Source organism: Ranitomeya variabilis, chromosome 4, assembly GCF_051348905.1.
Source record: "Ranitomeya variabilis isolate aRanVar5 chromosome 4, aRanVar5.hap1, whole genome shotgun sequence".
NCBI classification, from domain to species: domain Eukaryota; kingdom Metazoa; phylum Chordata; class Amphibia; order Anura; family Dendrobatidae; genus Ranitomeya; species Ranitomeya variabilis.
Genome location: NC_135235.1, coordinates 221383895 through 221455983, shown reverse-complemented (window position 1 = coordinate 221455983; position 72089 = coordinate 221383895). Strand labels below are relative to the sequence as shown.

The following is a 72089-nucleotide window of genomic DNA, read 5'->3' as shown; positions in this document are numbered from 1 at the left end:
TTGCCAGAAGCTAAGAGGGACCAAGCTTTCTTCTCTCTAGCCTCTGACATGTCCATACACAGGCACTAATGCCCTCACACTTCTGCCAGTATGTACTGCCGTGTGTGTGGCAGTAGTTTTTCTAATAGTCTTATCACACCTGTCTGCCTTACTTCCTTGAGGAGGGACGGGAACCAAAGTTGACGTGTTCTAATATTGAAATCCCATTTCCCAGCTCTGGAAATTCACCACTTACGGTTGGAGGATTGGCAGTGATTGCATGGTTTAGAGGAGCACACTTCCATTTATAAGGGGTTGTCCCCGTCAGGCTGGGTTTACAGGAGGGATACCCTCCGCGAGGCTGGAGGTTGTGGTGCGTATACAGAATGTAAACTTCACTCTTGTGAACCCAGCCTACAACTAATTATGTAATGGTGCATGTATTACTAATGCAGATGACGTTTGCGTGTGTCGCCATTTCTAATTCATCTATATATTTTACTATATTATACTGCTCTGTAGTAAGCTCCGTTCTGCGCCCATATGTCTGTAGTAAGCTCCGTTCTGCTCCCATATGTCTGTAGTAGGCTCCGTTCTGCTCCCATATGTCTGTAGTAAGCTCTGTTCTGCTCCTATATCTCTATAGGAAGCTCTGTTCTGCTCCAATATCTCTGTAGTAAGCTCGGTTCTGCTCCCATATCTCTGTAGTAAGCTCGGTTCTGCTCCCATATCTCTGTAGTAAGCTCGGTTCTGCTCCCATATCTATGCAGCAAGCTCAGTTCTGTTCCCATATCTCTGTACCAGCCTGTTTTTAAAGCCTGTTATGTCTGCTGCTTTAATGCAATGGTCAGAGGTAAGCAGGGAAAAGGAGGGCCACCGCAACTCGAGGGCCACTGCCTTGTGATTGCCCCCCAGGCTGAAAAGTGCCAGCCAGCCCCTGGCTGTTATATACTGCACCAATCCTTTTATTTTGTGCTGCTCATCCAGGCCTACAACTTAAAGAATCCATCTCACCAAGAGATCCATAACGGAATGGACCATGTTCAAGGCAAGCGCCGTAATTTGTCCCAAACTTGCATCTGTCCCTTGACAGCTAAGGCTAGGCTCACCCTTGCATCAGGGTTTTCGTTAGCAAGCATGTCACAAACAGGCGCGGACTGGGCCGGGTTGCAAAGGGGCATGTGCCCCCCGGGCCGGTCACCAAGCAGCTGATTCGGGCTGCTGGTGGCCGGCGCTGTGTTCTCTGTGTCCTGACAGCGGCCTCACAGTGGAGCAGACACGCCCCGTGCCCCCTGTGTGCGGCCGGCCGGCTGCTGAGGAAGAGGGAACACTGCTGCATGTAACTGCTGGAGATCTGCATGTGGGCGGCTCACACATCAGTGAGTACCTTCAGCTCTGTGTACGGTGAGGAGATGGACGCTGCTGCTCACCTCCCGATAAGTCCGGGGCCGGTCCCTATAGTATCAGTGGCCGCTCTGCTGATGCTCACAGATTTATTGCAGGAGACTGAACTTTCACCCTGTCAGTGCCAGGTCATCGGCTCCAGAGTTACCAGACTGCAGGAAAGTTCAGTCTCCTGCAATAAATCTCCCTATACTGAGAGTGAGCAGAGACTGTCTACAGAACCCAGCACTGGAGTGATCACGCCTGAACCTGGTGACTGGACATCACATGCTATATACATGGCCCTGTATATATACAGTGCATGTATGTCCTGGGCCAGGTGCAGGATTGATCCATCCAGTGTATATAACATTGTGTACCTGTGCCTATAGTATACCCCTATCGGGCGTAACTACAGAGGTTGCAGCGGGGCCCAGAGTGCTAAGGGGCCCCTAAGCACGCTGAGCTACAAAATGGGCCGCCGGCCCTCTAAATCCTCTGCACAGGCCATGGTGCGTGCTCTCTTGGTGAACGCGCTGTCCAAGGCCGTGGCGGCCCACATGAGCACAGCCCTCGTTCTTGCTTGCGTACATGGCTGCCGCCTTTGTCAGTGAGGGAAAACAGGAGAGCGCACGCACCAGGGCCTGTGCAAAGGTTTGAAAAGGCCGCCACCGCGCGCAGAGACGCCTGAGCCTTACTGTGTCTGACCCTTGCCAGAACCAGTGTCAGAGAACAGTGCTCTCCTCACCAATCCCCGGCCTGCATCTGCTCCACATCCTCCGCACCTCCGATGCTGGCTGGACAGTGGACCCTCCTCATCCTCCCCTGTCTCAGATGAGACCCAAGATGAAAACTTTTTTATGTATATGCAGCATTTGCAGTTTGACCTGTCTAATGTATATTGACTGTTGTATATGCAATATATAAGTGATACTGCGATTATATACCGCAGTAGCAGTATCACCTATATAATGTATGTACAGCAGTCTATATACATTATATAGGCGAAACTGCGGTACATACATTATATAGGTGATACCACTGTGTGTAATATACTGCGACCGCTGTGTATAGCCCATATAGGTCAGCCGCAGTGTATATGTGTGTGTGTGTGTATGTGTGTGTATATATATATGTATATATATATATATATATATATACACATACACACAGAGCGCCTGGCCTATATGGGCTATACATAGCGGTCGCAGTATATTACACACAGTGGTATCACCTATATAATGTACGTACCGCAGTCGCAGTTTCACCTATATAATGTGTGAGTGTGTGTGTCTATGTATGTATGTGTATATATATATATGTGTGTGTGTGTCTATGTATGTGTGTGTGCATGTATGTGTGTATGTATGTGTATATATATGTGTGTGTATGTATATATATATATATATAATATATATATATGTGTGTGTGTCTATGTATGTATGTGTTTGTGTGTATATACATATATATATGTGTGTGTCTGTATGTGTGTATGTGTGTGTGTGTAATTATGCGTGTCTATGTTGTATATATGTGTGTGTGTGTGTGTGTATATGTGTGTGTATGTATATATATATATATATATATATATATATATATATATATATATATATATATATTTATTATACACACCACTTATTTTTCGGATTATAAGAGGCTCCGGATTATAAGACGCACCCCAAATAATAAGAAAAAAATATTTTTTAATAAAATGGTGGTGCTTCTTATAATCCATGCGTCTTATTGCTTACTGGGAGTAGTGGGTGCAGTGAAGGGGGGTCTCAGGGTCATTGCTGGAGGAGGCAGGAGTGGGGTGATGCTGCAGGCCAGGATGAGGGGGGCTCTGATGAGCGACGTGATGGTGTGGGGGGGTCTTGTGCTGGTGCATGTCCGATGCTGCTGCCGGGTGTCTCTGGGTGCCTGGCGGTTGCTGGCCGGTGCTGCGGGTGTCTCCGGGGCCCAGCAGTGCTGCGTCGGTGTCCGGCGCTGCCATTTTGCGACAGGCCAGAGCCCCGGAAATTCCACGGTTCCCTGTGTGTGTGCAGTGGACTCCGAGAATATGGCCAAGAATATGGGCTAATGAGTCCATTGCTTAAAGGGATTGTCTCCCACTAGGACAACCTCGTCTTAAACTGAATGTTCGGCCCCGATACATTAATAAAGCCTATACTCACCTGCCGTGCCGCGCCGTTCCCACAGTGGCTGTTATGTGGTGTTATGCCACATGTTGCCCGGAACCAATCAGTGCTGGTGTCACTGTCCCCGCCTTCAGACAAACTGAACATGAAGAGGAAGTGCAGGATGAGCTGCTTGATCCCGGACGTCCTCTTCATGTTCAGTTTGTGCAAAGATTGAGACAGTGACACCAGCACTGATTGGTTCCGGGCATCACATGTCATAACACCACATCACAGCCACTGTGGGAACGGCGCGGCACAGGAGGTGAGTATAGGCTTTATTAATTTATCGGGGCCGAACATTTAGGGGTTGTCCTAGTAGTGGACAAGCCCTTAAATATTTGGTGCTGCTCAGTTATATATATATTGCTTGCGTGGTGTAAATCTAAGTATCTGTGTATATACACTGCACAGTACCGCTCCTCCTGTCCTGTATATATACACTGCACAGTACCACTCCTCCTGTCCTGTATATATACACTGCACAGTACCACTCCTCCTGTATATATACACTGCACAGTACCACTCCTCCTGTATATACACTGCACAGTACCCTCCACCTGTCCTGTATATATACACTGCACAGTACCATTCCTCCTGTCCTGTATATATACACTGCACAGTACCACTCCTCCTGTATATATACACTGCACAGTACCACTCCTCCTGTATATACACTGCACAGTACCCTCCACCTGTCCTGTATATATACACTGCACAGTACCACTCCTCCTGTCCTGTATATATACACTGCACAGTACCACTCCTCCTGTCCTGTATATATACACTGCACAGTACCACTCCTCCTGTATATATACACTGCACAGTACCACTCCTCCTGTATATATACACTGCACAGTACCACTCCTCCTGTATATATACACTGCACAGTACCCTCCACCTGTCCTGTATATATACACTGCACAGTACCATTCCTCCTGCCAATCCTGTTCCTGTCCTGTTCTCGGATAGGCGACATTGGTCTTTGGGAGGGTTAATATTGGTTTATTATTTTCAGGAATACTATGGGAAAATAAAATATATATATATATATATATTGGAAAACACATTTAAATGGATTATACCAAGTAATCCCCTTTCCCGAGAACTTTGTAGTTGCTGGGGTCCGACCGCTGGGACCCCCATGATCTCGAGAACCGGCGCTCTAAAGAAGCGATCAATCGTGGGCACTGTGGCGACATTCACACATAGCTCTTCAAATAACGCCTTTAAGAGGAGCGTTGAAGGGCACAACACAGTATAGGAAAATTCACTGATCGGGTGTGGGGGGAGTGTTAAGGTACCGTCACACTCAGCGACGCTGCAGCGATATAGACAACGAGCCGATCGCTGCAGCGTCGCTGTTTAGGTCGCTGTAGAGACGTCAAACACAGCAGCTCCAGAACGATGCAGGAGCGATCCTGTGACGTAACGGCGACTCATTTATCGTTCTCACAGGTCGTTAGCTCCATGTAAAACATTGCTGACATCGTTGCTTTTGATGTCAAACATGACGATACACGCCGACCTGACGACCAAATAAAGTTCTGGACTTCTAGCTCCGACCAGCGATATCACAGCAGGATCCAGATCGCTGCTGCGTGTCAAACACGACGAGATCGCTATCCAGGACGCTGCAACGTCACAGATCGCTAGCGATATCGTTGTAAAGTTGCTGAGTGTGAAGGTACCTTTATAGTCTGTGGGCTGGTGGGGTTTGTGTGGCATTGCTCCTTTTTTGTCCCAGTCCGGCCCTGGACAGCTCTGCAGGGAGGCTGCCATACTTTGTACTGGTTTTACTCCCTGCATATTGTGGGGCAGCTGAAGGGTTCAGGTAGCAGTGTCATCGCCCTGTGTTGTTCTGTAGCCCACATCCCCACACTGACTATATACAGTGGGCAACTAAGGGGTAGACAGCAGTTCCTTATGAATAGTAGGGTCAGTGGGTAAATGTGTCTACCTGTTTTACAATGGTATGGCCCAAATGTGAGCTGAGGTAAAACATTGCCAGAAGCTAAGAGGGACCAAGCTTTCTTCTCTCTAGCCTCTGACATGTCCATACACAGGCACTAATGCCCTCACACTTCTGCCAGTATGTACTGCCGTGTGTGTGGCAGTAGTTTTTCTAATAGTCTTATCACACCTGTCTGCCTTACTTCCTTGAGGAGGGACGGGAACCAAAGTTGACGTGTTCTAATATTGAAATCCCATTTCCCAGCTCTGGAAATTCACCACTTACGGTTGGAGGATTGGCAGTGATTGCATGGTTTAGAGGAGCACACTTCCATTTATAAGGGGTTGTCCCCGTCAGGCTGGGTTTACAGGAGGGATACCCTCCGCGAGGCTGGAGGTTGTGGTGCGTATACAGAATGTAAACTTCACTCTTGTGAACCCAGCCTACAACTAATTATGTAATGGTGCATGTATTACTAATGCAGATGACGTTTGCGTGTGTCGCCATTTCTAATTCATCTATATATTTTACTATATTATACTGCTCTGTAGTAAGCTCCGTTCTGCGCCCATATGTCTGTAGTAAGCTCCGTTCTGCTCCCATATGTCTGTAGTAGGCTCCGTTCTGCTCCCATATGTCTGTAGTAAGCTCTGTTCTGCTCCTATATCTCTATAGGAAGCTCTGTTCTGCTCCAATATCTCTGTAGTAAGCTCGGTTCTGCTCCCATATCTCTGTAGTAAGCTCGGTTCTGCTCCCATATCTCTGTAGTAAGCGCGGTTCTGCTCCCATATCTATGCAGCAAGCTCAGTTCTGTTCCCATATCTCTGTACCAGCCTGTTTTTAAAGCCTGTTATGTCTGCTGCTTTAATGCAATGGTCAGAGGTAAGCAGGGAAAAGGAGGGCCACCGCAACTCGAGGGCCACTGCCTTGTGATTGCCCCCCAGGCTGAAAAGTGCCAGCCAGCCCCTGGTCTGAACTGATATCTCAAGAGAAATAAAGGATTTAGAATATAAACTTACCAGAAGTTTTTGTCCAGGGTTGTAGTAGAGGTGGTCACATTATCATAAGCAGTGTCCATTCTGAGGATTTACATACAAGATAAATAATAATAATAATAATAATACAGACTTTATTACCACAGACCAAACAAAAAACAGCCTTTTATGGCACAAGGTGAAAATGCAAAGTAAATAGTCCATACAGTATTGCAGGTTCACCTTCTTGGATTCATGTTCAGCTCTTCTTGAGTCTTTAGAAAACACAAGCAATACTGGAGGTCTGCACACTTCCACACACAAACAACTAGTGAGACAACTGGTCTCCTTTTTATCTGCCATGCCATGCCCTAGGGTGGGAGTATGTGAGCAGCCAGTCCCACTCATCACTCTGACTGTTCTTAAACCCGGCCCTGGACACGCCCTATTAATTCTCTCAGCACTATATGTGTTGGAGTCCGCTTTTCTGAGCTTATATCACTGAGGCTACCAGCCTAGATGATACAGGACCTGTCCGGCGGCCATATTATATACCTCTGCCCAAAGCAGGAGTATTGGCAAATTCTGCCATCAAACAGTGAACCTTTGATAGTGTCAGAATCGCCAAGCAGTTTTTCGGACCTATGCGCCACATGGAAGCTAAAATAATGAAGTGTTAGAAACCACCTTGTGACTCAGGCATTGTTCCCCTTCTCCCTCATTCACCTCAGGAGGGCATGGCCTGACACTAGTCTGAATTTCCTTCCCAAGTTGTAGTACCATAAAGTGTCCAACGCCTACTTGATTATCAAACACTATGGAGTAGCTCTTCTATCAAGATGACTGCTTTTGACTTAGAGACATTATGGGGTGCTCTTTCACATTCATCTATTGTGACAAGACAGCACCCAGGCCTACATCGGACACATCCGACGACTGAACCACATACTCCTTAGAGAAGTCTAGTGTCACCAACACTGGCTGTTTAACAGGGCTAAATATATTTCCTGGAAGGTCATCTCAGCTTCTGGAAAGCACTTAGCCATAGTTGATTTCATCCCTTTAAGGGGGAATGGCTATCATGATGAAGTTAGGGACAAACCTGCAGTAATAGCCCACGATGCCCAGGAACGTTCTGACTTGCATCTTTGAAAGAGGCTGTGGCCAATTCTGGATTGCGTAAATTTTATTTATTCGGGGCTTGAATTCACTTCTTCCTATAACATAGCCTAAATATTTGGCTTCCTCCATCCTCAGAGTCATGGCACATTTATTTGTGTTTATGGTGAACCTCACCTTATGCGGCGCCCCAAGGTCCTGGTCGTCGCTGTGGTATTGCTTTTTTGTCTTGGGTAGAGTGATGCTACGTTTGGAGTCAAAGAAGGATAACTGCATCCAGGTATCACAAACATGCAACACACTTCACACTCCAGACTACCAGGGGGAGCTCCTGACCCTATTTATTAGGTCACTCTCCACATATATATACAACTGGTAGTCTGTAGGGAAAGTTAGTTCGTTCCAGACCAGAGTCAGAGGAGGATGGAAGGTTAGAGGAGCTGTGCATGCCCTCAGAGCTGCAGCTCCCAGATGGAGACATCGAAAGACAGAACTGTATTGCAGTGAGCATGAAGGAAAGCTTAGCAAAGGAGTGAATACCAGAAGGGGACCAGCCCCGAACAAGCTGTCTCCTTCTGAGGTGCAGAATCCCGGTAGCCGGAAAACCGAGGGAGTAAGGACCTCTATGCCTTATTTCAAAGACCGTCAGGACAGCTAATTGTAAGTTACCTGTCCGCACTTACACCCAGGAGGCATGGTGACACCTACAGAGTCGGGCCATCTAAGAGACCCTATAAACAGGCTCAAGTCACCAGTCATACGGGTTTTGTCCTATCCTATATGGGGGACAGAGAGAGATTCAACATCTGTGAGATCCTTATGTGAAGCCTTAGGCAGTAATGGACTACACCACTGCAGCGCAAGAGAAGGCTACTGATTTCCACCTGGACAAAGGGGACTCTGGACTTGCCTCCAAACCAGCCGGACTCTGCCTGCCCTGTGATCTGGTGCCCTGGACTTTCGATGCTGAAGTCTTCAGTAAAGGTAAAGAGACTGCAACCTTGTGTCTTTGTTCTTCATCGCGCCCCTCACCATACCACCATCTACACACTGGGAAGCCCTGGGGATATATTTCACCTGTGGGAAGGTATACCATCTAGCTGCCATAACATCACCCCAGCGGACCCCTTAAAGCAGCGTAGGTCACCCTGACCGAATACCACAGGTGGCGTCACGAACATTCCCCTTAAAGACCTTTCCCTTTTACATGGGCGCCCAGGGCCACGGACTGGGTCGCAGCCATCGTGACTTCCCCCTGTGAACCACAGGACCCGGTGCCGAGTACCCCTAGCCGGCGGGGTGACTCACTTAATAAGAGCATTAAGTATCACCAGAACTTTGCTCAGATGGCTTCCCAAATCCTGCCTGAAGATTATGATTTCATCCAAGTGGGCTGCTGTATTATTCCTGTGGGGAACTAGGATCCAGTCCATGGCTCTCTGGAATGTGGCCAGAGCTCCTTGCCACCCAAATGGCATCCATGTGTACTGGAAACATCTCTCTGACGTTGAGAAGGCTGTCTTCTCCTTGGCTTCTTGAGACATAGTATTTTGCAAATATCGTTTTGTGAGATCAATGATGATAATGTAGTGTGCCGGCCCTAGCTTTTCAATCAGTTCATCGATGTATCAAGCTTCGAGACCTCATTCAGTTTCTTCTGATCATTGCAGAACTGCCATTCTCCACCTGATTTTAGTACTAAGACTATGGGACAGTACCAGCCACTCTTAGACTCTTCAATGACTCCCAGGCTCAGCATCTGCTTCACCTGTTTTGAGATCACATCTTGGCGTGCTTCTCAAATCCGGTACTGCTTCAAGTTCATCCGAAAATGAAGGTCCATGAGAGCCTCATGCTCTATGATCTGGGTACAACCCAGTAATTCTGAGAACATGTCTCTATTTCGATGTAGCAACTATCAGTATTGCTGCTTTTAGGCACGTGATAGCAACTCTGCCACCTTGAAAGGTTTCACATTGGCTTCAGACTTAGCCACCAAACAGAGATTCCATGGGTTTCCTATCTTGCCATACCTTAATCAAGTTGATGTGGTGCATGTAGTAGAGCTTCCTTCTCTCTGGTTGGTGATATGTATAAACCAATGAAAATGTTGATCCAGATCAATATTACTTCCTTTTGTTCAACTTGTAAATTCGAAGAGCTAAATTGACAGCATCTCCACTTACAACCTAAAATTGTAATATGTAAAGTGATTGTTCACAATTCTAAAAAAAATCTGCTGTCTTCCAAAGTCAGAGCCCCATCTGTCCACAGGTTGTTTGTGTTATTGCACCTATGTCCTGTTAACATTAATAACAATGTTCTACACTATTAGATACAACCTTGTGTTTCTGGACAATCTCTTTAATTGTCCAAATAAGAAGAAAAATGATGTCTTACCTGCTACTTCTGAAGAGATGGTGTAGAACGTTCTCCGTCTCCTCCACGGCTGAAGTAGTCACAGAGTTACTGAGAATACTTGCAGTATAATATTGGTTGCTCGGTTATGATTCTCTGATGTGAGTGTATCACATGGCGGTACATCGTTATCTGAGTTAACGAGACTTACTGTATTGTGAGATTAGATGATCAGATACTGAAACGGTTGAAGCCTTGATGTGATGGAATAACTAAAATATTTAAAGGAAAGGGACACAAAGTGAAAAAAGAAGATACAAGAACAAGGAATGCCACGACTCTATAGATAGTCAGTCTGTCCATGACCTCTGTCAACCACCAACCATTGTTACAGAGGGGTCCAATGTTATCTGCACAGTGCCCAATCATGGCAGTCAACCACTGCCTACTTGGTTGACAACACCACAGATGACGCATTATTTTCAAGGACAGCATTTGGATGTTGAGTCATTTGCTCTGGACATTACATCACACGAACCAGTGGAACAGCAGAAGACAAAAGACACCAGATGTGGAGAGAAAAAATAGTAATCGGTTGTGCAAAGTATTTTTTGAAGTTTTTTTAGGATTTCAATATTGGAAAACGAAGGAGCATATTGCATTTTATTCCGATGACCTGCTCCTGTTCATTGACACTCACGACTTTGTAACGATGATGACTTCAGTTACGTGTCAGATTTTTTAACTTCTCTTTTGCACTTGTAAACACAATTCTGCTCTTCACAAGTAGGAACTACCGATAATCTTACAGAAGAAAGCTTCCTTTAAAAAACAACAGTGGCAATTGCAATGAGCCTCAGTACTGGTATGGTATCAGGCTTGGACTGGCCCATGGGAGAACAGAAAAATCTTTTGGTGGTCCACCACCCTTTTTTATGAGCAGTGCTTGGCACAACATTCTTGAATCTCTATGTACGGACAAAGGAAGAATCATATTCATTTAACAATCTACCCATTTCATTATGAAATAAATTTCTGATTGAGGATAATGTCACATTTGCATGTAGCTGAAAAGTGGGGCCCCGCAGTTGGTTACTGGTGGGCCCTTGGCATCCCAGTCCGACACTGTATTTCATGTATAGTATGTATGTGTTTCACAATAAGCAATTTTATCAGGTACACAAAAAGTCAATCCTCTGTGACACACACGGCTCATTTAGGTTTAATTTATTTAATTTATGGACTTTCAGCGATATTAGGAGCCTGTGACACAATGACCACAATGATCAATCACTGTCAGCTCTGTCTCTCTTTCATTCTCCCTCTATCTCTACGCTTTACATACCTGTTGTCTGAATATTCTGATATCAATGGGTTTGGAAAATGGCGTTAAGCTTTGTCAGTCTGTGGCTTTCGCAAAGAGAACACAGGAGTGCTCGGCCAAACGAAAAAAAATTGGGGCTAAAGCAATATTTTAGAAGTAGATTTAAAATGTATTTTTTTATTCAACTTTGCATTAATTCATGTGAAGCACCTGAAGGGTTAAAAAAAAGCGTTGAAATATTTGAAGGGCGCAGTTGTAAAATGCTATCACTTTTGGGGAGTTTCCAATATATAGGCTTCTCAAAGTACATTTTAATCTAAAAATGTTCCTAAATTGTAAATGTCTTGAAAAAAATAAGAATTGCTGCAAAATTATTAACCCTCTATTACAGTCCTAACAAAATAAAATTAAATTTGAAAAACTATGCAGATGTAAAGCAGACATAGGTTAAATGCTATTTATTAATTATTTTGCCCAGCATCGGTTTAATGATTTCAAAATCGAAAGTTTGAAAATTGTACATTTGTCATGTCGGAAGCTATTCACACTAGGGCGTCCGACAGGCAGCGGTAATTCCGTATTCGTCCACTATATGCTCAGTGGCGCCTACTAGATTTTATCTAGGTTGTCCGGGGTTAATTTATCTGGTACTCGGGTTGGAGGCTGGGTCACGCCCACTGCCTTTAAATAGTTCTGCTGGAGTTTGGGCGTTGCCGATTATAGCTTGTGCCTCGTGCCTAGTGATTCCGGTCTGGAGTGGTGGTCTTGGAGTAGAAATATCGTATCTGGTGGTGTATTATCCTTTGTCATATTTCTCCTTCCTATATTTGTATTTGTTTTGCCCTGTGCACGTTATAGTGTTTTCCTGTGTGACTGCGGCGTGGTGCGTTTTTAGTTTTCCCTGTCTGTACTATCTGTTGAGGTTGGTGTGTGGTCTAATCACTGGGTGGCAGGTGGAGGTTTCAGCATAGGGCTGAAACAGGAGTCAGGGTCAGGCCTGGTGCCTCCTCTATTGTCAGAATCACTTTCCCACAGCCTTGATTGGCCTATGACATCCTCAAGTTCTCACGAATTTTTCCACTTCACCTACAGTGGGGCAAAAAAGTATTTAGTCAGTCAGCAATAGTGCAAGTTCCACCACTTAAAAAGATGAGAGGCGTCTGTAATTTACATCATAGGTAGACCTCAACTATGGGAGACAAACTGAAAAAAAAAAATCCAGAAAATCACATTGTCTGTTTTTTTATCATTTTATTTGCATATTATGGTGGAAAATAAGTATTTGGTCAGAAACAAAATTTCATCTCAATACTTTGTAATATATCCTTTGTTGGCAATGACAGAGGTCAAACGTTTTCTGTAAGTCTTCACAAGGTTGCCACACACTGTTGTTGGTATGTTGGCCCATTCCTCCATGCAGATCTCCTCTAGAGCAGTGATGTTTTTGGCTTTTCGCTTGGCAACACGGACTTTCAACTCCCTCCAAAGGTTTTCTATAGGGTTGAGATCTGGAGACTGGCTAGGCCACTCCAGGACCTTGAAATGCTTCTTACGAAGCCACTCCTTCGTTGCCCTGGCGGTGTGCTTTGGATCATTGTCATGTTGAAAGACCCAGCCACGTTTCATCTTCAATGCCCTTGCTGATGGAAGGAGGTTTGCACTCAAAATCTCACGATACATGGCCCCATTCATTCTTTCATGTACCCGGATCAGTCGCCCTGGCCCCTTTGCAGAGAAACAGCCCCAACGCATGATGTTTCCACCACCATGCTTTACAGTAGGTATGGTGTTTGATGGATGCAACTCAGTATTCTTTTTCCTCCAAACACGACAAGTTGTGTTTCTACCAAACAGTTCCAGTTTGGTTTCATCAGACCATAGGTGTCATGATTTCCCCAATGGCAGGGAAATCAAAAATAACGAACGGACTAGCTCTCGGGTGATGGGAACTAAAGTGACCGTGACCTGAACCTGACACAACACTGGAAGTAGCCGGGGAGTGTTTCCTACGATGCCCTAGACACCACGCGCCAGCCGGAGATCTAACTACCCCTATCAGAGGAATATACAGGCCTGCCTTACCTCCAGAGATGAACCCCAAAAGGAGATAGCAGCCCCCCACAAATATTGACGGTGAGTCAAGAGGAAAAGACATACGTAGGATGAACAGCAGATTTAGCACAGTGAGGTCCGCTTTCTAGATAGCAGAAGTACAGGAAAGAGTTACTTCACGGTCAACTTCAAAACACTACTCAAAAACACCATCCTGAAATTACTTTAAAACTCCAGTGACAACTCATGCCACTGGAGTGGCAATTTCAGTCCACGAGAGCTTCCAGCTACAGAGAGTCACGTTGCAGATAGCTGGACAAAAATAGCATAAACAAGAAACAAAATTCAACTTAGCTGAACAGGAGCTTGAGGCAGGAGAATGCAACAGAATGCTACTGATACATTGCTGGCCGGCATAGGACCAGCAGCCAAGCAGCCTTAAATAGGAAACTCCCCTAATGGGTGGCAACAGGTGATCAAGGATAGAAGAAGGCAAATAAGTGGCACTACCATAAAACACCACCGGGGGAGCCCACAAACAGAATTCACAACAGTACCCCCCCCCTTAAGGAGGGGGCACCGAACCCTCACCAGAACCACCAGGGCGATCTGGATGAGCACTATGAAATGCACGAACCAAATCAGGAGCATGAACATCAGATGCTGTCACCCAAGAATTATCCTCCTGACCATAGCCTTTCCACTTAACCAAATACTGAAGTTTCCGTCTGGAAACACGGGAGTCCAAGATCTTTTCCGCCACATACTCCAATTCACCCTCAACCAGCACAGGAGCAGGAGGATCAGCAGAAGGAACAACCGGCACCTCATACCTCCGCAATAATGACCGATGAAAAACATTATGAATAGTAAAAGATGCTGGGAGGTCCAAACGAAAGGACACAGGATTGAGAACCTCCAGAATCCTATAAGGGCCGATAAACCGAGGCTTAAACTTAGGAGACGAGACCTTCATAGGAACAAATCGAGAAGACAACCAAACCAGGTCCCCAACACAAAGACGAGGACCGACACGCCGATGACGATTAGTGAACTGTTGAGTCTTCTCCTGGGACAACTTCAGATTGTCCACAACCTGTCCCCAAATCTGATGTATTCTATCAACCACAGCATCTACTCCAGGACAATCCGAAGACTCCAATTGACCGGACGAAAAGCGAGGGTGAAACCCTGAATTACAAAAAAATGGAGAAACCAAAGTGGCAGAACTAGCCCGATTGTTAAGGGCAAACTCTGCCAATGGCAAAAAATCAAGCCAATCGTCCTGATCAGCGGACACAAAACACCTCAAGTAAGTCTCCAAGGTCTGATTAGTACGCTCAGTCTGGCCATTAGTCTGAGGATGGAATGCAGACGAAAAAGACAAGTCGATGCCCATCCTGGCACAGAACGCCCGCCAAAATCTAGACACAAACTGAGTGCCCCTGTCAGACACTATATTCTCAGGAATACCATGCAAACGCACCACATTCTGAAAAAATAGAGGGACCAGCTCAGAGGAGGAGGGCAATTTGGGCAAAGGTACCAAGTGAACCATCTTGGAAAAACGGTCACACACCACCCAGATGACGGACATCCTACGAGAAACAGGAAGGTCAGAAATAAAGTCCATAGAGATGTGCGTCCAAGGCCTCTTAGTAATAGGCAAGGGCAACAACAACCCGCTGGCCCGGGAACAGCAGGGCTTAGCCCGAGCACAAACATCACAAGACTGCACAAAAATACGCACATCTCGAGACAAGGAAGGCCACCAGAAGGACCTAGACACCAGATCCCTGGTGCCAAAAATTCCAGGATGACCTGCCAACGCGGAAGAGTGAACCTCCGAAATAACTCTACTGGTCCAGTCATCAGGGACAAACAGTCTACCAGGCGGACAGCGATAAGGCCTATCCACCTGAAACTCCTGCAAAGAGCGCCGCAGGTCTGGGGAGACAGCTGACAATATCACCCCATCCTTCAGGATGCCAGTAGGTTCGGAATCACCAGGCGAGTCAGGCTCAAAACTCCTAGAGAGGGCATCCGCCCTCACATTCTTAGACCCAGGCAGATATGAAACCACAAAGTTAAATTGAGAGAAAAACAACGACCAGCGCGCCTGTCTAGGATTCAGACGCCTGGCTGACTCAAGATAAATTAGATTCTTGTGGTCAGTCAAGACCACCACCTGGTGTCTAGCACCCTCAAGCCAATGACGCCACTCCTCAAATGCCCACTTCATGGCCAAGAGCTCCCGATTTCCAACATCATAATTTCGCTCAGCGGGCGAAAACTTTCGAGAGAAAAACGCACATGGTCTCATCACTGAGCAGTCAGGACCTTTCTGCGACAAAACTGCACCTGCTCCGATCTTGGAAGCATTTACTTCAACCTGGAACGGGAGCGACACATCAGGCTGGCGCAACACAGGAGCAGAAGAAAAGCGGCGCTTAAGCTCCCGAAAGGCCTCCACAGCCGCAGAGGACCAATTAGCAACATCAGCACCCTTCTTGGTCAAATCAGTCAAAGGTTTAGCAATGGCAGAAAAACCCGCTATGAATCGGCGATAGAAATTAGCAAATCCCAAGAATTTCTGAAGACTCTTTAGAGAAGTAGGTTGTATCCAATCACAAATAGCCTGAACCTTAACAGGGTCCATCTCCATAGATGAAGGGGAAAAAATATATCCCAAAAAGGAAATTCTCTGAACCCCAAAAATACACTTTGAGCCCTTCACAAAAAGAGAATTAGCTCGTAAAACCTGAAAAACTCTCCTGACCTGTTGAACATGAGACTCCCAGTCCTCCGAAAAAATCAAAATATCGTCCAAATACACAATCATAAATTTATCCAGATATTCACGGAAAATATCGTGCATAAAGGACTGAAAAACGGAAGGGGCATTCGCGAGACCGAAAGGCATTACCAAATACTCAAAATGGCCTTCAGGCGTATTAAATGCGGTCTTCCACTCATCCCCCTGCTTAATCCGCACCAAATTATACGCACCATGTAGATCGATCTTAGTGAACCATTTCGCCCCCTTTATGCGAGCAAACAGATCAGTCAGTAAAGGTAACGGATACTGGTATTTAACTGTAATCTTATTCAGAAGTCGATAGTCGATACAAGGTCTCAATGAACCATCCTTTTTGCCCACAAAGAAAAACCCTGCCCCCAGTGGAGACAAAGAGGGGCGAATATGACCCTTTTCCAAAGATTCTCTGATATACTCCCGCATAGCAGTATGTTCAGGTACAGACAAATTAAACAAGCGACCCTTAGGAAATTTACTACCGGGAATCAACTCAATAGCGCAGTCACACTCTCTGTGAGGAGGGAGAGAATCAATTTTAGGCTCCTGAAAGACATCATAAAAATCTGACAGAAATGCTGGGATCTCAGAGGGAGTAGATGAAGAAATGGGAACCAAAGGTGCATCCCCATGAATCCCCCGACATCCCCAGCTCAGCACAGACATTGATCTCCAGTCCAAGACTGGATTATGAATTTGTAACCATGGTAATCCAAGTACTAACACGTCATGTAGATTATATAACACAAGGAAACGAATAATCTCCTGATGGTCTGGGGTAAGATGCATAGTCACTTGTGTCCAATATTGTGGTTTATTGCTAGCCAAAGGTGTAGAATCAATACCCTTTAAGGGAATAGAAACCTCCAGAGGCTCTAAATCAAACCCACAACGCTTGGCAAAGGACCAATCCATGAGACTCAGAGCGGCGCCAGAATCCACATAAGCATCCACAGTAACAGATGATAAAGTACAAATCAATGTCACGGACAAAAGAAATTTAGACTGCAAGGTACCCATAGAAAAAGATTTATCAACCTTTTTATCAACCTTCTTTATGCGTTTAGAGCATGCTGATATAACATGAGCTGGATCTCCACAATAGAAGCACAACCCATTTTTGCGCCTGTAATTCTGTCGTTCGCCTCTAGACAATACACTATCGCATTGCATATGCTCTGGTGCCTTTTCAGAGGTAACCGCCAAATGATGCACAGGTTTTTGCTCAGAAGATACCGCCATATGGTGCACAGGTTTTTGCTCAGAAGATACCGCCATATGGTGCACAGGTTTTTGCTCAGAAGATACCGCCATATGGTGCACAGGTTTTTGCTCAGAAGATACCGCCATATGGTGCACAGGTTTTTGCTCAGAAGACACCGCCATATGGTGCACAGCTTTGCGCTCCCGTAAACGCCGATCAATCTGGATAGCCAATTTCATGGCATCATTCAGACCTGTAGGCACAGGGAACCCCACCATGACATCCTTCACGGCATCAGAGAGACCTTCTCTGAAATTAGCTGCTAGTGCGCACTCATTCCATTTAGTAAGCACCGACCATTTACGAAATTTTTGGCAGTATATCTCAGCTTTATCTTGCCCTTGGGAAAGAGCTATCAAGGCTTTCTCAGCCAAAATCTCTAAATTAGGTTCTTCATAAAGCAACCCCAGAGCCAGAAAAAACGCATCTACATTTAATAACGCAGGATCCCCTGGCGACAATGCAAATGCCCAACTTTGTGGGTCACCCCGTAATAGAGAAATAACAATTTTATCCTGTTGTGCAGGATCACCAGCAGAGTGAGATCTCAGAGACAAAAACAATTTACAATTCTCTCTGAAATTCAAAAAACGGGATCTGTCTCCGGTAAAAAATTCAGGCATAGGGATCTTAGGTTCAGACATTGGAGCACGTATAACAAAATCTTGTAAGTTCTGGACCTTTGTAGCCAGGTTATTCAAACCTGCAACCAAACTCTGTGGATCCATGATTCAAACAGGTGTAACCAAAGCCATTCAGAGATTAAGAGGAGAGGAAAAAAAAAAAAAAAGGCTGAAGACTGCAGTTTAAGCAAGGAGTACAAATGAGCACATTCCAAACACAGAAGGAAAAAAAAAACCTTTTCACATCCTTTCCTGCTTTAGTGCATAGTTTTAACACATCTGGCCGGCCAAACTGTCATGATTTCCCCAATGGCAGGGAAATCAAAAATAACGAACGGACTAGCTCTCGGGTGATGGGAACTAAAGTGACCGTGACCTGAACCTGACACAACACTGGAAGTAGCCGGGGAGTGTTTCCTACGATGCCCTAGACACCACGCGCCAGCCGGAGATCTAACTACCCCTATCAGAGGAATATACAGGCCTGCCTTACCTCCAGAGATGAACCCCAAAAGGAGATAGCAGCCCCCCACAAATATTGACGGTGAGTCAAGAGGAAAAGACATACGTAGGATGAACAGCAGATTTAGCACAGTGAGGTCCGCTTTCTAGATAGCAGAAGTACAGGAAAGAGTTACTTCACGGTCAACTTCAAAACACTACTCAAAAACACCATCCTGAAATTACTTTAAAACTCCAGTGACAACTCATGCCACTGGAGTGGCAATTTCAGTCCACGAGAGCTTCCAGCTACAGAGAGTCACGTTGCAGATAGCTGGACAAAAATAGCATAAACAAGAAACAAAATTCAACTTAGCTGAACAGGAGCTTGAGGCAGGAGAATGCAACAGAATGCTACTGATACATTGCTGGCCGGCATAGGACCAGCAGCCAAGCAGCCTTAAATAGGAAACTCCCCTAATGGGTGGCAACAGGTGATCAAGGATAGAAGAAGGCAAATAAGTGGCACTACCATAAAACACCACCGGGGGAGCCCACAAACAGAATTCACAACACATAGGACATTCTCCAAAAACTCCTCTGGATCATCCAAATGCTCTCTAGCAAACTTCAGACGGGCCCGGACATGTACTGGCTTAAGCAGTGGGACACGTCTGGCACTGCAGGATCTGAGTTCATGGTGGCGTAGTGTGTTACTTATGGTAGGCCTTGTTACATTGGTCCCAGCTCTCTGCAGTTCATTCACTAGGTCCCCCCGCGTGGTTCTGGGATTTTTGCTCACCGTTCTTGTGATCATTCTGACCCCACAGGGTGGGATTTTGCGTGGAGCCCCAGATCGAGGGAGATTATCAGTGGTCTTGAATGTCTTCCATTTTCTAATTATTGCTCCCACTGTTGATTTCTTCACTCCAAGCTGGTTGGCTATTGCAGATTCAGTCTTCCCAGCCTGGTGCAGGGCTACAATTTTGTTTCTGGTGTCCTTTGACAGCTCTTTGGTCTTCACTATAGTGGAGTTTGGAGTCAGACTGTTTGAGGGTGTGCACAGGTGTCTTTTTATACTGATAACAAGTTTAAACAGGTGCCATTACTACAGATAATGAGTGGAGGAAAGAGGAGACTCTTAAAGAAGAAGTTACAGGTCTGTGAGAGCCAGAAATCTTGATTGTTTGTTTCTGACCAAATACTTATTTCCCACCATAATATGCAAATAAAATGATAAAAAAACAGACAATGTGATTTTCTGGATTATTTTTTCTCAGTTTGTCTCCCATAGTTGAGGTCTACCTATGATGTAAATTACAGACGCCTCTCATCTTTTTAAGTGGTGGAACTTGCACTATTGCTGACTGACTAAATACTTTTTTGCCCCACTGTATATCACTTCCTGCCAATCGGCACAGGTGCGTTACAGAACTTTGGACCCGGAAAGTGAAGAAGAAAGGGCACCTGCTCAGACCTGAACTTCAGCCTTGCTTCTGCAAGATTCAGAAGGATTTATGGATGATGCTTCATCTTCTTCAATCAAGGCAGTAGGAAGGTGATTGTGCTCATAGAGAAGGTGCAGCCCTCAGACCACAGATGTCATACAGGCCAAAACATGCTCATTAACATATGGATCAAGAAACTTATAAAAAGTATGTTTGGAGATATGCAGGAGGGTCTTGCATACAAATTTGGTAATAGGCCAATTAAAGATGGTGGGTTTAATCTATATTGCAAAATGCTGATGAAAATATCCCTTTAAACACCACCAGGAACAAGTGTTCATCCCTCACTATTGCCCGAACATGAGCTCCTTTGGCAGGTGTCAGAGTATGATTTATTCAGACCTATCGTTACCTGCTCTTATTTGTGTCTTTATCCGGTTTATTGTTAATCACTCAAATATTTTCTCTCAGCTTTCTCTTAGTCATTGATTTGCAGATCGGATAAAATGTATATTAAATCTTTAAATAAATAAATGAATAAATAGATTATCACATAGAAAAATAAAATAAACAAGTTTATATCTTGTGACAGGGTCACTGGCACAGTGTATGAGGGGAGATATGTGTCACATCATTAACCCGGTAGCCTACCGATTGGAGCTTCCTACGGTTTATAAGATACACAACGTGTTCCACAGATCGTTATTAAAGAAGGTGGTGGGTTCCGTGGACGCGACACCGACACCATCTCCAGTTTTGGTGGATGGCAATTTGGAATTTGAAGTCTCAAAGGTGGTTGACTCTCGTGTAGTGCGCCGCACATTACAGTACCTGGTACACTGGCGTGGTTATGGGCCAGAGGAGAGATCTTGGGTACCAGCCTCGGACATTCATGCGGACCGGCTGGTCAGTATGTTTCACCGCCGCCATCCGGACAAGCCGGGTCCTATAAGTCGTGAGGGCCATGGGGTCCCTCGTAGAAGGTGGGGTACTGTCATGTAGGATGCTATTCACACTAGGGCGTCCGACAGACAGCGGTAATTCTGCATTCATCCACTATACGCTCAGTGGCGCCTACTAGATTTTATCTAGGTTGTCCGGGGTTAATTTAGCTGGTACTCGGTTTGGAGGCTGGGTCACGCCCACTGCATTTAAATAGTTCTGCTGGACTTTGGGCATCACCGATTATACCTTGTGCCTCGTGCCTAGTGATTCCAGTCTGGAGTGGTGGTCTTGGAGTAGAAATATCGTATCTGGGGGTGTATTATCCTTTGTCATATTTCTCCTTCCTATATTTGTATTTGTTTTGCCCAGTGCACGTTATAGTGTTTTCCTGTGTGACTGCGGCGTGGTGCGTTTTTAATTTTCCCTGTCTGTACTATCTGTTGAGGTTGGTGTGTGGTCTAATCATTGGGTGGCGGGTGGAGGTTTCAGCATAGGGCTGAAACAGGAGTCAGGGTCAGGCCTGGTGGCCCAGACAAGCACACCATTAGTGTAAATTCTGGGAGAGGGACAGACAGGGTTTTCCCTAGTCTGAGGGATATCGCAGGGGCCCGGGTAACCAGCCTTAGTCTACCCAGTACCCCCGTGACATTATAATCGACCCCAAAATGTTGTATTCCATGGATCCCATGACTTCCATAACCCACCAGTTGGAGGCACTTTCCTTACAGGTCACTGAGTTGAAGGGAGTTGCAACAGGGTCTAGTAGTATCTAATGTGCAAGCTGAAACTGCAGGTAGAGTTGCAGAGCCAAAGATTCCTTTACCTGAGAGGTTTGCTGGGGAACGCAGTAAATTTGTTGTTTTTCGTGAAGCTTGGAAATTATTTTTTCGCATGCGCCTGATTTCCTCAGGTAATGAGGCTCAACGTGTGGGCCTGGTATTGTCTTTACTGAACGGAGACCCTCAAGCTTGGGCATTTTCTTTACCATCTGATTCAGCTGCATTTAACTCAGTGGAGAGTTTTTTTTCTGCTCTTGGGTTCATTTATGATGATCCTGACAGAATGGCTCTAGCAGAATCTAAAATTCGCGCTCTCCGCCAAGGGGAGTGAATGGCAGAGGATTACAGTTCTGAATTTCACCGCTGGGCGGTGGACACACAGTGGAATGACCCCGCGCTGCGGAGTCAGTTTGTTCATGGGGTTTCGAGAAGGGTTAAACAAGCCCTTCTGATGTATGAGACTCCTGCTTCTCTAGAGTCTGCTATGAGTCTTGTTGTCCGCATTGATCGCCGTTTGCGTCAGGGGGCGCAAGAGACGCCGCCTATGGGGGAGGGCGTAGGTGCACGTGAGGTTGCTGCAGGTGAGCCCACGGAGCCTATGCAAATCGCAGGTGTGTCACATCATCGAGCCCCCTCGCTCAGGAAGCAGGGAGCCTGTTTTTGCTGTGGTAAAAATGGGCATTATGTAAATGATTGTCCTCAGTTATCTAAGAAAAGCGCAACGGCGGAAAACTACTAAGCTCAGAGGGTGTGGAAGAGGCCAATCTGAGCTTATGCATATCTTCCATTGTGGTCTCTCAATGTATGCTTCCTGCCAAAGTTATGATCGCTGGCAGAGAGCTGCCAATCACTGTTTTTGTGGATAGTGGTTCGGCCACTAATCTCATTGATGAGGAGTTTGCGCGCACGGCCGGGTTCACGGTCAAAAAACTGCCTCATCCTATCCGGGTGGTCACCATCAATTCTGCTCCTCTCCCACAGGGGGAGATTACTGAGTTTGTGGCTGAGGTAAAACTCCACATTGGTGTCCTACATTTTGAGCAGGTTACTGTTAGGGTGCTCAGTAATCTTCCTGCACAAATGGTTCTGGGTTTTCCATGGTTATCTATGCACAACCCGGTGATTGACTGGAAAACTCAGGACATAATCCAGTGGAGCAGATTCTGCCAGGAGAATTGCCTGGCCATGTGTGTCCGCTGTGACTCCTAGCATTCCTGAGTCACTGCTTGATTTCGCGGATGTGTTCTCAGAGAAGGGTTGCTCAGAATTGCCACCACATCGCCCCTATGACTGTACTATTAGGTTTAAACCAGGGGCCAAATTGCCGAAAGCAAGAATGTTTAACATCTCTGGTCCTGAGAGGCAAGCTTTAAAAGACTACATTGCTGAGAGTTTGAGCAAAGGGCACATCAGGCCTTCGTCCACGCCTGTGGCAGCGGGGTTCTTCTTCGTTAAGAAGAAAGATGGCGGACTAATCCCGTGTCTGGATTTCAGGGAGTTAAACCAGATTACGGTTCATGATCCATACCCTATGCCACTGATACCTGACTTGTTCAACCAGGTGGCTGGTGCTAAGTGGTTCTCCAAGCTTGACCTCAGGGGGGCGTACAACCTCATAAGAGTCCGTCAAGGTGATGAGTGGAAGACGGCTTTTAATACTCCTGAGGGTCATTTTGAAAATTTGGTGATGCCATTTGGGTTGACTAACGCGCCTGCAGTATTTCAACATTTCATAAATGATGTGTTCTCGCATATCCTGGGGAAATTCATTATTGTGTACCTGGATGACATTCTCATTTATTCATGCGACCGTGATACTCATTTAGAGCATGTGAGGCAGGTGTTACAGCTACTCAGAGAGAATAAGCTCTATGCAAAACTTGAGAAATGTGTATTTTTGGTTCAGGAGTTGCCTTTCTTGGGTTATATTGTGTCTGCTTCAGGGTTTAAAATGGACGCCGCTAAGGTGCAAGCGGTGCTGCGTTGGGAACAGCCTGATAACCTAAAAGCGCTTCAGCGGTTCCTTGGGTTTTCTAACTATTATAGAAAGTTTATCAAAGATTTTTCTACCATTGCTAAACCGCTTACTGACATGACGAAAAAGGGTACCAATTTCTCCGCCTGGTCTGAGGCTGCTGTGCGCGCATTCGAATTTCTGAAGAACAGTTTTGCTTCGGCCCCATTCTGGTGCAACCAGATGTATCAAAACCATTTACCGTGGAAGTCGATGCGTCTGAGGTTGGAGTGGGGGCGGTGCTGTCACAAGGCTCATCCTTGGGCGAGTTGCGTCCATTCGCCTACTTTTCCAAGAAGCTGTCGCCCGCCGAATGTAACTACGATATCGGCAACAGGGAGTTGTTGGCTATCAAGTTGGCTTTTGAGGAATGGCGACACTTCTTGGAGGGGTCGGTCCACCAGGTTACAGTTATCACCGACCATTAAAATCTGCTTTATTTAGAGTCAGCCAAGCGTCTGTCCCCCAGGCAGACTCGTTGGGCGTTGTTTTTCACGCGATTCAACTTCTTTGTTACTTACCGACCGGGGTCTAAGAACACTAAGGCAGATGCTTTATCCAGGTGTTTTCCAGGGGGAGAACCTTGGGAAGATCCGGTACCCATCCTCCAAAAGGATGTAGTGGTCTCAGCTCTCATGACAGAGGTTGAGGCTTAGGTTGCCGAGGCTCAGGAGGAGGTACCACCAGAGCTTCCCATTAACAAATCGTTTGTACCTCTCCATCTTTGCCTAAAGGTGTTGGGTGAGCATCATGATACTGTTCTGGCTGGCCATCCAGGGGTTAGGGGTACCTTGGAGTTGGTGTCGCGTCAGTTTTGGTGGCCCAAAATCCGACAGGACGTAGTCTCGTACGTATCAGCATGTACCACGTGTGCTAGGGCTAAGACGCCTCGCTCCTGTACTGCTGGCACATTACATCCTCTAGGGGTACCAAGTAGGCCATGGACGGAGATCTCCATGGATTTTATTACAGACCTGCCCTCCTCAGCTGGGAACACGGTCATCTTGGTGGTTGTTGATCGGTTCTCAAAGATGTCGCACTTTGTGTCCTTGCCGTTGTTGCCTAACGTGAAGACTCTGGCTCAGGTATTTGTGCAAGAGGTGGTCAGACTTCACGGTGTCCCGTCTGACATCGTGTCTGATAGAGGTACTCAGTTTGTGGCAAAATTTTGGAAAGCATTTTGCTCATGGCTGGGGATCAAGTTGTCGCATTCTTCTGCGTTTCATCCTCAGTCAAATGGTCAGACCGAGCGTATGAACCAGAATTTGGAGCAGTATTTACGCTGCTTTGTTTCTGACAATCAGGAGGAGTGGTCAACGTTCCTTCCGTTGGCTGAGTTTGCCATAAATAATCACCGCCAGGAATCGTCTGGGGAGTCCCCGTTCTTTTGTGTTTACGGGTATCATCCTCAATTTTGTACTCTGCGTCAGGGGGTGTCTGCTGGCATCCCGGAGGAGGACCAGTTAGGAGCACAACTGTCATCTGTCTGGAGGAGAGTGAAACAGTGCTTGCTGAGTGTGGGTGCTAGGTACAAACGTGTGGCTGACAGTAGACGTGTGCCAGGTCCGGACCTGAGTGTGGGTGACTGGGTGTGGTTGTCCACAAAAAACATAAAACTCAAAATACCATCCCTGAAATTAGGTCCAAGGTTTATTGGTCCATTTAGTGTCGCCGCCATCATTAACCCGGTAGCCTACCGATTGGAGCTTCCTACGGTTTATAAGATACACAACGTGTTCCACAGATCGTTATTAAAGAAGGTGGTGGGTTCCGTGGACGCGACACCGACACCATCTCCAGTTTTGGTGGATGGCAATTTGGAATTTGAAGTCTCAAAGGTGGTTGACTCTCATGTAGTGCGCCGCACATTACAGTACCGGGTACACTGGCGTGGTTATGGCCCAGAGGAGAGATCTTGGGTACCAGCCTCGGACATTCATGCGGACCGGCTGGTCAGTATGTTTCACCGCCGCCATCCGGACAAGCCGGGTCCTATAAGTCGTGAGGGCCATGGGGTCCCTCGTAGAAGGCGGGGTACTGTCATGTAGGATGCTATTCACACTAGGGCGTCCGACAGACAGCGGTAATTCTGCATTCATCCACTATACGCTCAGTGGCGCCTACTAGATTTTATCTAGGTTGTCCGGGGTTAATTTAGCTGGTACTCGGGTTGGAGGCTGGGTCACGCCCACTGCCTTTAAATAGTTCTGCTGGACTTTGGGCATCACCGATTATACCTTGTGCCTCGTGCCTAGTGATTCCAGTCTGGAGTGGTGGTCTTGGAGTAGAAATATCGTATCTGGTGGTGTATTATCCTTTGTCATATTTCTCCTTCCTATATTTGTATTTGTTTTGCCCTGTGCACGTTATAGTGTTTTCCTGTGTGACTGCGGCGTGGTGCGTTTTTAGTTTTCCCTGTCTGTACTATCTGTTGAGGTTGGTGTGTGGTCTAATCACTGGGTGGCAGGTGGAGGTTTCAGCATAGGGCTGAAACAGGAGTCAGGGTCAGGCCTGGTGCCTCCTCTATTGTCAGAATCACTTTCCCACAGCCTTGATTGGCCTATGTCATCCTCAAGTTCTCACGAATTTTGCCAATTCACCTATTTCACTTCCTGCCAATCGGCACAGGTGCGTTACAGAACTTTGGACCCGGAAAGTGAAAAAGAAAGGGCACCTGCTCAGACCTGAACTTCAGCCTTGCTTCTGCAAGATTCAGAAGGATTTATGGATGATGCTTCATCTTCTTCAATCAAGGCAGTAGGAAGGTGATTGTGCTCATAGAGAAGGTGCAGCCCTCAGACCACAGATGTCCTACAGGCCAAAACATGCTCATTAACATATGGATCAAGAAACTTATAAAAAGTATGTTTGGAGATATGCAGGAGGGTCTTGTATACAAATTTGGTAATAGGCCAATTAAAGATGGTGGGTTTAATCTATATTGCAAAATGCTGATGAAAATATCCCTTTAAACACCACCAGGAACAAGTGTTCATCCCTCACTATTGCCCGAACATGAGCTCCTTTGGCAGGTGTCAGAGTATGATTTATTCAGACCTATCGTTACCTGCTCTTATTTGTGTCTTTATCTGGTTTATTGTTAATCACTCAAATATTTTCTCTCAGCTTTCTCTTAGTCATTGATTCGCAGATCGGATAAAATGTATATTAAATCTTTAAATAAATAAATGAATAAATAGATTATCACATAGAAAAATAAAATAAACAAGTTTATATCTTGTGACAGGGTCACTGGCACAGTGTATGAGGGGAGATATGTGTCACATCATTAACCCGGTAGCCTACCGATTGGAGCTTCCTACGGTTTATAAGATACACAACGTGTTCCACAGATCGTTATTAAAGAAGGTGGTGGGTTCCGTGGACGCGACACCGACACCATCTCCAGTTTTGGTGGATGGCAATTTGGAATTTGAAGTCTCAAAGGTGGTTGACTCTCGTGTAGTGCGCCGCACATTACAGTACCTGGTACACTGGCGTGGTTATGGGCCAGAGGAGAGATCTTGGGTACCAGCCTCGGACATTCATGCAGACCGGCTGGTCAGTATGTTTCACCGCCGCCATCCGGACAAGCCGGGTCCTATAAGTCGTGAGGGCCATGGGGTCCCTCGTAGAAGGTGGGGTACTGTCATGTAGGATGCTATTCACACTAGGGCGTCCGACAGACAGCGGTAATTCTGCATTCATCCACTATACGCTCAGTGGCGCCTACTAGATTTTATCTAGGTTGTCCGGGGTTAATTTAGCTGGTACTCGGTTTGGAGGCTGGGTCACGCCCACTGCATTTAAATAGTTCTGCTGGACTTTGGGCATCACCGATTATACCTTGTGCCTCATGCCTAGTGATTCCAGTCTGGAGTGGTGGTCTTGGAGTAGAAATATCGTATCTGGGGGTGTATTATCCTTTGTCATATTTCTCCTTCCTATATTTGTATTTGTTTTGCCCAGTGCACGTTATAGTGTTTTCCTGTGTGACTGCGGCGTGGTGCGTTTTTAATTTTCCCTGTCTGTACTATCTGTTGAGGTTGGTGTGTGGTCTAATCATTGGGTGGCGGGTGGAGGTTTCAGCATAGGGCTGAAACAGGAGTCAGGGTCAGGCCTGGTGGCCCAGACAAGCACACCATTAGTGTAAATTCTGGGAGAGGGACAGACAGGGTTTTCCCTAGTCTGAGGGATATCGCAGGGGCCCGGGTAACCAGCCTTAGTCTACCCAGTACCCCCGTGACATTATAATCGACCCCAAAATGTTGTATTCCATGGATCCTATGACTTCCATAACCCACCAGTTGGAGGCACTGTCCTTACAGGTCACTGAGTTGAAGGGAGTTGCAACAGGGTCTAGTAGTATCTAATGTGCAAGCTGAAACTGCAGGTAGAGTTGCAGAGCCAAAGATTCCTTTACCTGAGAGGTTTGCTGGGGAACGCAGTAAATTTGTTGTTTTTCGTGAAGCTTGGAAATTATTTTTTCGCATGCGCCTGATTTCCTCAGGTAATGAGGCTCAACGTGTGGGCCTGGTATTGTCTTTACTGAACGGAGACCCTCAAGCTTGGGCATTTTCTTTACCATCTGATTCAGCTGCATTTAACTCAGTGGAGAGTTTTATTTCTGCTCTTGGGTTCATTTATGATGATCCTGACAGAATGGCTCTAGCAGAATCTAAAATTCGCGCTCTCCGCCAAGGGGAGTGAATGGCAGAGGATTACAGTTCTGAATTTCGCCGCTGGGCGGTGGACACACAGTGGAATGACCCCGCGCTGCGGAGTCAGTTTGTTCATGGGGTTTCGAGAAGGGTTAAACAAGCCCTTCTGATGTATGAGACTCCTGCTTCTCTAGAGTCTGCTATGAGTCTTGTTGTCCGCATTGATCGCCGTTTGCGTCAGGGGGCGCAAGAGACGCCGCCTATGGGGGAGGGCGTAGGTGCACGTGAGGTTGCTGCAGGTGAGCCCACGGAGCCTATGCAAATCGCAGGTGTGTCACATCATCGAGCCCCCTCGCTCAGGAAGCAGGGAGCCTGTTTTTGCTGTGGTAAAAATGGGCATTATGTAAATGATTGTCCTCAGTTATCTAAGAAAAGCGCAACGGCGGAAAACTACTAAGCTCAGAGGGTGTGGAAGAGGCCAATCTGAGCTTATGCATATCTTCCATTGTGGTCTCTCAATGTATGCTTCCTGCCAAAGTTATGATCGCTGGCAGAGAGCTGCCAATCACTGTTTTTGTGGATAGTGGTTCGGCCACTAATCTCATTGATGAGGAGTTTGCGCGCACGGCCGGGTTCACGGTCAAAAAACTGCCTCATCCTATCCGGGTGGTCACCATCAATTCGGCTCCTCTCCCACAGGGGGAGATTACTGAGTTTGTGGCTGAGGTAAAACTCCACATTGGTGTCCTACATTTTGAGCAGGTTACTGTTAGGGTGCTCAGTAATCTTCCTGCACAAATGGTTCTGGGTTTTCCATGGTTATCTATGCACAACCCGGTGATTGACTGGAAAACTCAGGACATAATCCAGTGGAGCGGATTCTGCCAGGAGAATTGCCTGGCCACGTGTGTCCGCTGTGACTCCTAGCATTCCTGAGTCACTGCTTGATTTCGCGGATGTGTTCTCAGAGAAGGGTTGCTCAGAATTGCCACCACATCGCCCCTATGACTGTACTATTAGGTTTAAACCAGGGGCCAAATTGCCGAAAGCAAGAATGTTTAACATCTCTGGTCCGGAGAGGCAAGCTTTAAAAGACTACATTGCTGAGAGTTTGAGCAAAGGGCACATCAGGCCTTCGTCCACGCCTGTGGCAGTGGGGTTCTTCTTCGTTAAGAAGAAAGATGGCGGACTAATCCCGTGTCTGGATTTCAGGGAGTTAAACCAGATTACGGTTCGTGATCCATACCCTATGCCACTGATACCTGACTTGTTCAACCAGGTGGCTGGTGCTAAGTGGTTCTCCAAGCTTGACCTCAGGGGGGCGTACAACCTCATAAGAGTCCGTCAAGGTGATGAGTGGAAGACGGCTTTTAATACTCCTGAGGGTCATTTTGAAAATTTGGTGATGCCATTTGGGTTGACTAACGCGCCTGCAGTATTTCAACATTTCATAAATGATGTGTTCTCGCATATCCTGGGGAAATTCATTATTGTGTACCTGGATGACATTCTCATTTATTCATGCGACCGTGATACTCATTTAGAGCATGTGAGGCAGGTGTTACAGCTACTCAGAGAGAATAAGCTCTATGCAAAACTTGAGAAATGTGTATTTTTGGTTCAGGAGTTGCCTTTCTTGGGTTATATTGTGTCTGCTTCAGGGTTTAAAATGGACGCCGCTAAGGTACAAGCGGTGCTGCGTTGGGAACAGCCTGATAACCTAAAAGCGCTTCAGCGGTTCCTTGGGTTTTCTAACTATTATAGAAAGTTTATCAAAGATTTTTCTACCATTGCTAAACCGCTTACTGACATGACAAAAAAGGGTACCAATTTCTCCGCCTGGTCTGAGGCTGCTGTGCGCGCATTCGAATTTCTGAAGAACAGTTTTGCTTCGGCCCCATTCTGGTGCAACCAGATGTATCAAAACCATTTACCGTGGAAGTCGATGCGTCTGAGGTTGGAGTGGGGGCGGTGCTGTCACAAGGCTCATCCTTGGGCGAGTTGCGTCCATTCGCCTACTTTTCCAAGAAGCTGTCGCCCGCTGAATGTAACTACGATATCGGCAACAGGGAGTTGTTGGCTATCAAGTTGGCTTTTGAGGAATGGCGACACTTCTTGGAGGGGTCGGTCCACCAGGTTACAGTTATCACCGACCATTAAAATCTGCTTTATTTAGAGTCAGCCAAGCGTCTGTCCCCCAGGCAGACTCGTTGGGCGTTGTTTTTCACGCGATTCAACTTCTTTGTTACTTACCGACCGGGGTCTAAGAACACTAAGGCAGATGCTTTATCCAGGTTTTTTCCAGGGGGAGAACCTTGGGAAGATCCGGTACCCATCCTCCAAAAGGATGTAGTGGTCTCAGCTCTCATGACAGAGGTTGAGGCTGTGATTGCCGAGGCTCAGGAGGAGGTACCACCAGAGCTTCCCATTAACAAATCGTTTGTACCTCTCCATCTTTGCCTAAAGGTGTTGGGTGAGCATCATGATACTGTTCTGGCTGGCCATCCAGGGGTTAGGGGTACCTTGGAGTTGGTGTCGCGTCAGTTTTGGTGGCCCAAAATCCGACAGGACGTAGTCTCGTACGTATCAGCATGTACCACGTGTGCTAGGGCTAAGACGCCTCGCTCCTGTACTGCTGGCACATTACATCCTCTAGGGGTACCAAGTAGGCCATGGACGGAGATCTCCATGGATTTTATTACAGACCTGCCCTCCTCAGCTGGGAACACGGTCATCTTGGTGGTTGTTGATCGGTTCTCAAAGATGTCGCACTTTGTGTCCTTGCCGTTGTTGCCTAACGTGAAGACTCTGGCTCAGGTATTTGTGCAAGAGGTGGTCAGACTTCACGGTGTTCTGTCTGACATCGTGTCTGATAGAGGTACTCAGTTTGTGGCAAAATTTTGGAAAGCATTTTGCTCATGGCTGGGGATCAAGTTGTCGCATTCTTCTGCGTTTCATCCTCAGTCAAATGGTCAGACCGAGCGTATGAACCAGAATTTGGAGCAGTATTTACGCTGCTTTGTTTCTGACAATCAGGAGGAGTGGTCAACGTTCCTTCCGTTGGCTGAGTTTGCCATAAATAATCACCGCCAGGAATCGTCTGGGGAGTCCCCGTTCTTTTGTGTTTACGGGTATCATCCTCAATTTTGTACTCTGCGTCAGGGGGTCTCTGCTGGCGTCCCGGAGGAGGACCAGTTAGGAGCACAACTGTCCTCTGTCTGGAGGAGAGTGAAACAGCGCTTGCTGAGTGTGGGTGCTAGGTACAAACGTGTGGCTGACAGTAGACGTGTGCCAGGTCCGGACCTGAGTGTGGGTGACTGGGTGTGGTTGTCCACAAAAAACATAAAACTCAAAATACCATCCCTGAAATTAGGTCCAAGGTTTATTGGTCCATTTAGTGTCGCCGCCATCATTAACCCGGTAGCCTACCGATTGGAGCTTCCTACGGTTTATAAGATACACAACGTGTTCCACAGATCGTTATTAAAGAAGGTGGTGGGTTCCGTGGACGCGACACCGACACCATCTCCAGTTTTGGTGGATGGCAATTTGGAATTTGAAGTCTCAAAGGTGGTTGACTCTCGTGTAGTGCGCCGCACATTACAGTACCGGGTACACTGGCGTGGTTATGGCCCAGAGGAGAGATCTTGGGTACCAGCCTCGGACATTCATGCGGACCGGCTGATCAGTATGTTTCACCGCCGCCATCCGGACAAGCCGGGTCCTATAAGTCGTGAGGGCCATGGGGTCCCTCGTAGAAGGCGGGGTACTGTCATGTAGGATGCTATTCACACTAGGGCGTCCGACAGACAGCGGTAATTCTGCATTCATCCACTATACGCTCAGTGGCGCCTACTAGATTTTATCTAGGTTGTCCGGGGTTAATTTAGCTGGTACTCGGGTTGGAGGCTGGGTCACGCCCACTGCCTTTAAATAGTTCTGCTGGACTTTGGGCATCACCGATTATACCTTGTGCCTCGTGCCTAGTGATTCCAGTCTGGAGTGGTGGTCTTGGAGTAGAAATATCGTATCTGGTGGTGTATTATCCTTTGTCATATTTCTCCTTCCTATATTTGTATTTGTTTTGCCCTGTGCACGTTATAGTGTTTTCCTGTGTGACTGTGGCGTGGTGCGTTTTTAGTTTTCCCTGTCTGTACTATCTGTTGAGGTTGGTGTGTGGTCTAATCACTGGGTGGCAGGTGGAGGTTTCAGCATAGGGCTGAAACAGGAGTCAGGGTCAGGCCTGGTGCCTCCTCTATTGTCAGAATCACTTTCCCACAGCCTTGATTGGCCTATGTCATCCTCAAGTTCTCATGAATTTTGCCAATTCACCTATTTCACTTCCTGCCAATCGGCACAGGTGCGTTACAGAACTTTGGACCCGGAAAGTGAAAAAGAAAGGGCACCTGCTCAGACCTGAACTTCAGCCTTGCTTCTGCAAGATTCAGAAGGATTTATGGATGATGCTTCATCTTCTTCAATCAAGGCAGTAGGAAGGTGATTGTGCTCATAGAGAAGGTGCAGCCCTCAGACCACAGATGTCCTACAGGCCAAAACATGCTCATTAACATATGGATCAAGAAACTTATAAAAAGTATGTTTGGAGATATGCAGGAGGGTCTTGTACACAAATTTGGTAATAGGCCAATTAAAGATGGTGGGTTTAATCTATATTGCAAAATGCTGATGAAAATATCCCTTTAAACACCACCAGGAACAAGTGTTCATCCCCCACTATTGCCCGAACATGAGCTCCTTTGGCAGGTGTCAGAGTATGATTTATTCAGACCTATCGTTACCTGCTCTTATTTGTGTCTTTATCCTGTTTATTGTTAATCACTCAAATATTTTCTCTCAGCTTTCTCTTAGTCATTGATTCGCAGATCGGATAAAATGTATATTAAATCTTTAAATAAATAAATGAATAAATAGATTATCACATAGAAAAATAAAATAAACAAGTTTATATCTTGTGACAGGGTCACTGGCACAGTGTATGAGGGGAGATATGTGTCACTGTGCATAATGGCATCAGTGATGTGAAACCAGGAGATGTTTCCTCCAGCACACTACGTGTTGAGAGGGTTAAAGTAAAGTTGCTTACATGGGCTGCTTTTAGGTGGATATGTACTGACAGGATCTGGGATGATGTCACGATCATGTGATCATCACATGGTTTAGGTTAAATAGGTGGACATGAGAGTTTCTGTTTCGTGTGTGTCTGGGGAGAAAATGAACTCCTACGTGGCTCCAGGAGGAGCTGAGGACTTTGTGGGTTACCTACAGATGAAACCTGCAGGGAAAGAACTCTTTTGAACTTTATTTTTGCTTTGTTTTGCCAATAGGCCGGAATGGCCATGTTTGCTTTCTTCAATGCTGCTATGGTTTATGATGTCCTTTAGTAAACCAGCCAGCGATTTACCTCAAAAGGCGTTCCTGAGTCTACCTTTGCAAGCAGCCAAGTGAATCAACCCCTCACAATATAAATGAATTAAGTAATGTTTGTTCCCCTCTCTGATTCTTTCTTAACTCGATCTTCCAATGCTACAGGTCTTTTTGATCTTGTTAACTCAATAAAGCTAAAAACTGTGCTCCTCTGAGAACCACTGATCTGTGATGTCCCAGGTATTGATGACCTCTTTAGGATTTACTGTATGTCATAGCTGTAGCACTTTATAGGGAGACCCGCACGGCCATAAATAGCAACATTGTTCCACTCTCTGATGCTCGAGCATTGTGGGAAATGGTGCCAGGCAAGGTTATGTTTTTTTTTCCCGCTAATTACAGATTGAATCTCAAAATTTTTGAATTTGTGTGAAATCTCAAATTTCGAGACATTTGACTCAGGCTGATTTGCGCCCAGATCTATCTATTTATTTCGAACCACCATAATTTTAATGAGGGGGGAATCATGCTGCCAGGTCATGTGCTCAATGAGTGATATAAAAACAAAACAAAAATAAATATGGTGGAATTCTAACTTCTTTTAAACATTTCACTTCACTTGGGATTTTTTATGCCCATTTTTTAGCATTTCATATGGTAAAATGAAGGGTGCCTTTCCAAACTACAACTCATCCAGCAAAATTTCAATCTCACGTTAGGCTACGTGATAGGAGAAAAAAAAAGGAAGTGAAAAAATTAAAAATGGCCACATCTCCAAGAGGTTAAGAGGTCGCAAATACAATAGATGACAAGAATATATATTACATATCTGTAGTGTAAGTGTTTCCAGTATCTTCTCGCTCTCGGCACAGGTCATTAGGAGGTTCCCTTAAGGCTTTTTCTAGCCTGGAGGGGATGGATCTGAAGGAACCTTGTTGGAAATCTTGTCCCATAAATACATACATTATTGGGTTCGTGCAACTATTAAGAAAAGCCAGAGTAACAATAATAACGTGTAAAATATAGAATAGAGGGTGATTTAGATAATACCAGTCGCTGGGTATTAGCAGCCAGATGTAATATGGAAACCAGCACATGAAGAAACACAATATAACAGCGGTGATGATCCTGGAGGATCTCTGAGATCTCTCGGATCTCTTACTTTTTCTAAGTTTGTAGAAAATGGTGACGTAAGTGGTGAAGATGATGAGAAACGGGATCACACACATTATAACAAATCTGATCAGCTGAATGGTCTGATTTAACACTTGGCTATATAGACCTGTGATAAAGCCAAGTGGACACCATTCAAATAGGTCACCTAAATAGTATCTAAACAAGTAAAATAGTAAACAAGCTACAACTAAGCTCAGTCCCCAAATAATGGCTGCAGTGATTCTCACCAGTTTACAAGTTCTTTGAACTTTGGCCCAAAATGGCCACAAGACGGAGACCAAGCGGTCAATACTCATGGCTGTCAGGAGAAGAACACTGGCAATCATGTTTAGATTAAACTGAAAGATGTTGAATATGCATTGTGCCTCATTTGAGGGATGTGTCCTAGCAACAGACTGCTGATGAATTCTCAGAGGGATAGATGCACAGCACAGAAAGTCCGCGATTGCCAGGTTCAGGAACCACACGGCACTGATTGTCTTCTTCATCCTGAATCCGGCAATCCAGATGACTAATCCATTACTGATAATCCCGAGAGCAAATGCAATGCTTAATAAAGTAAATGAGATCTTCTGCAGAAGGTACCTGTAATATTGTAAGGTGTCATAGTCATAAGATGACCTGAGAAGACAAGATAGGGTAGATGTTATTGAAATGAAGACCATATAGTTTCCTAAATGTCTGAATTATTTACAAAGGGGTACATGGAGGACGGACCAGACCTCTAAGTGTGATCACACTGGAGCTAGTGGTCACATAATCTTATTTCACCCCATTCTAGGACAGGAAGTCACAGTAATCATTGTTCCTTTAGACTTTCTTTGACCAGAAAACCCTAAGAACCTTTTACAATTCCGGTGAAAAAGTGTAGGAGTAGTTATAAGACTATCTACAATATATATGAATGTACATCCATTAGTCCAGAGTGATATTCAGTATAACAGCTCAAAACCTAGAGATATCTCCATTTTTAACTTTCCACAAGATTCTACAATATCAGTGTAATAGAATATTGCACCAGGCCAGAAAAACCCTGAAAGACTACAATAAACATCACAACCACTGGGTGACCACATGAGAAGACACATAGCACAGACATCTCCCTGATGAGAACTGGCAGTACTTCTCACGTCACTCCTGCTCTTTGTCATTGCTCTCCACTACCTAATAGATTAAGAAGAGGGATGGAAAAAGTACACTACAGTAATCTCAAAAAAGCATGTAAGAAGCATGGCTTTTAATCATTTACCAAATACCAATATTCCCAAAAATATATGGGTGCATTGTATGTCAATTAGGTGATTGTATGAGTGGACTCTGTAGTAAGTAACCTGGTTTTAGACAGGGCAAAAGTGGGGTCCCAAATAATAACATTTTGCATCACACAGAACCATTTTGGTACAATTTCCATAAGCTGAGCTCAGGCCATTAAATTAGCATGATCAATAATATTGAAGTAATTTGATGCTTGTTTCTTGGCATATTGGCTGAGGAGTAATGATGGAGACACAATGATCACTAATAGATCAATCAGTCCGCTTTCCATATCATGTTATCAGCAGCACACCTGCAAATTTCACTTGGTGATGTGCTGCCTGAGAGCAAAGTTTTTGTTTTGGCATAAACAATCCAATCAACTGACGGATAGGCAGCATTGTGCTTGTTTAGTATAATGTGCCCCATAGACCTCCACATAGCATAATGCACCCCATAGTGTGCCAAATTGTATAATGTACTCCCCCATAGTCCTCCATATAGTATAATGCAACTTCCATAGTCCTCCATACAGTATAGCTCACACCACAAGTCCTCCATATACTATAATACACACCATAGTCTTCCATATACAGTAGTATAATGCATCCTATAGTCCTCAATATAGAATAATGTGCACCCCATAGTCCTGCATATAGAGGAAAGGACATCCCATAGTCCTACACATAGTATAATGTGCCTCATAGTCCTCTATGTAGTATAATGTGCCCCAAAGTCCTCCATATAATACAATGCACACCCCATAGTCCTCCATATCGTATAATATACTCTCCATAGTACTCTATTTTTGTTATTTTTTAATATTTTTTTTTATTTCACTTTTTACTGGCTTCATTAGTCCCCTTAAGAAAATTAAAGCTGTGATCATCCAATTGCTTATTCTACACATAGCAGGGCTTCACCAGAAATTATTATCTCATATGAACACTACATTCATAGGAGATTTATAATGACAGGCACGGGGGGTCTTCTGCAGACCCACCTATTGTCATGAGAACCCATTGGTTGCCCCACAATCACGTGACAGGGGCATAAATCACATGCTGTGCCTCTGTATATTCCCAGTAAATTAATGTAGTGAGAAAGTCTCTGTCTGGCTCTGGTGACACCTATGTTATTATACAGAAGCCACAATGTAGAGCCGAATCCTCTGCACCACAGACACCACTGACTCTCAATGGACGACATGGGCTGATGGGTTAACCAGAGTTTCCATCATTTTAGTAGAAACAATTGCCATACACGTAAAGCTGATTTATCCCCATGAATATTGATGGAATTGGTGGAGGAGGCTCGAATATAGATGAGAATGCAGTCTGCACTTATGTCTCATGAGAAATAAAGAATTAGGAACATAAACCTACCAGCCGTTGTAGACCAAAGTTATATTAGATGTGGTCACATTATCATCAGCAATCATCAGTCCATTCTGAGTCATTACCTATAAAAAAAAACTAAATAAAGATGATAATAATACAACACACTGTTATGTAATCAGCATTTCATTTTATTAAGGAACCTGTTAGGTGACAAGTTCCCACTGCTGAACAGGGGAATCTCAAACCATGTCCTCTGCAGTTACCCATTTTCCCCAGCCGCAGAGGAGCCTGCTCAGCAGAGACATTGGTCCCATCATCTTGCCCAGGCTGATGCTGTGCATCTGGTTACCACTGTCATTCCTGGTTCTGCTATTATTACCAACAGTGGTCAGTAGCAAGCAGACGATCCAGCCATATCAGGACCACTCCAGCATTTTTTTTCTATTGTTTCCTCTGTTATCGATCTCTAATGTGTGTAGAAATTGTATTACTATACTTACAAGTGACCTTTTTTTACTTTTTCAGTTTTTCTGGGCTCATTCTGAATCTCATAGACTAACACTGAAAAAGTGATCTTTTTTATTTTTCTGTCAGTCTGGCTAAATGCTAAAACTAACCTGCCATTATGATTTTCCATGTCTTTACAAGTTTGTACATACCAAACATGTATAGGTTCTTTTTATTTAGGTGGTGAAAAATTAATCAAAGTTTAGAGAAAAAAAGTCATCAATTTCTGAGACCCATAGCGTCTCCATTTTTTGTGACCTCACCTCCTTACTTACCAAAATCCCACACTGTCTGTCTGCTATTTCAGCCTTCTTTTCTGCTCCCTTTCTAAAACTGAACATGGACAAAACAGAATTCATCATCTTTCCCCCACCTCACTCTACCCCTCCACTAGACCCATCCATCAATGCCAATGGCTGCTCACTCTCCCCAGTCCCACACGCCCGGTGCCTCGGGGTGATCCTCGACTCTGCCCTCTCTTTCAAGCCACATATCCAAGCCCTTGCCTCCTCCTGCCATCTCAAACTCAAAAATATTTCCCGGATCCGCGCATTCCTTGACCACACAAAAACTCTCGTCCATGCCCTTTTCATCACTCCCGCCTCGACTACTGCAACCTCCTACTCTCTGGCCTCCCTCTAGCACACTGGCACCACTCCAATCCATCCTACACTCTGTTGCCCGACTAATCTACCTGTCTCCCCGCTATTCCCCAGCCTCTCCCCTATGCCAAGCCCTTTACTGGCTTCCTATTTTCCAGAGACTCCAGTTCAAAACCCTCACTATGACATCCAAAGCCATCCACAACCTGTCTCCTCCATACATCTGTGACATAGTCTCCCAGTGCTTACCTACACGCAACCTCCGATCCTCTCAAGATCTCCTTATCTACTCCCCTCTCATCTCTTCTTCCCACAACCGCATCCAAGACTTCTTCCGTGCTTCCCCCATACTCTGGAACTCTCTACTCCAACACACCAGACTCTCGCCTACCATAGAAACCTTCAAAAAGAACCTGAAAACCCACCTCTTCCGACAAGCCTACAGCCTGCAGCGATCCTCAACCTACTGAACCACCGCACAACCAGCTCTACCCTCTCCTAGTGTATCCTCACCCATCCCCTGTAGATTGTGAGCCCTCGTGGGCAAGGTCCTCCCTCCTTCTGTACCTGTTAGTACCTTGTTTTTTGCTCATGTTTAATGTATTTGTCTATATTTGCCCCCTTTTCACATGTAAAGCGCCATGGAATAAATGGCGCTATAAAAATGAATAATAATAATCTGCTATGAGTGCCGACCACTGGGAAATTAACTAAACTAGCGAAGAGACACAACATGACCGTATAAACAATTTGGAGGGTTGATGTGATCATCAGCACATCAGTGTTATAATATATGGCTACCCTATAATGAAAAAAACAAAACATAGAAAAAACATAATATAAAGATAGAAACATTTTTTCTTGACTCTTATACAAGTATTTGTGCTTTGAACCCATTGTGAGAGAAGCATTTTGCAATTTTTTAAATGTTACAATGAAAGAGGATTTTCACCAAATATTTCATGTTAAATATTAAAAATATATATCTTATTACCGTGCTAGCCAGTAGGTAGAAAAATATTAAGAAATGAGATCTTGCAATTTGTTACCATTTTTTCAATTAACCATTAAAAAGAATCAACCAATAAGGACTCTCAAATTTTAACATGTTCATTAAAATGTTCATGTTCAGTAAGGCAGACTATGAAATAATAGCTGAAGAACAGACAAAACTTAAAAAAAAAGATGTTGTCTCACCATTACGGAGGTATTAGCAAATTAAATATTTGGAATCTAATGAGTTAACTTTTTTAAGTCCATTTGGATGTTACCAGATATTTTATACTGGGGCATGTGGAGCGCCCCCCCCCACACCACCGCAGGGCCGAGGGGTACCCGGAGCCGGGCCTCTGGGTCTCTGCTCTGGGGTTGTCACGGTGGCTAGACCCGGTCCGTGGCCCTGTCTGTCAGTGGGGGACGTCCAGTGCAATAAGTGATGTTGTAACGGTGCAGTTGTGGGGTGCAGGTCGCGGTAAATAACGAGGACACCAGGTTGCAGTCTCTTTACCTCTTTACTGGAGATCTCTGAGTCCTCAGTCCAGAATACGGTTCACCAGGCTGCGCAAGTCCGGCCGGTCCAATAGCACCTCCAGAGTTCACTTCACAGGTGGAAATCGGTGCCTTCCTTCTTAGCGCTATGTGTTGTAGTCCTTCCCTGCTGTGCTTACGGAAAGTACCCCACAACCGTTGTGTCTGTTTCTTAAGTTCCCTCACAACTCGATTAAATGATGTTCTTCTAATCTTCCGTCCCTTCCTGATGTTACAGTTAGAACGGCACCCGTTTGTCGGATAGGCCTGGAGTTCTTCCGGGACCCTAGAGACGCCCCTCTCCCGCAATTGCCTCCCAAGACTTCATAGGTGATATGTGTTAGACAGCCCGCCTTAAACTGACTGTCCTGCCGCTGTTTAGAGTATTGCTTGAAGCTGAATGTTATAATACTCCCTCGGCGTTCCGGCCACCGGTAGTGCGCCTCAGTAGGGTGTTGCTCCGGTCTTACAGCACGACCCCTACTGGAATTCTCCTATTGCTTGATCTCGTTTCTCACTCAGCACAATCTATCTCGCTTCTAGTCCTTTCTTGGGTCCCGCCGCTTCCCGGAGCTGGCGCGGACCCGTTACGTTCTTTTCAATGCCAAGCCTCTGTCAGGATCCCACCCCTGACAGAGACCCTACTGTCTCTTCCTCCACAACACCCTCTGCCACTAGGTGTTGCTTCGTCCAATCCAGTCAGCTTTCTGATCTAACTTCCTGCCTGACCCCCAGTTTACCCACTATGGTGGGGAGTGGCCTAATGAATAGAACCCTTAGCTCCCCCCGGAGGCCCGGCTGTGAAATGTATTGGTGTCTGTGATACCTGATCAGATGAACTCCTTCAGTGCCATCGGACGCACCATGGCTCCCCATAGTGGCGGAGCCACAGTACTGCAACGACCAGGACTCTGGGGCACTGCACTCCCCCCTGGTTAAACACAGTACTCCGGGACTGGGAAGAAAACAACAATACAAGTTAGCAAAAAGATATACAATTTTGTTGAGTGCAATGACAATAAGTATACTTGAACAGGCTTCCCTTTATGGGAGGTAAGGACACTTGAACGTTACAAACATGGCAAAAATATCATAGCAACATGCTATAATTTACTTCTGTTACCCAACCGGGCATTCTACTTAAGTGCAAAATTGTTGAACAATAATTTAACATTGCCTTTAAGGACTCACACTCTAAATCCACTAAAGACCTTCCTATAATCACATTATAAGGCACTTTAACTTTTTCATTCTCCTACTTTGGATCTGCAGGACCGCCTGTCCTATCGGCACCAGACCTACTGCCTCTCCTTCCTGTTACAGGACCGCCCCGTTCAGCCAGGGCCTACTGCCTTTTCAACTACTATACACAGTATAGAACATAACTTTTCTTTCAATTTGAGAACACTGAGCCGGCTCTACTTGGCTCCTATAAGGACTCACCCACTAACCCTTACGGGTTCACTTTCTGTCCTTAGTAACACATTACTAACTTTCGATGGGGAACGCAGGGTTTACCTTCTATCCCCCCCCTTTTCTTATCAACATTATCAACTATCTTCTTTTCACAACATTAAACTTTCTCATTACTTCCTTTTACTTTTTCTTTCAGAGAACATTATCAGCATTCCTTTACAATTAACTAATGGCATACATATAACTTTTACATGTAAATATTATCAGCATTTTCTTCCATTGACATTATTGCTACCGGTCTTAAAGCAATATCACCATTTACGTGCAACAAATGAACATCCCCTTTAAGAGGGGACCAAATCTCTGTGAGGTAGCACATCTTCTCAAGCTACCAGTCCATACTCATCAAAGGTTCCAGTGCGGTATCTTCGCAAAGAGTCCTTGTTTAAGTAAAACCAGTAGGGAGCGCCTTTAATAAGGTGCAAACTATATACAAAAGAGTTCGGATCATGCACTGTTCATGATTTCTCAGTTTTTTTTTTTTTTTCTTTTGAAAAGCGTAGGAAAAATAGAAAATAACCTAAAAACAATAGGGATCCCGAGTCAACAAAAGGATCCCTTTAGAAGTTTACCCTGAACGGGTTTATCAGCAACATAAAAGCAATAAAACAGTAACTATTTACAGTAAAAGAAATGCAGTAAAATCTTACTGTGGTGGTCTCCTATCCGGTCTCACCAGGCCAACAGATCGCACTGGTGAGCCAGGACGCCGTTCCGGTCCCAGCAGTGATAAAATCCCTCGCCGGGAGGCCCTTCTCACTGGCAGACGCACACGTCCCTCCGGGGCACAGCGAGACCGGGCTTCTCGAGGTTCCGCGGGGCCGGGCTCTGCTGCTTTCCCCACGGGATCATCTTCCTCCGGTGTTCCGGCAGCAGCCTGGAAGGCAGTGCATCGCTGCACGCCCCGCGCTACCCAGCCAGCCTCTCCCGTAGCCCTCCTCCATCTGGTGTAGGTCACCGCGTCACCGGGTTCTAGGTCGCGGGGGAATCTTCCGCTGCAGGGCTCCACCTCTTCCCGATCCACGTGGATTTGTAGCGGCTCCCCGATTTCCTGGATAACCCCGCGTCCATATTGGGGGTTAAAAGAAATCACGACCCCCCAGTGGGATGAGGGAACCTCCGTGGTGGGGGTCAGGTCCACCTGCACAGCCGGCCGAGGTCGGGTTCGCCATGCAGCCATCAAGCGCCGCAGGTGTTCGGCCTCAGGCGTGATCTTTAGGCCCAATGCCTGCGGCGCACCTTCAGCCGTGGCCAGGTTGGGAGAAGCAGGGGGCACTGGAACCAGGCAGATCTCTGTGGGCTGGCCCAGCCTAGCAATCACGCGGGCGTCGGCCTCCAGGCGGGCAGCAATCTGCCGGGCCTCTGCCGCGGCCATGCTTTCTTCCGACGGCGGCCGAGGAGGTCGGCCCACCGTTGGCCCGGCAAGGGTCAGCTCCCACGGTGACGGCGTACCCCGGGCTACATCGGGCTGCCCAACCTCTCTCCGCGCCCGATCTTTCTCATGCGGGGTTTCTGGCGCTGCCATCTTTGTCTCCGCTCCCGCGTCTTCTTCCCGCGGTCTCTTTCGTGGGCGGCCCCGTCTCCATGGTCTCCACCCTCCAAACAGGATCAGGAGGCGGACCTCAGCTGTTGACGGACACGTCCTCAAGACACAGAAATATTTGGACTGGGCGGCCATTGTTGTTCGCGCTCTCCAGCTTGTCTACGCCCACCTCACGCCCCTCTTCTCTTCCTGCGCTCTCCTCAGCGCTGTAATGGCGGCGGATTTTTGGCGGCAAATGGCACAGCACACAGTCTTTGTAATAAAGCACAGTCAAAGCACGATAAATCACAATTCCAAGGCACACATGACCTGATTCTTCAGGCTTAAGTAGATCCTGTTCGTGACGCCAAGTTGTGGAGCGCCCCCCCCACACCGCCGCAGGGCCGAGGGGTACCCGGAGCCGGGCCTCTGGGTCTCTGCTCTGGGGTTGTCACGGTGGCTAGACCCGGTCCGTGGCCCTGTCTGTCAGTGGGGGACGTCCAGTGCAATAAGTGATGTTGTAACGGTGCAGTTGTGGGGTGCAGGTCGCGGTAAATAACGAGGACACCAGGTTGCAGTCTCTTTACCTCTTTACTGGAGATCTCTGAGTCCTCAGTCCAGAATACGGTTCACCAGGCTGCGCAAGTCTGGCCGGTCCAATAGCACCTCCAGAGTTCACTTCACAGGTGGAAATCGGTGCCTTCCTTCTTAGCGCTATGTGTTGTAGTCCTTCCCTGCTGTGCTTACGGAAAGTACCCCACAACCGTTGTGTCTGTTTCTTAAGTTCCCTCACAACTCGATTAAATGATGTTCTTCTAATCTTCCGTCCCTTCCTGATGTTACAGTTAGAACGGCACCCGTTTGTCGGATAGGCCTGGAGTTCTTCCGGGACCCTAGAGACGCCCCTCTCCTGCAATTGCCTCCCAAGACTTCATAGGTGATATGTGTTAGACAGCCCGCCTTAAACTGAGTGTCCTGCCGCTGTTTAGAGTATTGCTTGAAGCTGAATGTTATAATACTCCCTCGGCGTTCCGGCCACCGGTAGTGCTCCTCAGTAGGGTGTTGCTCCGGTCTTACAGCACGACCCCTACTGGAATTCTCCTATTGCTTGATCTCGTTTCTCACTCAGCACAATCTATCTCGCTTCTAGTCCTTTCTTGGGTCCCGCCGCTTCCCGGAGCTGGCGCGGACCCGTTACGTTCTTTTCAATGCCAAGCCTCTGTCAGGATCCCACCCCTGACAGAGACCCTACTGTCTCTTCCTCCACAACACCCTCTGCCACTAGGTGTTGCTTCGTCCAATCCAGTCAGCTTTCTGATCTAACTTCCTGCCTGACCCCCAGTTTACCCACTATGGTGGGGAGTGGCCTAATGAATAGAACCCTTAGCTCCCCCCGGAGGCCCGGCTGTGAAATGTATTGGTGTCTGTGATACCTGATCAGATGAACTCCTTCAGTGCCATCGGACGCACCATGGCTCCCCATAGTGGCGGAGCCACAGTACTGCAACGACCAGGACTCTAGGGCGCTGCACATGTACTTCTTCTCCCTGTATGATACTGACCAATCATAAACAGGCAGTACTAGAGCAAATCAGTCAGATCCGTTGCTGGCAGCTTCCTTTGTTACTGACAACCAATGACATCCTAGATGTGTTCGATGGGAAAACAGGACTAAAGATGCTCCACATTAATTTCTTACTAAGTTTTCAGCTAAGACAAAAAACTTGACTCATTATTGAAGAGTCTTGACCTCTTTTCTAAACTAAACTGCTCCATTCCAGCCACCATCTGGAGAGCACATGGGCAACACCATAAAGAGACCTTCACCAAGGTTAAACACCAAGGTTCATCTCCTGGAACTATGTTGCGGGATGGCATAATGTATGGCAACTATTGATAAGTGCGCATGCGCTCCACTTGATCATGCATTGGAGTGCTCGGGTACACATTGAATATTGCGGGTGCTCGAGAGCTATGCTCGAGTCAACACTCTACATGTTTCTCGGCTGCTAGACAGACAGTAACTAGTGGCTACCATACACTGTTATGATGTAGCCATTAGTGATGAGCTAGTGTACTCCTTGCTCGGCTTTTTTCGAGCAGGCTCAGGTGACCTCCGAGTATTTATGACTGCTCGGAGATTTAGTTTTCATCACCTCAGCTGAATGATTTACAGCTACTAGCCAGGCTGAGTACATGTGCGGGTTGCCTGGTTGCTAGGGAATTCCCACATGTAATCAAGCTGGCTAGTAGCTGTAAATCATTCAGCTGCTGGGATGAAAACTAAATCTCCGAGAAGTTACAAATACTCAGAGACCACGGAGCAATGAGTACACTCGCTAATCACTAGTAGCCATGTTTATTGGCTGTCTAACAGCTGTGAAACATCCAGGTCCGTTTATGGTGCTTGAGTACTCTCAAAACATGATGAGTACTCGAACACCACGATGCAAACATGCCCGCTCATCACTAACTGTATCCACTCTGTATCACATGGGAATTTATTTTTATAAAAAGACTCTATAGTAGACTTGTCCCTGTAATAAATTAGGGGCATCTCTGGCCTTCTTTCTGACACAATGTTTCTATGAGTCGGAGGTTTGTGGCTAGGCATTTTAAGGCTAGTGTAAAGATTCAAAATATTTTTACATCTTTCTTTCTTTCTGTCTATCTGCATCTTTCTAACAAAACTAATAAATACAATGTTGTAAATTAAAAACTGTTTATGTACCTTTCAGTTTCCAAAATTATTGGCGCAGGGCAAGGTTTGGAAAATGTATTGACTATTTATATTTTATTTTCGATATGGCAGTACATGGGCAATGTGCCCTAAACCTAGCTATATTGTGTGCCACAGACATCTCGAAGAAAAGGAACCAGTTTTTAAAAAAGTTGATTCCAACCCCTGATAAAGTCATAATTTTCTGTTGTGAAATGTTTACATTTCTATAAAGAAGTTTCTGGCTGTACCGACTGTCCTATTATTACTCACCGTGAGACATCACAAGCTCCAAGTCAGTGATCTTGTCTATCAAGGAGCTTATAACTATTTTTTTCTATATTTTTCTGAACTCCTTTCATCTGATTTATAACCACATGAAAGTTCAATTCCACTTTAATGTGGTCTTTGATTATAAACCATCACAGAGGATTGCAGAAAAAATACCGATACACTAGTTATCATCTCCCTGTTATACAAGCTCATTGACAGATTCCCAATTTTTCACTCTACAATCAGTGATGTTCACCGAAGCATTGAGCCCGATAAAGTCAAACAGTGCAAAATTTAGTGAAACATAATTGTAAAGCAATATTTGCTCCTCCAAAATGCTGGCACCTAAGTAAAAAAAAAAAAAATAGTCTTAGAAGATGTGCATAACTTTAATGAGAAAAAATATGAGTCTTGAATCCTCATTTAAAGCAAGTTATCACCTATCTAAAGTAGAGATGATACAGTTATATGAAAAAGTTTGGGCACCCCTATTAATCTTAAGCTTAATGTTTTATAAAAATTGTTTTTTTTGCAACAGCTATTTCAGTTTCATATATCTAATAACTGTTGGACACAGTAATGTTTCTGCCTTGAAATGAGGTTTATTGTACTAACAGAAAATGTGCAATCTGCATTCAAACAAAATTTGACAGGTGCATAAGTATGGGCACCTCACCAGAAAAGTGACATTAATATTTAGTAGATCCTCCTTTTGCAAAAATAACAGCCTCTAGTCGCTTCCTGTAGCTTTTAATGAGTTCCTGGATCCTGGATGAAGGTATTTTTGACCATTCCTCTTTACAAAATAATTCCAGTTCAGTTATGTTTGACGGTCGCCGAGCATGGACAGCCCTCTTCAAATGATCCCACAGATGTTCAATGATATTCAGGTCTGGGGACTGGAATGGCCATTCCAGAACAGTGTAATTGTTCCTCTGCATGAATGCCTGAGTAGATTTGGAGCGGTGTTTTGGATCCATCCCCTGCGTAACTTCAACTTTGTCACTGATTCATGAACATTATTGTCAAGAATCTGCTGATACTGAGAGGAATCCATGCGTCCCTCAACTTTAACAAGATTCCCGGTGCCGGCATTGGCCACACAGCCCCAAAGCATGATGGAACCTCCACCAAATTTTACTGTGGGTAGCAAGTGTTTTTCTTGGAATGTTGTGTTTTTTGGCCGCCATGCATAACGCCTTTTTTGTGTGACCAAACAACTCAATCTTGGTTTCATCAGTCCACAGGACCTTCTTCCAAAAAGAAATTGGCTTCTCCAAATGTGCTTTTGCATACCTCAGCCGACTCTGTTTGTGGCGTGCTTGCAGAAACGGCTTCTTTCGCATCACTCTCCCATACAGCTTCTCCTTGTGCAAATTGCGTTGTATAGTTGACCGATGCACAGTGACACCATCTGCAGCAAGTTGATGCTGCAGATCTCTGGAGGTGGTCTGAGGATTGTCCTTGACTGATCTCACCATTCTTCTTCTCTGCGGTTCTGATGTTTTTCTTGGCCTGCCACTTCTGGCATTAACAAGAACTGTACCTGTGTTCTTCCATTTCCTTACTATGTTCCTCACAGTGGAAATTGACAGGTTAAATCTCTGAGACAGCTTTTTGTATCCTTCCCCTGAACAGCTATGTTGAATAATCTTTGTTTTCAGATCATTTAACAGTTGTTTTGAGGAGCCCATGATGCCACTCTTCAGAGGAGATTCAAACAGGAGAACAACTTGCAAGTGGCCACTTTAAGTAGCTTTTTTCATGATTGCATACACCTGGCTATGAAGTTCAAAGCTCAATGAGGTTACAAAACCCAAAAAAGTGCTTTAGTAAGTCAGTAAAAAGTAGGTAGGAGTATTTAAAACAAGAAAATGATAAGGGTGCCCATACTTATGCACCTGTCAAATTTTGTTTGAATGCAGATTGCACATTTTCTGTCAGTACAATAAACCTCATTTCAAGGCAGAAACATTACTGTGTCCAACAGTTATTAGATATATGAAACTGAAATAGCTGTTGCAAAAAAAAACAATTTTTATAAAAGATTAAGCTTAAGATTAATAGGGGTGCCCAAACTTTTTCATATAACTGTAACTTGCTAGAAGTTTTATATATCCTTATGTGATGCAGGAACAATGCATGTCTTTGATGTTAATGATGTGAATTCAGTAGATTCCAAATTTTGGGAGAAATTCATAGAAAAATAGATTAGTTTAAAATCAAGTGATTCTCTCGAGCCAAGATATTACATGTTATACTTCGGGACACTGCATGTAAGGTTTTCTATAACACCGGGAAATACACAAGGTTCCTTATATAAAGAAACCAATAAAAATGTTGACCAAGATCCATATCACTGCCTCTTGATCATCTTGGGAGAATCTGAAACTTTAATATGGGAAGAGTTTGTTCATAATTAGAAAAAAAAAACTCTCTTCCTAAAACAGTGCCCCAACTGTGTGCAGGTGGTTTGTGGTATTGCACCTCCATCCTGATAGCAATATTATCACTGTGCCACACTGCCAGGCACAACTCATGGACAGATTTTCTGTATATGTAAGGTATCAGCCATGTTTGTAGGCAAACCCTTTAATTGTCCAAGAGTGATCTCTTACCTGATCCTTATGAAGAGATGGTGTTGTAGATTGTTCTCCGTCTCCTCCGGCTGAAGATGTTACCAAGTTACTGAGAATATATGTAGTATAATATTGTTTGCTCAGTTATTAGACTCTGATGGGAGTTTATCTCATGGCGGTACATCGTTATCTGAGTTAACATGACTTATTATGTGATTGGATGATCAGATACTGAAACGGCTGAAAACCTTATTGTGAATAAAGAGCTAAAAGATATAAAGGGAATGGACACAAAGTGAAACAAGAACAAAAATGTAAAAAAAGAAATGTCATCGCGCTATCATTTTTTTCAATGATTTTGTCAAATGATCTAATGTTTATAATCGAGGAAAATATCAATTGCGGAGGTCTGATTTCAAGGACTTCCGATTGCATAGTTCACCCAGAGATACTCTGAGTCAGTCTGGAGGTTTCTCAGTGAGAACACAAGAGCACTCAGCAGAGTGAGCACTCCTGTGCAAGTGAGAGTTGGCTAAGGCTACTTCCACACTAGCGTCAGACGACGCACGACGAATTGCGTCGTTGCGATGTACTGACGCTAGCAGTGAATGCGCCGCACAATGGGGCAGCGGATGCTGTTTTTCAACGCATCCGCTGCCCCATTGTGAGGTGCGGGGAGACGGGGGCGGAGTTCCAGCCACGCATGCGCGGTCGGAAAAGACGGGAACGACGCACCAAAAAAAATTACAAGCAACGTTTTTTGGTGGCAACGGTCCGACGCAACACGACGCAACCGTCGCATGACGGTTGCGACGTGTGGCAATGCGTCACACTGCGATAATATAGTGAGGGGGCACCATAGAATAAATGACAACTGGAATCCAACCTTGGCCTCAAAAGGAAGACATATGAAGAAAAGGAAGAAAAAGCAAGGCCAAATGAAGTGGGGATCACCAGACGGCATGGATTAGTGCAATAGATACATCTTTATTACAGTATAACACTGGACAAAAAAACACATCTAAAAACATCTAAAAACATTTTAAGAACAACAATGCCTATAATAGGGCATGTGCCTATAAATGCAAAGGGGAGAGAATGAAGACACATGGGTGTGCAAAGACGGCAAAAATACTCAGAGTCCTATATGGGCAGCATATTCAACATATTTAACAATGTATACACCGTATAGAAAAGTCACATGGAGCCTGTAAAAGTAACTTATTGAGAAGATAATAATTATATGGCATAGACAAAAAGTACATGCAATATATAAGTTACAAAGACAGGGTCTGGTATCAGTCCACAACGTGTGGCAAGCAATGAAAGTATATCCCTGAAAACCACTCAAACATGTCACCAGAACCCAATAGTTCAATGTTCAATACAACAAACCCACCAATGCACATATAAGATGTTACACTCCAAGTAGACCAGTCATTAAGATGCAAAGAATATGCACACTCAAGATCTCCCCACAGGCTCAGAAGCCAAGGGACATAATAACCCAATAAAGAATAGGCACACAAGGAATGAACAGACACCCGACGCGTGTCGCCACTAGCGTGGCTTCATCATACCCCTGATGAAGCCACGCTAGTGGCGACACGCGTCGGGTGTCTGTTCATTCCTTGTGTGCCTATTCTTTATTGGGTTATTATGTCCCTTGGCTTCTGAGCCTGTGGGGGGATCTTGAGTGTGCATATTCTTTGCATCTTAATGACTGGTCTACTTGGAGTGTAACATCTTATATGTGCATTGGTGGGTTTGTTGTATTGAACATTGAACTATTGGGTTCTGGTGACATGTTTGAGTGGTTTTCAGGGATATACTTTCATTGCTTGCCACACGTTGTGGACTGATACCAGACCCTGTCTTTGTAACTTATATATTGCATGTACTTTTTGTCTATGCCATATAATTATTATCTTCTCAATAAGTTACTTTTACAGGCTCCATGTGACTTTTCTATACGGTGTATACATTGTTAAATATGTTGAATATGCTGCCCATATAGGACTCTGAGTATTTTTGCCGTCTTTGCACACCCATGTGTCTTCATTCTCTCCCCTTTGCATTTATAGGCACATGCCCTATTATAGGCATTGTTGTTCTTAAAATGTTTTTAGATGTTTTTAGATGTGTTTTTTTGTCCAGTGTTATACTGTAATAAAGATGTATCTATTGCACTAATCCATGCCGTCTGGTGATCCCCACTTCATTTGGCCTTGCTTTTTCTTCCTTTTCTTCAAATGCGTCACACTGCGTCGCTAATGCAAGTCAATGGAGAAAAAACGCATCCTGCAAGCACTTTTGCAGGATGCGTTTTTTCTACAAAACGACGCATAGCGACGTGCAGTGCACAACGCTAGTGTGAAAGTAGCCTAAGATGGCTGTCAGAAGAAGAATTGTCAGAACCATCTAATGTGTATGGCCGACTAAAAGGTTCGTTACACAGGCTGACATGTAACCGTAGCATTTTTCTTGATGAACGAGCATTTCATTGACATCACTTGCTCATGGGGAAATAATAAACTGGACATAATTTGCAGCACTGCTCACACTACTCTCCTCCTTCTCCTTGTCATCAACTTACTCATAGCTATGTGGCAATTACAAGTTGTTGTTCTTTTCATCATCCTCTTCTACTGCATTCTGTACTCTTCCTCCAATTCCTCTAGAGGAAGTCCTCTAAATGTAAAGCCAGGATACATGCATCCAGTTGTCCATTTGTGTGAAAACTCAACACAAAAAGTCTCATTTTCCCCACAGTTGCTGCCGTTCAACATGTATTCTACTGCCTTTCAGAAATGATATAGTTCACTAAGCCTCGATGGAGGAAACCTAGCCAACATTATTTCCTAAAGAGCTCTATTCCTGCTTCCTACTTCGTATGGTGGTATAGACTGTGGGTTACTCATTGAAATTGGTGTTCTGCTCGAAGGTTAATTACAATATCAAGGGAAGCAATTATGGGCAGGCATTAAACTTGTCTTTCATGGTTTGATGAGTCAATTATTTTTAACATGGGTGATGCACAACTGCAAGTGGGTCACAAAGTGGCTGGTGACACCTCTACTCCAGGCAGAACTCATACATCTCCTCCACATCTTCCTCAAGGGAAAATGTCACTCCGTTACCTACCAGTAATGTCAGAAATATTGTGGCTGCCAAATTATTATTAGAGACATTAATGATGTCACCCCCCCCCCCCCTTATTTATAATCTAAAAAATGCTCACAAAGATTCAACGCAGAATGTACGAATAATGGCAACTTCCAAACTTATCCTGCACCCTTGGTCTCTCAGAGTATTGGTGCTTCCAATAGCTTTTACATTGACTGTAGTGTATGGACATATCCTTACTCTTTCACATTGTTTTTATAAATGTCATTAATATTTTCATTGTAATTTTTGTTGGCTGTAATAGGTAAAAAATGGCAGCTGTACACCAAATTTGTTAAAAAAAAACATTACAATGTCAAAAAATGAAAAAATGTTTGCACATACAGTTAGGTCCAAATATATTTGGACAGAGACAACATTTTTCTAATTTTGGTTATAGACATTACCACAATGAATTTTAAACAAAACAATTCAGATGCAGTTGAAGTTCAGACTTTCAGCTTTCATTTGATTGTATCCACATTAAAATTGGATGAAGTGTTTAGGAGTTTCAGCTCCTTAACATGTGCCACCCTGTTTTTAAAGGGACCAAAAGTAATTGGACAGATTCAATAATTTTAAATAAAATGTTAATTTTTAGCACTTGGTTGAAAACCCTTTGTTGGCAATGACTGCCTGAAGTCTTGAACTCATGGACATCACCAAACGCTGTGTTTCCTCCTTTTTGATGCTCTGCCGGGCCTTCATTGCGGTGGTTTTCAGTTGCTGTTTGTTTGTGGGCCTTTCTGTCTGAAGTTTAGTCTTTAACAAGTGAAATGCATGCTCAATTGGGTTGAGATCAGGTGACTGACTTGGCCATTCAAGAATATTCCACTTCTTTGCTTTAATAAACTCCTGGGTTGCTTTGGCTTTATGTTTTGGGTTATTGTCCATCTGTAGTATAATACGACGACCAATCAGTTGGGCTGCATTTGGCTGGATCTGAGCACACAGTATGTCTCTGAATACCTCAGAATTCATTCGGCTGCTTCTGTCCTGTGTCACATCATCAATAAACACTAGTGACCCAGTGCCACTGGCAGCCATGCATGCCCAAGCCATCACACTGCCTCCGCCATGTTTTACAGATGATGTGGTATGCTTTGGATCAAGAGCTGTACCACGCCTTCGCCATACTTTTCTTTTTCCATCATTCTGGTACAAGTTGATCTTGGTTTCATCTGTCCAAAGAATGTTCCTCCAGAACTGTGCTGGCTTTTTTAGATGTTTTTTAGCAAAGTCCAGTCTAGCCTTTTTATTCTTGATGCTTATGAGCGGCTTGCACCGTGCAGTGAACCCTCTGTATTTACTTTCATGCAGTCTTCTCTTTATGGTAGATTTGGATATTGATACCCCTACCTCCTGGAGAGTGTTGTTCACTTGGTTGGCTGTTGTGAATGGGTTTCTTTTCACCATGGAGATTATTCTGCGATCATCCACCACGATTGTCTTCTGTGGGCACCCAGGTCTTTTTGCATTGATGAGTTCACCAGTGCTTTCTTTCTTTCTCAGGATGTACCAAACTGTAGATTTTGCCACTCATAATATTGTAGCAAGTTCTCTGATAGGTTTTTTCTGTTTTCGCAGCTTAAGGATGGCTTGTTTCACCTGCATGGAGAGCTCCTTTGACCGCATGTTTACTTCACAGCAAAACCTTCCAAATGCAAGCACCACACCTCAGATCAACTCCAGGCCTTTTATCTGCTTAATTGAGAATGACATAACGAAGGGATTGCCCACACCTGTCCATGAAATAGCCTTGGAGTAAATTGTCCAATTACTTTTGGTCCCTTTAAAAACAGGGTGGCACATGTTAAGGAGCTGAAACTCCTAAACCCTTCATCCAATTTTAATGTGGATACAATCAAATGAAAGCTGAAAGTCTGAACTTCAACTGCATCTGAATTGTTTTGTTTAAAATTCATTGTGGTAATGTCTATAACCAAAATTAGAAAAATGTTGTCTCTGTCCAAATATATATGGACCTAACTGTACATCACCTCTCTGGACCCTCTGCTCCTCACAATCACCCATACAGGTCTTGCCACATCTTCTGATCACCATCGCTCATGTTGTAGGAACAGGGCCTCTCATGCTGAGCTGAGCCTTCTGGCCTTGATTAAGACTGGGAGGGTTCTGAGCATGCGCACGCAAGGTCATTGTACAAGCCATGATGCCATGTCCTTTTTAGAAGTTTAGCCCAAGCAGTGTCAATCTAAAGGTGCGATGAGGACTTGACAGGTAACGAGGATGTGTGGAAGAAATAGAATTGTGAGCGGTGAGGTGGTATAAGTAGAAAAGAGCATAATAAGGGGGCATTTAAATTTACAGAGAATACATTTCATTGTGAATCGAATACCATGGGAAAATCCATGTGAATGAGTGAATTCAAATTTTTCCTGATTCGCTGAGCTGTATTAATTCTTATACCATCAGTAACTGTATATATTTATATATGTGCATCATATACAGTACATCATATATAATCTATATCATGGTGGTTCAGTAGTTGGCATTCTAGTTGGTGTTCTAGTTTTAAATCCCACCAAGGACAACATCTGCAAGAAGTTTGTATGTTCTCTTTGTGCTTTGTAAGTTTCCTCCTAAAAACATGTGGATAACTAATTTAGATTGTAATGCCTTATGAGAACAGTGTAGGGGTGACGGGTGTCAATCAGATATTGATGACCTATCCTAATGATAGGCTAACATTGTAAAAGTAGTGTAGTGGACAACCTGTTTAACCTTACAATAAATGAAATAAAAAGTGATCACAAAGTTGTTTGTACCCAAAAATGGCACCACTGAATACCACAGCTTGTCAAGCGAAAAAAAAATCCCCATACAATTCTTTCTGCAAAAAAAGTAAAAACAATATTGAGGATCTCGGTAGATGGCAAAGCCACTCAAAATGATTTTTTGTGTAAGAGTAGGAAAAACATAAACTATGTAAACTGGATAGTGAGATCTGTGAATTTAAGATTATGTGTCAATAAAACACTATTTTTGTTGTTTCCTTTGCACATTCTACCTCTAAATAAGTGAAATAAAAAGTGATCAAAAAGTCATATATATCAGAAAATGGCCCCACTGAAAAATATATCTTGTTCTGTAAAAATAAACCCTCTCATACAGCTCTACTGACAGAAAATTGTAAAACTCAAGACTCTCAAAATATGTAGGCACAAACATAAACTATGTTTTTTCATTGCATTTATTGTACCAGAGTATTAAAATCTAAACAAAACTCTATATATTTGGTATCGTCCTAATTATGCTGACCAACAAAATAAATGCAGTACTTCATTTAATATAGGAATACAGGTTATAGAATGCTGAAAAAAGTACGACCTGTGTGTCTAATATCAGATGCCTTTTTGGTGATAAATCATCTTTTATCTCTTTATATAAATTATCTATTCCAGGATCTGGGAAGGACATTGCTTCAAAGATAACTCTGCCTCCAAAGATTATTATATATGAAGGAGGAGTTACCAGTGTGATGTGTGATAGCTACGCTCTGCCTCCAGAGCTTATTTTACTTGAATAGCAAATTTGGAAATAAAGGCATCTTATGGAACACATCAATTACATCATTGTTTTTTGCTCTCGGTATTAATTGTTGTGGATCTTTCCTATAATTGTACCCAGCATTTGATTTCTATAAAATCATATTTAGTTGCCTTGTGCAAATCCAGCACAATGTCATCACAACCAATGCAGATTGTTTGCATTTTCACAATTATTTCTGCATTTGGAAGAGGTGGAAACATTTGCAGCAAACGACTTCAAATACACCACTTAGAACTTGAAGTGTTTTAGATATTTCCCTATTCGAGTCCGAAAGGCTGAAATGATGATAATATTTTGACATTTATTTATAGAGTCCTCAGTATGTGCACACTACAGACCTTGATGTCCATTTTTAGTGCTATACACACGATTATAAAAGTTATGCTGCAATGTTCATAATATTATCATGTGTTTATACACTTTTCTGCTCTAGATTTTGAATATAAGGTATAAATACATTAGCACAGTAATCCTTAACATATGTTTGTTATTGTGTTATATTAACATTCTAACGTGTCTTTCTTTAGCAACTAGATGGATCCTATTGAGTCTTTATTTAGTTATATCAGCATATGCAAAGATTTTCCCCCATTTTCCAAATATATAATGTTAGGGAATTTACGTTGTGAGCCCCAACTCAATGAATGGGGCTGAGCTGCATTACTGACCATTGCTCACGGACACTTTATCCTTGAAAATACTATTGATATAGCCATTGTACAAAATTTGGTGCCGGAAGTAATTTTATTAGGAGATTCATGAAAAGTGCTTCTGCAAGTAAGCTGATAAAGAGTATGGTCTGCTTTTCTGGAAACATCATTATTGCTCTGTCTTTCTAGATTGAACTTCTCCTCATAGAGGACATTTCATTAGTTTAGTATGCTGAACTGGCCAAATTAAGGATTAGCAGCTGCTGATTTTGAAAAAATCTAGTTTATTTTTTATTTTTTTCTCCTCTCTGTAGCATAGATATTAGCTTTCAAAATAATAGATTTTAACTCATGCTTTGACAAAGGGGACATTAACAGAGATTTATCTTTTTTCCCCTTCAAGATGTTGTTGACCAATCAGAAGTATGCAGCAACATACAGGAGAAAAATAGAACACGCCCACCGAGAAAGTCATAACACACTGTTTCTACATGAGACTTGTAATGACATACAGTCCTGCTCTGCTCAATGATGTTACTGCTGTCAACTACTGGGTATAAAACAGCAGAAATATATGTCATTACAACCACCTCTAGAAGCTTTCATTTCACTGCAGTCAATGTGATTTTAAGGGGAAGGGTGTCATAACAAGAGATGAAATCTGCAGGAGGTGTTTGTAATGACACTAAGCTCTACTGTACTTTACACAGTAGCTGCCAGCAGTGAGATCATTAAAGAGAGCAGAGCTGTGTATCATTGCATATATTACATAGCAAATATATATTCTAATCTTCTCTGGAGGCATTATTTTTGGCAGTGTATACTTCTTCTCCTGCATGACATTGACCAATCATAAGCACGAGGAGTTACACAAGGAAAGTCATACAGGGTTAGAAGTCCACACCCCAAAAGAAAACTATCAGGTGAACTATGACATAAATGATAAATTGATTTTTAAAAGCTAATATCTCTGTAATTCATTTCTTCAGCCATTATTCATGCTCAAACCGGTGAAAGGACCTCTTTTCTGAAAAGAGTTATACAAATTCTTGAAACTGATAATATATTTTATTAATTGTTATGCATTGAAAAAAATGTTAATTTTAATAACGTTTACAAAAGCAAATATGTAGGTAGTCATATTAAATAAGCTATATTAGCCCCCCAACTAAACAAACAGTAAGCGTGCAAAGGCAATTTAAAGTTAATGAAAGCCATATCTTGCTTGCAACATTTTATTTGGGAATTGTAGAGAAATGCAGCCCTGATGTTGTAATTGCAAGTGCAGGGACCAGAGACTGCACTTGCAGCTTTCTTGCCTTATCACCTATTTCCCCACCCACCACCAATTGACAAGTATCTGTCCTATCAGCAGTCTGCCTCTCCTGCCTGAGATTCTGATCAGATGCCATTGTCGTCCAATGTTGTCTCATTAAGAGAGGGCAGAACAACTTTCAAGGTCACAAAGGCATCATCAAGTGCTTACTGAGAAAGCGCCGCCCCCTCTGGTGAGACAACGCTTGGAAATTATGGTATCGGCACATAATCCTGGGTACGGACGGTCGGTCACTGAGAGAAGAGTGAACTGCCTGTCGGATACTGGAGGAAGGCTAGGAGAGAGGAAGAGGAGTGGGAAGAGCAGTGTCTATCCCCTGCACAAACTAAATTTTATGAGCAAGATATGGATTTAATAAGCATTAAAGGGCCTTTACACACCCTTTAGTTGGTGCTCTAACACCCTGATTGTTCCCTTTAAACACAGGTCTACTACATCTTACAAACTCAACTCAGATTGTCTAACTATAAGAATAATGCAGTACTTACAAAATGGCAATTATCTACTTCTAGAGATGAGTGGATGGATTTGTGAGACTCTGATCCAGCATCCAGGTCAGTGGTACCTCTTAACTTGAAGGGAGTGCCATGAATCTCTTTCCTTTCTTTGTCCATGTTGACGCGTTTGACAATCCAGAGCCGGCGTAGGATCATCTGTGCATCATGTCGCACAGATGAGGTTGTGACAACACTGACAAATCAAATTCCACGCAAGGGATGCCAAAAGGTAAGAAATTTGTGGTGCCCCTGTATAGATGCAAAGTACCACTGACCTGGACACTGGAGTCCCTAAAATTGCTCAGCTCATCTCTTAGCTTACTTCATATTGACGAAACCATGATGGGATACAGCAAAAATGAGAACACTTCACTGTCCTTGTTCACTACACTTAATGAGATAACTCTGTTATCTTTTCCCAAGTCTCTACAGCAAAACTGGTAGATAAGCCTTAAAAAAGGTATACGGTGTATAGAGTTATATAAACACATGGTCAAAATTGTTGGTACCTCTCGTTTAATGACAGAAAAATTGACAATGGTCACAGAAATAATTTGAATTTGACAAAAGTAATAATAAATAAATGATCTCTGAAAATGAACAAATGAAAGTCAGACATTGCTTTTCCACCATGCTTTCACAGAATTTAAAAAAAAATAAAACTCATGAAATTTTAGGCCTGGACAGAAATGATGGTACACCTGAAAATTATGTGACAAAAGGGACATGATAAATCGCGGTGTGTCCACTAACTAGCAACACAGGTGTCTACAATCCTGGAACCCGTGAGTGGCCTTGTATGTAGTGCTGCAGATACTCACTGTGCTGTGTGGTGACATGGTGTGTATCACACTCAACATGGACCAAAGGAAGCGAAGGAAAGAGTTGTCTCAGGAGATTAGAAAGAAAATTATAGACAAACATGTTAAAGGTAAACGTTGTAAGGCATCTCCAATCAGCTTCATGTTTCTGTGACCTACAGTTGCACATATTATTCAGAAATTTAAGATCCATGGGACTGTAGCCAACCCCCAGGACATGGCCACAGGAGGAACATTGATGACAAATCAAAGAGACGGATAATACGAATGATAACAAAAGAGGCAGAAAAACTTCTAAACAGATTAAAGGTGAACTTCAAGCTCAAGGAACATCAATGTCAGATCGCAACATTCGTTGTATGAGCCAAAGTGGACTTCATGAGAGATGACCAAGGAGGACACCATTGTTGAAAAAAAATTATTAAAAAAACAGACTGGAATTTGCCAAACTACATGTTGACAAGCTACAAAGCTTCTGGGAGAATGTCCTATGGACAAACGAGACAAAAATGGATCTTTTTGGCAAGGCACATCAGCTCTATGTTCACAGATGGAGATCTGAAGAATATCAAGAAAAGAACACTGTCCCTACTATGAAACATGGAGGAGCCTGTTATGTTCTGGGGCTGCTTTGCTCCATCTGGCACAGGGTGTCTAGAATCTGTGCAGGGTGCAATGAAATCTCAAGACTTTCACGGGATTCTAGAGAGAAATGTGCTGCCCAGTGTCAGAAAGCTTGGTCTCAGTCGCAAATCATGGGTCTTGCAACAGGATAATGACCCAAAACACACAGCTAAAAACACCCAAGAATGGATAATAGGAGAAACCTAGACTATTTTTAAGTGGCTTTCTATGAGCCCTGACCTAAATCCTAGTGAGCATCTTTGGATAAGAGATGAAACATGCCATCTGGAAAAGGCAACCTTCAAAAACAAGACAACTCGAGCAGTTTGCTCTTGGGGAGTGGGCCAAAATACCTGTCGAGAGGAGCAGAAGTCTTATTGACAGTTACAGGAATCGTTTGATTGCGGTGATTGCCTCAAAATGTTGTGCATTAAAATATTAAGTTAAGGGAACCATCATTTCTGTCCAGGCCGATTTAATGAGTTTTATTTTTTTTTTTATTCTGTGGACGCATGGTTGAAAAGCAAAGCCTGACTTTCATTTGTTACTTATCATAGATTTTTTTTAGTTATTATTACTTTTGTCAGATTCAAGTTATTTATGTGACGATTGTGGATTTTTCTGTCATTAAACGAGGGGGACCAACAATTTTAACCTTGTGTATATTTTCAAACACAGAATATGATTTGCAGCTTTTTCATAATACAATCAAATTTAATTTTAACATTAAATGATACATTCTTTTAAAACATGGAAAACTAAGTTTTGAACTTGTGTGATGTGAATAGGTTCAAAAATCCTCTTGCTTTTCGCATGGGTCATTAGGGTGTTCGTTTAAAGCATTTTCGAGTCTGGAAGGGATGGATCTGAAGAAGTTTTGTTTAAAACCTTGACCCATAAAAACATAAATGATTGGATTAATGCAACTGTTAAGACAAGCCAGAGTGGCAACAATAGTAGTTACTGTAAAGAATTGAATGCCAGATTCATAATTATAATACAGAGGTGTTAGTGGCCAGATGTAATATGGAAACCAACAGATGAAGAAACACAAGATAACAGCGGTGATGATCCTGGAGGTCCTCTGAGATCTCTGGGATCTTTTACATTTTTTAACTTTGAAAAAGATGGTGACATAACAGATCAGGATGATGAGAAAAGGGATCAGAAACATTATAAAGAATCTGATCATATGAATGGTGTGTTGTGTATCAATATAAGATAAATCATCACCTTGGGTATCAGTTAGACACCACTCATATACATCAAGGTTATAAACTTTATAGCAGTAAAACATGAAACCAGTCAAGACCAAACACAATACCCAAATGACTCCCACAGTGATTCTAGCTTTCTTACAAGTTCTATGAACTTTTGCCCAAATTGGCCACATAACAGATACCCAGCGGTCAATACTCATGGCCGTCAAGAGAAGAACACTGGCGCTCATGTTTAGCGTAAACAGAATCATGCTGAATATGCAAAAAAGTATTGGTAGCTGTAAAAAAAAGTAGTAAACCCAGTCTACAATTCTCAGAGGAATAGATGCACAACACAGGAAGTCCGCGATGGCCAGGTTGAGGAACCACACGGCACTGATTGTCTTCTTCATCCTGAATCCAGCAATCCAGATGACTAATCCATTACCGATAATCCCAAGAATAAAAATGATGGAGTAGAAAGTAATTGACATCTTCTGCAAAACATGCTCACAACCGAGGCAGAAAGTTGAGTCATAATCTGACCTTGTAAATCAAGATAAGGAAGAAGTTAGGATAATGAAATATAAATATTTTATTATTTAATATATTGAGGATAGGGAGAAAAAAACACATTGCTAAAGTGAGGTCACGACGTGATGTTAGGTCACTACAGCATATTCCACCATTCCATAACCGAAGAACTAAGTGCTCATTATACTGTATCTCTGTTCTGAATTTTTTGACTAGTTATATGAAATTTTCCATATCTTTGCATTTTTCATGATGAGACTTGACCCTTCATGATTTTTAGACAAAGATTGAATATCATAAACATTTAAAAGGATTATCTAGAGAAAACATGGTTGCACTTATCCACAGGGTAGATGATAATTTAATGATCAATGAGGGCCATACTGCTGAGACCTACACTGATAGGCAAAACTGTGAATTTTTAGCCACAAAGAAGCACTTTTGTCCCTGTTACAAAATGGAGTATCAGAACATATGACTGTCCGCCGCACCATTGTCGTAAAAAGCTTAGCAGCACTTATCAATTCAACGGAGAATGAACAGAACATCAGTCGAGAATTTGCCCTGCCACTCCATTATAACGAGAATAAAAGTTCTACATTTTGCTGATCAGTGCGGGATCCACCAGTTGGTCTCCCACCAACAAACAATTTATCACCTATCCTGTGGGTAGGAGCAAACTCGTTTTCACCTGACAATCCCATGAAGAGAAGATTCTGCCGCAAAATATAAATTCTGCATGTGAAAAAAATAGCATCTCCTGAAGTTTTGGGTAAAGACTCAGACGTAAAAGTGAATAAAGCCTACACTGATTTTTCGTAGAGTAATATAACATGAGGAAGATAAACCTACAGGTTATCGTAATCCAGAAGTGTATCAAATAAACTCAGGTTGAATTCGATGCCATCCATTGTACCTGAAAGAAACATAAATAAAAATAATAGTTATAAAATAATAAAATAAGAAATTGTCGTTTTATTAAACACATCTAGTTTCATTGTACAAAATGTGTGTATTCTATTATCTAGTTATTTCTGTTATTTATGATTCAGAGGTAGCTATTAGTGATGAGTGCTTGGTTAAGGCGCTATTCGAGCATGCTCTTGTGCAAACCGAATGTCTCGGCCTGCTTGAAAAATTAAAAATGTGTTTGCGTCCCCGCGGCTACGTGTTTCGCGGCTGTTGGACAGCCACAACACATGCAGGGATTGACTTACAAATAGGAGGTCCATGCATGTGTTGTGGCTGTCGAACAACCGCGAGACATACAGCTGCGGGGACTCCAATATATTTTTCGAGCACATTGAAGTGGTCTTCTTTTGTCCGGTATGGCTTTTTCTTCTGTGCTTTGCAGTGTCTGTTTCTGAATCAACTCCTGGCATGTTCAGTTCTGAATAGGCACCGACTGGCCATGACGATGTGCATAACCCAACATCGAGATGACATGGAACCTCGACAGTGCCAAAGATGGTAAGTGCTGGAGTAATACTGTATATAACATTTGAAGGAAGACGAGGCTTTCTAGACCAAAGAAGACCACCTGATTGAAGCATGACAGGTGAGTTCAATGTATGTGTAATTTTTTATTCATTTCATTCTACCTATGTTTATCTGTGCAGATAATAGTTATATAAATATATGACAAACTAATATACAATACAGATTTGAAAAGAAATGCTCTGAAGTGTCGAATGTATTTAGGTTTCTCCAAATATAACCGGATTGGGCTGAATAGACGTTACCCTTAAATCATGAATGCACTGGATATAAGGAATGGATATAAGTGATATAAGGAATGGAAACGCAGAGGCGTTATAAAAAGGAGGAGAACCCAATAGATTGACTAAGACCATTAGGAACCATGGTGCCTAGAATTGTTATCCATTTACATCCCTTTTGTATATATATATAGTGGGAGAAGTAAGTATTGAACACGTCACTAATATTCTAAGTAAGTACATTTCTAAAGGTGCTATTGACATGAAATTCTCACCAGATGTTGAGGACAACCCATCCAATTCACACAGGCAAATAAGTAAAACCATAGATGTACATAAATTAAGATATGTGTATTAATGAAAAATGACACAGGAGAAAAGTATTGAACAAAATTACTGAAATGTATTTAATACTTCATACAAAAGCCTTAGTTGGTGAAGACATCTTCAAGATGTCTCCTGTATGGAGCAACTAGTTGCAGGCATTGCCCAGGTATGACTTTGGCATATTCTTCCACACAAGTAGCAGGATTGCTTTCTAACTACTGATAGATTTCAGCTGGTGTCATGACTTTCCATGGCTTTTAGCACCTCTATTTCTTCATGTGTTCAACAATATGTGTTCAATAATATTTCCATTTAATTTCTCATTATTACACATAACTTAATTTATGGACAACTATGGTTTGATTTCTTTGGCTGTGTGGGTTGGATGGGTTGCTACTGACATTTGGTATTTCATGTCAATTATACCTTTAGAAATGTGTTTGCTTAGAAAATTGTATTTACTTAGAATTTACTTAGAATTGTATTTAATATATATAGTATACAGTGACTTGCAAAAAGTATTCACTCTTCTTGGCATTTTACCTATTTTGTTACATTACAACCTGTGTTAAACGTTTTTAGTAATCCAATTTGTGTGTGATGTGTCAGCACTAAATTGTCTAAGTTAGTGAAGTGAGGAGAAAATAGGCTTACATTAAATTTAAAGGATCAAACAGCTAAATATTGGCATATGCATGTGCATTTACCCCATTTACAATGAAGCAATGAAGCCACTAAAAATTTCTGATGCGAGCAATTACCTTCATACGTCACATGCTAAGTGAAAAGATGTCCCCCTGTGTGCAATCTAAGTCATGGTATGTCACAGCATACACACTTTTTCTCAAAGGCCACAGACGCTGCAACACCATTAAACAGGAGGCAACACTAACAAAACATCACGATGAATACCAAGGAGATCTCCAAACAAGTTGGGACAAAGTTGTTGAGACACACAAGTAAGGGCTGGGTTACAAATAAATATCCCAATCTCTGATGATCCCCAGAACACTATCAAATCCATTGTCATCAAATGGAAAGAACATGGTACCACAACACACCTGCCAAGAGAGGGCCGCCCTCCAAAACTCTCAGCCTGGGCAAGGTGGACATTAATCAGAGAGGCAGCACGAGACCAAAGGTAATCCCGAAGGAGCTGCAGAGTTCTAGGGCAGAGACTAGAGTGTCTGTCTATTCGACCACAGCAACTTGTACACTCCATAGAGGTGGTGTTCATGGAAGAGTGGGCAGAAAAAAAGCTTTTGCTTAAACACAAAACTTGTAAGGCTTGAGTTTGCCAAAAGACATGCGGGAGACTCCCCACATGTATGGAGGAAGGTGCTGTAGTCAGATGATACCAAAAATTGAACTTTTGCCACCAAGGTAAGTACTATGTCTGGTGCCAAACTAAATCAGCTCATCACTCCATCACTCCAAGAACACTGTGAAACATAGTGGTGGCAGCATCATGCTGTGGGGATATTTTTCGGCAGCAAGGAAAGGGAAAATGGAAAGATGGGTAGTGCAAAATTCAGGTATATTCTTGAGCAAAACCTGTTTCAGCCTGTCAATGTTTTGAGGTTGGGACGGAGGTTCACCTTCCAACAACACAATAATTCAAAACATACTCCTAGAGCAACATTCGAGTGGTTTAAGGGGAGATGTGAAAATGTTTTGAAGTGGTGGAGCCAAAGCTGAGACCTTAATCCAATTGAGAATCTGCGGTCAGACGTGAAGATTATTGTTCACCGGTAGAAACCATCTAGCTGGAGCAATTTTACGTTGAGGAATGGTCCAAAATTCTGGTGTCAAGATGTGGAAAGCTCATAGACACTTTTGGAGAAACTTCAACAGAATCTTCAGAAATATATTTACTTAGAAAATTGGTAGTATGTTTTATATTGATTTCACTATATTATTATATATGTACAATTATTTTAATTTAATTTATAACTATAGAAATTCACCATTGTCTTACCTTTAAATTTCTTCTACTTACATGAAAAAGAAGATTTGGCATTCACTCTTTTGCTTCCTCTACGATAGTCTGCTTCAGAAGAACAGGAAATTATTGCAACATGCTTGTTCCGTCTTATTGCTTTCATGAGCATGTATTCTGGGAGATTATGAAGTGGAACATGATTCATTGGATGATTAGATGTATAATCAGTTAAAATATAAGAAATGTCAGTTTAAAAACAGACGTGTCTGACCTTTCAATGTAAAACTTATACATAATTCTAAAAAAGTAAAGTAGAAAACTAATTGTCATAAGCGATTTCAATTTAGGTTAGTGGAAAGCCAATGCAATAACTGGCAACAATTTTAATATCTTCATTTAATAAAAATTAAGTCTTAGCTCGAAATAATTCTGCCTAGTTCCGTCCACTTTGTGTCTCATTTCTGTGTAGTTTGCTGTCTGTTGTCTGTTGTTCGGTCTAATCCATCTCTCTGTCAGCAAAGATGGAATACAGACATGGGAATTATAAAATTCACAAACACACTGGCGCGCCTTGATCGAAGTTCATACCATCAGGAATCCCTCAGATTATTAGGGGACCAGATCACCTATAAAAAATTCACCCATGACTAGTGTTGAGCATTCCGATGCTGCAAGTATCGGGTATCGGCCGATACTTGCTGTATCGGAATTCCGATACCGGGATTCCGATACTCTTGTGGTATCGGGTATCGGGTATCGGAACAACATTAATGTTAAAATGTGTAAAATAGAGAATTAAAATAAAAAATATCGCTATACTCACCTGTCCGACGCAGCCGGGACCTCAGCGCAGGAACCGGCAGCGTTGTTTGTTTAAAATTCCCGCTTTTACATGGTTACGCGAAGTCCCGGCTTGTGATTGGTCAGGGCGGCCATGTTGCCGGGCCGCGGACCAATCACAGCAAGCCGTGACGAAATTACGTCACGGCTTGCTGTGATTGGTCCGCGTCCCGGCAACATGGCCGCCATTAACCAATCACAAGCCGTGACGTCACGGGAGGCTGGAAACGCGCTCATTTTAAAAAGGGCGCGTGTCCAGCCTCCCGTGATGTCACGGCTTGTGATTGGTTGCGTCGCGGTCAACCAATCACAAGCCGGGAGGCTGGACACGCGCCCATTTCAAAATGAGCGCGTCCAGCCTCCCGGCTTGTGATTGGTTGATCGCGGCGCAACCAATCACAAGCCGTGACGTCACGGGAGGCTGGACACGCGCCCATTTCAAAATGAGCGCGTCCAGCCTCCCGGCTTGTGATTGGTTGATCGCGGCGCAACCAATCACAAGCCGTGACGTCACGGGAGGCTGGACACGCGCCCATTTTAAAATGAGCGCGTGTCCAGCCTCCCGTGACGTCCCGGCTTGTGATTGGTCAGGGCGGCCATATTGCCGGGACGCGGACCAATCACAGCAAGCCGTGACGTAATTTCGTCACGGCTTGCTGTGATTGGTCCGCGTCCCGGCAACATGGCCGACCTGACCAATCACAAGCCGGGAATTCACGTAACCAAGTAATAGCGCGATTTTTAAACAAACAACGCTGCCGGTTCCCTCGCTGAAGTCCCGGCTGCGTCGGACAGGTGAGTATAGCGATATTTTTTATTTTAATTCTTTCTTTTACACATTTATATGGTTCCCAGGGCCTGAAGGAGAGTTTCCTCTCCTTCAGACCCTGGGAACCATCAGGGATACCGTCCGATACATGAGTCCCATTGACTTGTATTGGTATCGGGTATCGGTATCGGATTGGATTCCGATACTGTGACGGTATCGGCCGATACTTTCCGATACCGATACTTTCAAGTATCGGACGGTATCGCTCAACACTACCCATGACCCAACTTCAAATTTTACTAAACAACTTAACAGTCTAGCCATAAAAGGCAAGTCCATGGGTATTCTCAACAAGAAAGAGTTCTATTATATACTAAACAAAACCCCTAGCATGGCAGTATTTTATCATATCCCAAAAATATACAAGAACACCTCATACCCCACAGGAAGACCCTTTATATCCGGCATCAATTGCTTAACTGTGAATCTATCTAGGTATGTTGACACACACCTTCAAAAATGTATGACACTATTACCAGCCTACTTAAAAGATACTACTCATACATTACAAACTCTGGAATCATTTCAGTGGAACCAAAATTGTCTCTTTGGTACATTAGATATTAAGTCACTTTATACTGTCATCAATTATCAAAAAGGTTGTGAACCAGCCAACTTCTTCCTCCATGAACTGGGTATTTATGAGGATAATCAAATTCACTTCATTATCGAAAGCATCGAATTCATTCTGACTCATAGTTATTTTCTATATGTACGCCAATACTATTTACAGACATGGGGCACGGCAATGGGGATGTGTTTTGCACCCAGCTATGCCAATCTATAGGTAGGTAAATGGGAGGCCTCTCACATCTACTACACTGGCCAACTATACAAAGGATTAAGGTTTTGGTGTCGCTTTATCGATGATATCCTTTTCATTTTGAAAGGCACAGAGGCAGACTTGAACACATTTAATTCAAGTCTTAATGATAATCTGTACGGCCTAGAATTCACACCAAACATCAGCCAGCCCACGGTCCATTTTCTAGATCTCACATATATGTTGAAGACAATCTAATGAGTAAGGGTTACAGGAAAGATGTGGATTCTAATAGTTTTATACATCTAAATAGATGCCATCTACCTACATGCCTCACCAATGTCTCTAAATGACAGTATACTAGGACCAGACGCAATTGAACTAAGACTGAGGACTATGACAAGGAAGCAAAACAACTCACTGAACACTTTATGCAAAAAGGATATTCACGATCCATACTTGAAAAAAACATCCACGATGTGAAAAATGTAGAGAGACACCGTATGTACTACCAGAAGTGGTGGCCAAGTAGGGTCCAACACCATATATAGAGAAAAGTAGACTTAGGCACATAATTTATGTGTAGTTTTTTGTGATTTATTGTAGTCATCAAATAAACATTTCAGCCACAATGCACGGCCTTCTTCAGTAACAATTATTTCAGAGGAGGATGAGAGCATAGATGAACGCGGTTAAACAGCATCGGCACATAAGCAGTAATAACTGCGTAAGGCAAAATGTCCAAAACGAAGTGTCCGCTAGACTGCGGTGGATGCCGCATCCCTGCCAGACACGCCGGCACACTGTCCCTTCTGGGCCTCCAATATTTGCCGGACACTTCGTTTTGGACATTTTGCCTTATGCAGTTATTACTGCTTATGTGCTGATGCTGTTTAACCTTTGCTCACCTACGCTCTCATCCTCCTCTGAATTAATTGTTGCTGAAGAAGGCTGTGCATTGTGGCCAAAATGTTTATTTGATGACTACAATAAATCACAAAAAACTACACATAAGTTGAGTGCCTAAGTCTACTTTTCTCACAATGTGAAAAATGTCCCAAGGGAAAAACTCATTCACAAGGTGGTACCTAATAATGACCCACCTAGCTTGGAAAAGCAAATGACTCATTTTGACAGTGACATGGGCAGTCACTTTCTCTTACCTGGCACCTTGCCACTGCAGGACCTTTTTTGACTAATGGGCAGGATTAGTTTTTCATACTTCCCAAATCTTTATATTAACTCCCCTGATGAATCCCCATCATTGGGGAAGAAACGCGTAGGGAGTATTTAGCCCCATATCATTGGAGGTATCACTATAGGGTCCACTTGGGGCCTGTCCTTGTTAGGACAGGAGCAATACTGGGGCACAACAGGGAGTCTAGGAAATCATTTCATACCACTTATGTCTCTCTCTCCATATATAGTCCCCTTTTTCTTTGTGTGTGTGGACCCATTTCTCAGCGAGGTACTTCCGGAAGGAGGAAGGGATCTTTTGTCCGTCAACAGTGGTGAGACCAAACCATTTTTTAATGAGCACTGTTTTGCATGAGCACTTTATTTGGTTTGTTTGTGATATTTGTCCTTTTAATAGTTGATTAAAGGTTATGTTTTCATATTTGGGGACCCCTCCAAGCTATATTTGTTAGTTAACCCCTGAGGGTACTTTGAATGGTGGTGAGAACCTCACACCATAGCTGATATCACATCTGAAGAAGAAAGCAATGATGCTGAGAATGGAATGATATACTGAAAGTAGTAAACTGCAGGATGAAAAAAGAAGCTTCCTCAGGGCGCCCGCTGAGGAAGCAACATTGCGAAACGCGCGTTGGGGTCTGCTCTCCCACGTCCTGCATCCAGGTTGGTTCATGACAAGCATTTCTTCTTTTTTTCATATCACCCACTGCATGCCATTTACAGACTTCTTGTCCCAGCACAGTCTGAATGACATTGGCCTGTATATGCTGCACTTTAGTACTGTTCCTTGTACATTATTATCTCAACCCTAATGTTTCCCTGTATCATGCAGTATTATGCGGTTATTATTGTTTACATTCTGGGTTCATATATAAATTTATGAAGTACCATATGCTCTGTTAGCACATTCAGCACCTGGCCATGTTTATTTGAATTATACAAACATATGTGTATTGTTTTTTGTCAGTGTATTTAGCATTTCTGCTGTCTGTACTTTGATACAAGCATATCTGTATTATTTATTTACTTCATGATTACATTTTCACCAACTGGCCTGCGGACGTGGCACCATGCTGTCGCTTTACCCTGATTTTCTCTATATTTATTTGTTTTTATGACTAAATATTGTCTTGTTGGAATTTTGAATAAAATTTATATATATTTTTTCACAAGTTGCTCTAGGATCCACTTTCTTTGTTTGGTTTAATGTCATTAACCTCACCTGTCTTACGTGAAGATAATACATACTGTTCTATGACGATCCTCATGATTAAACTAAGATGATCTTACCATCAATCAGAGCACGTGCTTGCTGTTCTGTCAGGCACATGGCAGCATGGCAAACAACAGATGTTCAGGCCCCCCATTCATCTGAGGACTGGTTCTGGGTTTGAGTACCATTATGGCACCCAAACCAAGCTTTTTTAGATGTTCAGGTGAAGCTGCCACACCCAAACTGTTGTGGATTCTGTTTGCGGGCTCCCTCTGGTGGTTACTGCTGGTACTGGGTGACTTTGGTGGGTTGCGGCCTTTGGTTTCCATCTGTCCATCAGAGGCTGGGTGTTTCCTATTTTACCTGGCCTCTCTGTCATTTCCCTTGCCGGCTATCAATGTGTTCAGATGTGCTCTGTTTGGTTCCTGCCTACCTGCTCCCAGATCTTTCAGGATAAGCTAAGTGCTAATTTTCAGTTGTTTGGTTTTTTGTCCAGCTTGCTTTGAATGTCTCTTTGTTAGCTGGTTGCTCTAGTGGACTGAGGTTCTCCCCATGTGCCATGAGTTGGCACATGGGTTCTTGTAATCTCAGGATGGTTTTTTTGATTAGGGTTTTTTGCTGACCGCTCAGTCCCCTTTTGTGTCATTCTGCTTTCTAGTTTTCAGCGGGCCTCTATTTGCTAAAGCTATATACATCATCTCTATGTGTGTGCCTTCCTCTCATTTCACCGTCAATACATGTGGGGGGCAACTATATCTTTGGGGTTAATTCCTCTGGAGGCAAGTGAGGTCTTTGTTTTCTCTGCAGTACTAGTTAGCTCTTAGGCTGGTGCGTGGCGTCTAGAACCAACGTAGGCACGCTCCCTGGCTATCTCTAGTTGCGTTTGTCAGGCTTAGGGCAGCGGTCAGCCCAGGTTCCATCACCCTAGAGCTCGTCCGATATTTATTATACTTTGCTCATCCTGTGCTATCCCTAGCCATTGGGGATTCATGACAGTATAGCCAGCCCACAAAGTGTTAATTGTTTGGGCTGAAGCAGGAGGAAAAGGAGTGTTCAAGGAAAATTTTTTTTTTTTTTTCTTTTTTTCCTTCAGAGTTTTGCTGCCTAGACCTTAATTGCTGTCTAGCTGCTTCTTACCTCCTCTTAACCCTTGAATGGCTCTGATCTTAGCTGTTTATCATGGATGTCCAGAGTTTGGCTTCCAGCCTGAGTAATCTCGCGGCAAAGGTTCAAAACATACAGGATTTCGTGGTTCATACTCCCATGTCTGAACCTAGAATTCCTATTCCAGAGTTCTTTTCTGGGGATAGATCTACCTTCCTGAATTTCAGGAACAATTGTAAATTGTTTCTCTCTTTGAAATCTCGCTCCTCTGGAGACCCTGCTCAACAGGTCAAGATTGTTATATCGTTCCTACGGGGCGACCCTCAGAATTGGGCATTTGCATTGGCACCAGGGGATCCTGCATTGCTCAGTGTGGATGCGTTTTTTCTGGCATTGGGATTGCTCTATGAGGAACCTAACCTAGAGATTCAGGCTGAAAAGGCTTTATTAGCCCTCTCTCAGGGGCATGATGAAGCGGAAATATATTGTCAGAAATTTCGGAAATGGTCGGTGCTTACTCAGTGGAATGAGTGCGCCCTGGCTGCAAACTTTAGAAATGGTCTTTCTGAGGCCATTAAGGATATTATGGTGGGGTTCCCTGCGCCTACAGGTCTGAATGAGTCTATGGCTATGGCCATTCAGATTGATCGGCGTTTACGGGAGCGCAAACCCGTGCACCAGTTGGCGGTGTCTTCTGAACAGGCACCTGAGACTATGCAATGTGATAGAATTCAGTCCAGAAGTGAACGGCAAAATTATAGGCGGAAAAATGGTTTGTGTTTTTATTGTGGTGATTCAGCTCATGTTATATCAGCATGCTCTAAACGCACAAAAAGGGTTGATAAATCTTTTGCCATTGATACTCTGCAGTCTAAGTTCATTTTGTCTGTGACTCTGATTTTTTCACTGTCTTCCATTTCCGTCGATGCCTATGTGGATTCAGGCGCTGCCCTGAGTCTTATGGATTGGTCATTTGCTAAACGCTGCGGTTTTAGTCTAGAGCCTCTTGAAGTTCATATTCCTCTGAAAGGAATTGATTCTACACCATTGGCTATGAATAAACCGCAGTATTGGACACAAGTGACCA

The 72089-nt window shown here is 43.7% G+C and overlaps 3 protein-coding genes across 4 annotated transcripts in view; all 3 read right to left on the bottom strand.

Annotated features, from left to right (window-relative positions):
* Nucleotides 1–10035, bottom strand: part of LOC143768676 (C3a anaphylatoxin chemotactic receptor-like) — a 27527-nt gene extending 17492 nt beyond the window's left edge. Inside the window, exons 1-2 of the mRNA XM_077257318.1 lie at nucleotides 9987–10035; nucleotides 6513–6572 (exon numbers count right to left, since the gene is read on the bottom strand). Coding sequence (XP_077113433.1) covers nucleotides 6513–6571 — 59 coding nt within the window. The 5' untranslated portion in view covers nucleotide 6572; nucleotides 9987–10035. The remainder of the gene's footprint in view (nucleotides 1–6512; nucleotides 6573–9986) is intronic.
* A 24481-nt stretch (nucleotides 10036–34516) lies between these two features.
* On the bottom strand, nucleotides 34517–58008 carry LOC143767794 (formyl peptide receptor-related sequence 1-like). Its single transcript, XM_077256313.1, has 3 exons — nucleotides 57883–58008; nucleotides 37511–37587; nucleotides 34517–35492 (listed from the first exon to the last, which is right to left on the bottom strand). Exons 1-3 carry the CDS (start codon nucleotides 58006–58008, stop codon nucleotides 34517–34519), a joined length of 1179 nt encoding a protein of 392 aa, XP_077112428.1.
* On the bottom strand, nucleotides 56756–65540 carry LOC143770428 (formyl peptide receptor-related sequence 4-like). Of its 2 annotated transcripts, none has more exons than XM_077260048.1 (3): nucleotides 65114–65540; nucleotides 61922–61985; nucleotides 56756–61081 (listed from the first exon to the last, which is right to left on the bottom strand). In XM_077260048.1, exons 1-3 carry the CDS (start codon nucleotides 65259–65261, stop codon nucleotides 60127–60129), a joined length of 1167 nt encoding a protein of 388 aa, XP_077116163.1. In that variant the 5' UTR covers nucleotides 65262–65540; the 3' UTR covers nucleotides 56756–60126. The 2 variants fall into 2 exon arrangements, with proteins under 2 accessions (XP_077116163.1, XP_077116164.1); XM_077260049.1 differs by having other exon boundaries at nucleotides 65093–65163.
* Nucleotides 65541–72089: the final 6549 nt, after the last annotated feature.

Excerpts from the sequence above, each read along its gene's own strand:
- LOC143770428 (XM_077260048.1), bottom strand. The coding sequence starts at position 65,261 with ATGAATCATGTTCCACTTCATAATCTCCCAGAATACATGCTCATGAAA. Across the intron at positions 61,986-65,113 it reads TGCCAAATCTTCTTTTTCAT|GTACAATGGATGGCATCGAA; the intron begins GTAAGTAGAAGA and ends TGTTTCTTTCAG. Across the intron at positions 61,082-61,921 it reads CTTCTGGATTACGATAACCT|GTCAGATTATGACTCAACTT; the intron begins GTAGGTTTATCT and ends TTGATTTACAAG.
- LOC143767794 (XM_077256313.1), bottom strand. The coding sequence starts at position 58,008 with ATGGACAAAGAAAGGAAAGAGATTCATGGCACTCCCTTCAAGTTAAGA. Across the intron at positions 37,588-57,882 it reads AAGTAGATAATTGCCATTTT|GTAATGACTCAGAATGGACT; the intron begins GTAAGTACTGCA and ends TTTTTTTTATAG. Across the intron at positions 35,493-37,510 it reads ACTTTGGTCTACAACGGCTG|GTCATCTTATGACTATGACA; the intron begins GTAGGTTTATGT and ends TTGTCTTCTCAG.